Here is a 72,089-nt window from a genome sequence, read left to right on the forward strand (position 1 = left end):
TGTATAGTGCAAATTTTTTAGTTAAGTTCTTTTAACGATAACAGACAAACCTTTCATTGGTTAACTGTTATACTTTTATTATTTACTTATTAGACTCTAATAAACATTTTGAGACCAGTTAGAACTTTTTGCAATGTGAATTGCACATTTGGCACCATATTGTTCACAAGGTACTTTTTAGGACCTATGTAACTAATGTATAGTGCAAATTTTTTAGTTAAGTTCTTTTAACAATAACAGACAAACCTTTCATTGGTTAACTGTTATACTTTTATTATTTACTTATTAGACTCTAATAAACATTTTGAGACCCGTTAGAACTTTTTGCAATGTGAATTGCACATTTGGCACCATATAGTTCACAAGGCACTTTTTAGGACCTATATAACTAATGTATAGTGCAAATTTTTAGTTAAGTTCTTTTAACGATAACAGACAAACCTTTCATTGGTTAACTGTTTTACTTTTATTATTTACTTATTAGACTCTAATAAACATTTTGAGACCCGTTAGAACTTTTTGCAATGTGAATTGCACATTTGGCACCATATAGTTCACAAGGCACTTTTTAGGACCTATATAACTAATGTATAGTGCAAATTTTTAGTTAAGTTCTTTTAACGATAACAGACACACCTTTCATTGGTTAACTGTTATACTTTTATTATTTACTTATTAGACTCTAATAAACATTTTGAGACCAGTTAGAACTTTTTGCAATGTGAATTGCACATTTGGCACCATATTGTTCACAAGGTACTTTTTAGGACCTATATAACTAATGTATAGTGCAAATTTTTTAGTTAAGTTCTTTTAACGATAACAGACAAAGCTTTTATTGGTTAACTGTTATACTTTTATTATTTACTTATTAGATTCTAATAAACATTTTGAGACCCGTTAGAACTTTTTGCAATGTGAATTGCACATTTGGCACCATATAGTTCACAAGGTACTTTTCAGGACCTATATAACTAATGTATAGTGCAAATTTTTTAGTTAAGTTCTTTTAACGATAACAGACAAACCTTTCATTGGTTAACTGTTATACTTTTATTATTTACTTATTAGACTCTAATAAACATTTTGAGACCCGTTAGAACTTTTTGCAATGTGAATTGCACATTTGGCACCATATTGTTCACAAAGTACTTTTTAGGACCTATGTAACTAATGTATAGTGCAAATTTTTTAGTTAAGTTCTTTTAACAATAACAGACAAACCTTTCATTGGTTAACTGTTATACTTTTATTATTTACTTATTAGACTCTAATAAACATTTTAAGACTCGTTAGAACTTTTTGCAATGTGAATTGCACATTTGGCACCATATAGTTCACAAAGCACTTTTTAGGACCTATATAACTAGTGTATAGTGCAAATTTTTTAGTTAAGTTCTTTTAACGATAACAGACAAACCTTTCATTGGTTAACTGTTATACTTTTATTATTTACTTATTAGACTCTAATAAACATTTTAAGACTCGTTAGAACTTTTTGCAATGTGAATTGCACATTTGGCACCATATTGTTCACAAGGCACTTTTTAGGACCTATATAACTAATGTATAGTGCAAATTTTTTAGTTAAGTTCTTTTAACGATAACAGACAAACCTTTCATTGGTTAACTGTTATACTTTTATTATTTACTTATTAGACTCTAATAAACATTTTAAGACTCGTTAGAACTTTTTGCAATGTGAATTGCACATTTGGCACCATATAGTTCACAAAGCACTTTTTAGGACCTATATAACTAGTGTATAGTGCAAATTTTTTAGTTAAGTTCTTTTAACGATAACAGACAAACCTTTCATTGGTTAACTGTTATACTTTTATTATTTACTTATTAGACTCTAATAAACATTTTAAGACTCGTTAGAACTTTTTGCAATGTGAATTGCACATTTGGCACCATATTGTTCACAAGGCACTTTTTAGGACCTATATAACTAATGTATAGTGCAAATTTTTTAGTTAAGTTCTTTTAACGATAACAGACAAACCTTTCATTGGTTAACTGTTATACTTTTATTATTTACTTATTAGACTCTAATAAACATTTTGAGACCAGTTAGAACTTTTTGCAATGTGAATTGCACATTTGGCACCATATTGTTCACAAGGTACTTTTTAGGACCTATGTAACTAATGTATAGTGCAAATTTTTTAGTTAAGTTCTTTTAACAATAACAGACAAACCTTTCATTGGTTAACTGTTATACTTTTATTATTTACTTATTAGACTCTAATAAACATTTTGAGACCCGTTAGAACTTTTTGCAATGTGAATTGCACATTTGGCACCATATAGTTCACAAGGCACTTTTTAGGACCTATATAACTAATGTATAGTGCAAATTTTTAGTTAAGTTCTTTTAACGATAACAGACAAACCTTTCATTGGTTAACTGTTTTACTTTTATTATTTACTTATTAGACTCTAATAAACATTTTGAGACCCGTTAGAACTTTTTGCAATGTGAATTGCACATTTGGCACCATATAGTTCACAAGGTACTTTTTAGGACCTATATAACTAATGTATAGTGCAAATTTTTAGTTAAGTTCTTTTAACGATAACAGACACACCTTTCATTGGTTAACTGTTATACTTTTATTATTTACTTATTAGACTCTAATAAACATTTTGAGACCAGTTAGAACTTTTTGCAATGTGAATTGCACATTTGGCACCATATTGTTCACAAGGTACTTTTTAGGACCTATATAACTAATGTATAGTGCAAATTTTTTAGTTAAGTTCTTTTAACGATAACAGACAAAGCTTTTATTGGTTAACTGTTATACTTTTATTATTTACTTATTAGATTCTAATAAACATTTTGAGACCCGTTAGAACTTTTTGCAATGTGAATTGCACATTTGGCACCATATAGTTCACAAGGTACTTTTCAGGACCTATATAACTAATGTATAGTGCAAATTTTTTAGTTAAGTTCTTTTAACGATAACAGACAAACCTTTCATTGGTTAACTGTTATACTTTTATTATTTACTTATTAGACTCTAATAAACATTTAGAGACCAGTTAGAACTTTTTGCAATGTGAATTGCACATTTGGCACCATATTGTTCACAAAGTACTTTTTAGGACCTATGTAACTAATGTATAGTGCAAATTTTTTAGTTAAGTTCTTTTAACAATAACAGACAAACCTTTCATTGGTTAACTGTTATACTTTTATTATTTACTTATTAGACTCTAATAAACATTTTAAGACTCGTTAGAACTTTTTGCAATGTGAATTGCACATTTGGCACCATATAGTTCACAAAGCACTTTTTAGGACCTATATAACTAGTGTATAGTGCAAATTTTTTAGTTAAGTTCTTTTAACGATAACAGACAAACCTTTCATTGGTTAACTGTTATACTTTGATTATTTACTTATTAGACTCTAATAAACATTTTGAGACCAGTTAGAACTTTTTGCAATGTGAATTGCACATTTGGCACCATATAGTTCACAAAGCACTTTTTAGGACCTATATAACTAATGTATAGTGCAATTTTTTAGTTAAGTTCTTTTAACGATAACAGACAAAGCTTTTATTGGTTAACTGTTATACTTTTATTATTTACTTATTAGACTCTAATAAACATTTTGAGACCCGTTAGAACTTTTTGCAATGTGAATTGCACATTTGGCACCATATTGTTCACAAGGTACTTTTTAGGACCTATGTAACTAATGTATAGTGCAAATTTTTTAGTTAAGTTCTTTTAACGATAACAGACAAACCTTTTATTGGTTAACTGTTATACTTTTATTATTTACTTATTAGACTCTAATAAACATTTAGAGACCCGTTAGAACTTTTTGCAATGTGAATTGCACATTTGGCACCATATAGTTCACAAAGCACTTTTTAGGACCTATATAACTAATGTATAGTGCAAATTTTTTAGTTAAGTTTTTTTAACGATAACAGACAAACCTTTTATTTGTTAACTATTATACTTTTATTATTTACTTATTAGACTCTAATAAACATTTAGAGACCCGTTAGAACTTTTTGCAATGTGAATTGCACATTTGGCACCATATAGTTCACAAAGCACTTTTTAGGACCTATATAACTAATGTATAGTGCAAATTTTTTAGTTAAGTTCTTTTAACGATAACAGACAAACCTTTCATTGGTTAACTGTTATACTTTTATTATTTACTTATTAGACTCTAATAAACATTTTGAGACCAGTTAGAACTTTTTGCAATGTGAATTGCACATTTGGCACCATATTGTTCACAAGGTACTTTTTAGGACCTATGTAACTAATGTATAGTGCAAATTTTTTAGTTAAGTTCTTTTAACAATAACAGACAAACCTTTCATTGGTTAACTGTTATACTTTTATTATTTACTTATTAGACTCTAATAAACATTTTGAGACCCGTTAGAACTTTTTGCAATGTGAATTGCACATTTGGCACCATATAGTTCACAAGGCACTTTTTAGGACCTATATAACTAATGTATAGTGCAAATTTTTAGTTAAGTTCTTTTAACGATAACAGACAAACCTTTCATTGGTTAACTGTTTTACTTTTATTATTTACTTATTAGACTCTAATAAACATTTTGAGACCCGTTAGAACTTTTTGCAATGTGAATTGCACATTTGGCACCATATAGTTCACAAGGTACTTTTTAGGACCTATATAACTAATGTATAGTGCAAATTTTTAGTTAAGTTCTTTTAACGATAACAGACACACCTTTCATTGGTTAACTGTTATACTTTTATTATTTACTTATTAGACTCTAATAAACATTTTGAGACCAGTTAGAACTTTTTGCAATGTGAATTGCACATTTGGCACCATATTGTTCACAAGGTACTTTTTAGGACCTATATAACTAATGTATAGTGCAAATTTTTTAGTTAAGTTCTTTTAACGATAACAGACAAAGCTTTTATTGGTTAACTGTTATACTTTTATTATTTACTTATTAGATTCTAATAAACATTTTGAGACCCGTTAGAACTTTTTGCAATGTGAATTGCACATTTGGCACCATATAGTTCACAAGGTACTTTTCAGGACCTATATAACTAATGTATAGTGCAAATTTTTTAGTTAAGTTCTTTTAACGATAACAGACAAACCTTTCATTGGTTAACTGTTATACTTTTATTATTTACTTATTAGACTCTAATAAACATTTTGAGACCAGTTAGAACTTTTTGCAATGTGAATTGCACATTTGGCACCATATTGTTCACAAAGTACTTTTTAGGACCTATGTAACTAATGTATAGTGCAAATTTTTTAGTTAAGTTCTTTTAACAATAACAGACAAACCTTTCATTGGTTAACTGTTATACTTTTATTATTTACTTATTAGACTCTAATAAACATTTTAAGACTCGTTAGAACTTTTTGCAATGTGAATTGCACATTTGGCACCATATAGTTCACAAAGCACTTTTTAGGACCTATATAACTAGTGTATAGTGCAAATTTTTTAGTTAAGTTCTTTTAACGATAACAGACAAACCTTTCATTGGTTAACTGTTATACTTTGATTATTTACTTATTAGACTCTAATAAACATTTTGAGACCAGTTAGAACTTTTTGCAATGTGAATTGCACATTTGGCACCATATAGTTCACAAAGCACTTTTTAGGACCTATATAACTAATGTATAGTGCAATTTTTTAGTTAAGTTCTTTTAACGATAACAGACAAAGCTTTTATTGGTTAACTGTTATACTTTTATTATTTACTTATTAGACTCTAATAAACATTTTGAGACCCGTTAGAACTTTTTGCAATGTGAATTGCACATTTGGCACCATATTGTTCACAAGGTACTTTTTAGGACCTATGTAACTAATGTATAGTGCAAATTTTTTAGTTAAGTTCTTTTAACGATAACAGACAAACCTTTTATTGGTTAACTGTTATACTTTTATTATTTACTTATTAGACTCTAATAAACATTTAGAGACCCGTTAGAACTTTTTGCAATGTGAATTGCACATTTGGCACCATATAGTTCACAAAGCACTTTTTAGGACCTATATAACTAATGTATAGTGCAAATTTTTTAGTTAAGTTTTTTTAACGATAACAGACAAACCTTTTATTTGTTAACTATTATACTTTTATTATTTACTTATTAGACTCTAATAAACATTTAGAGACCCGTTAGAACTTTTTGCAATGTGAATTGCACATTTGGCACCATATAGTTCACAAAGCACTTTTTAGGACCTATATAACTAATGTATAGTGCAAATTTTTTAGTTAAGTTCTTTTAACGATAACAGACAAACCTTTCATTGGTTAACTGTTATACTTTTATTATTTACTTATTAGACTCTAATAAACATTTTGAGACCCGTTAGAACTTTTTGCAATGTGAATTGCACATTTGGCACCATATTGTTCTCAAGGTACTTTTTAGGACCTATGTAACTAATGTATAGTGCAAATTTTTTAGTTAAGTTCTTTTAACAATAACAGACAAACCTTTCATTGGTTAACTGTTATACTTTAATTATTTACTTATTAGACTCTAATAAACATTTTAAGACCCGTTAGAACTTTTTGCAATGTGAATTGCACATTTGGCACGATATAGTTCACAAAGCACTTTTTAGGAACTATATAACTAATGTATAGTGCAAATTTTTTAGTTAAGTTCTTTTAACGATAACAGACAAACCTTTCATTGGTTAACTGTTATACTTTTATTATTTACTTATTAGACTCTAATAAACATTTTGAGACCAGTTAGAACTTTTTGCAATGTGAATTGCACATTTGGCACCATATTGTTCACAAGGCACTTTTTAGGACCTATATAACTAATGTATAGTGCAAATTTTTTAGTTAAGTTCTTTTAACGATAACAGACAAACCTTTCATTGGTTAACTGTTATACTTTTATTATTTACTTATTAGACTCTAATAAACATTTTGAGACCAGTTAGAACTTTTTGCAATGTGAATTGCACATTTGGCACCATATTGTTCACAAGGTACTTTTTAGGACCTATGTAACTAATGTATAGTGCAAATTTTTTAGTTAAGTTCTTTTAACAATAACAGACAAACCTTTCATTGGTTAACTGTTATACTTTTATTATTTACTTATTAGACTCTAATAAACATTTTGAGACCCGTTAGAACTTTTTGCAATGTGAATTGCACATTTGGCACCATATAGTTCACAAGGCACTTTTTAGGACCTATATAACTAATGTATAGTGCAAATTTTAGTTAAGTTCTTTTAACGATAACAGACAAACCTTTCATTGGTTAACTGTTTTACTTTTATTATTTACTTATTAGACTCTAATAAACATTTTGAGACCAGTTAGAACTTTTTGCAATGTGAATTGCACATTTGGCACCATATTGTTCACAAGGTACTTTTTAGGACCTATATAACTAATGTATAGTGCAAATTTTTTAGTTAAGTTCTTTTAACGATAACAGACAAACCTTTCATTGGTTAACTGTTATACTTTTATTATTTACTTATTAGACTCTAATAAACATTTAGAGACCCGTTAGAACTTTTTGCAATGTGAATTGCACATTTAGCACCATATAGTTCACAAAGCACTTTTTAGGACCTATATAACTAATGTATAGTGCAAATTTTTTAGTTAAGTTCTTTTAACGATAACAGACAAACCTTTCATTGGTTAACTGTTATACTTTTATTATTTACTTATTAGACTCTAATAAACATTTTGAGACCCGTTAGAACTTTTTGCAATGTGAATTGCACATTTGGCACCATATTGTTCTCAAGGTACTTTTTAGGACCTATGTAACTAATGTATAGTGCAAATTTTTTAGTTAAGTTCTTTTAACAATAACAGACAAACCTTTCATTGGTTAACTGTTATACTTTAATTATTTACTTATTAGACTCTAATAAACATTTTAAGACCCGTTAGAACTTTTTGCAATGTGAATTGCACATTTGGCACGATATAGTTCACAAAGCACTTTTTAGGACCTATATAACTAATGTATAGTGCAAATTTTTTAGTTAAGTTCTTTTAACGATAACAGACAAACCTTTCATTGGTTAACTGTTATACTTTTATTATTTACTTATTAGACTCTAATAAACATTTTGAGACCAGTTAGAACTTTTTGCAATGTGAATTGCACATTTGGCACCATATTGTTCACAAGGCACTTTTTAGGACCTATATAACTAATGTATAGTGCAAATTTTTTAGTTAAGTTCTTTTAACGATAACAGACAAACCTTTCATTGGTTAACTGTTATACTTTTATTATTTACTTATTAGACTCTAATAAACATTTTGAGACCAGTTAGAACTTTTTGCAATGTGAATTGCACATTTGGCACCATATTGTTCACAAGGTACTTTTTAGGACCTATGTAACTAATGTATAGTGCAAATTTTTTAGTTAAGTTCTTTTAACAATAACAGACAAACCTTTCATTGGTTAACTGTTATACTTTTATTATTTACTTATTAGACTCTAATAAACATTTTGAGACCCGTTAGAACTTTTTGCAATGTGAATTGCACATTTGGCACCATATAGTTCACAAGGCACTTCTTAGGACCTATATAACTAATGTATAGTGCAAATTTTTAGTTAAGTTCTTTTAACGATAACAGACAAACCTTTCATTGGTTAACTGTTTTACTTTTATTATTTACTTATTAGACTCTAATAAACATTTTGAGACCAGTTAGAACTTTTTGCAATGTGAATTGCACATTTAGCACCATATAGTTCACAAAGCACTTTTTAGGACCTATATAACTAATGTATAGTGCAAATTTTTTAGTTAAGTTCTTTTAACGATAACAGACAAACCTTTCATTGGTTAACTGTTATACTTTTATTATTTACTTATTAGACTCTAATAAACATTTTGAGACCAGTTAGAACATTTTGCAATGTGAATTGCACATTTGGCACCATATTGTTCACAAGGTACTTTTTAGGACCTATGTAACTAATGTATAGTGCAAATTTTTTAGTTAAGTTCTTTTAACAATAACAGACAAACCTTTCATTGGTTAACTGTTATACTTTTATTATTTACTTATTAGACTCTAATAAACATTTTGAGACCAGTTAGAACTTTTTGCAATGTGAATTGCACATTTGGCACCATATAGTTCACAAAGCACTTTTTAGGACCTATATAACTAATGTATAGTGCAAATTTTTTAGTTAAGTTCTTTTAACGATAACAGACAAAGCTTTTATTGGTTAACTGTTATACTTTTATTATTTACTTATTAGACTCTAATAAACATTTTGAGACCCGTTAGAACTCTTTGCAATGTGAATTGCACATTTGGCACCATATTGTTCACAAGGTACTTTTTAGGACCTATATAACTAATGTATAGTGCAAATTTTTTAGTTAAGTTCTTTTAACGATAACAGACAAAGCTTTTATTGGTTAACTGTTATACTTTTATTATTTACTTATTAGACTCTAATAAACATTTTGAGACCAGTTAGAACTTTTTGCAATGTGAATTGCACATTTGGCACCATATAGTTCACAAAGCACTTTTTAGGACCTATATAACTAATGTATAGTGCAAATTTTTTAGTTAAGTTTTTTTAACGATAACAGACAAACCTTTTATTTGTTAACTATTATACTTTTATTATTTACTTATTAGACTCTAATAAACATTTTGAGACCCGTTAGAACTTTTTGCAATGTGAATTGCACATTTGGCACCATATTGTTCACAAGGTACTTTTTAGGACCTATATAACTAATGTATAGTGCAAATTTTTTAGTTAAGTTCTTTTAACGATAACAGACAAAGCTTTTATTGGTTAACTGTTATACTTTTATTATTTACTTATTAGACTCTAATAAACATTTTGAGACCCGTTAGAACTTTTTGCAATGTGAATTGCACATTTGGCACCATATAGTTCACAAGGTACTTTTTAGGACCTATATAACTAATGTATAGTGCAAATTTTTAGTTAAGTTCTTTTAACGATAACAGACACACCTTTCATTGGTTAACTGTTATACTTTTATTATTTACTTATTAGACTCTAATAAACAGTTTGAGACCAGTTAGGACTTTTTGCAATGTGAATTGCACATTTGGCACCATATTGTTCACAAGGTACTTTTTAGGACCTATATAACTAATGTATAGTGCAAATTTTTTAGTTAAGTTCTTTTAACGATAACAGACAAAGCTTTTATTGGTTAACTGTTATACTTTTATTATTTACTTATTAGATTCTAATAAACATTTTGAGACCCGTTAGAACTTTTTGCAATGTGAATTGCACATTTGGCACCATATAGTTCACAAGGTACTTTTCAAGACCTATATAACTAATGTATAGTGCAAATTTTTTAGTTAAGTTCTTTTAACGATAACAGACAAACCTTTCATTGGTTAACTGTTATACTTTTATTATTTACTTATTAGACTCTAATAAACATTTTGAGACCAGTTAGAACTTTTTGCAATGTGAATTGCACATTTGGCACCATATTGTTCACAAAGTACTTTTTAGGACCTATGTAACTAATGTATAGTGCAAATTTTTTAGTTAAGTTCTTTTAACAATAACAGACAAACCTTTCATTGGTTAACTGTTATACTTTTATTATTTACTTATTAGACTCTAATAAACATTTTAAGACTCGTTAGAACTTTTTGCAATGTGAATTGCACATTTGGCACCATATAGTTCACAAAGCACTTTTTAGGACCTATATAACTAGTGTATAGTGCAAATTTTTTAGTTAAGTTCTTTTAACGATAACAGACAAACCTTTCATTGGTTAACTGTTATACTTTTATTATTTACTTATTAGACTCTAATAAACATTTTGAGACCAGTTAGAACTTTTTGCAATGTGAATTGCACATTTGGCACCATATAGTTCACAAAGCACTTTTTAGGACCTATATAACTAATGTATAGTGCAAATTTTTTAGTTAAGTTCTTTTAACGATAACAGACAAAGCTTTTATTGGTTAACTGTTATACTTTTATTATTTACTTATTAGACTCTAATAAACATTTTGAGACCCGTTAGAACTTTTTGCAATGTGAATTGCACATTTGGCACCATATTGTTCACAAGGTACTTTTTAGGACCTATGTAGCTAATGTATAGTGCAAATTTTTTAGTTAAGTTCTTTTAACGATAACAGACAAACCTTTTATTGGTTAACTGTTATACTTTTATTATTTACTTATTAGACTCTAATAAACATTTAGAGACCCGTTAGAACTTTTTGCAATGTGAATTGCACATTTGGCACCATATAGTTCACAAAGCACTTTTTAGGACCTATATAACTAATGTATAGTGCAAATTTTTTAGTTAAGTTTTTTTAACGATAACAGACAAACCTTTTATTGGTTAACTATTATACTTTTATTATTTACTTATTAGACTCTAATAAACATTTTGAGACCCGTTAGAACTTTTTGCAATGTGAATTGCACATTTGGCACCATATTGTTCTCAAGGTACTTTTTAGGACCTATGTAACTAATGTATAGTGCAAATTTTTTAGTTAAGTTCTTTTAACAATAACAGACAAACCTTTCATTGGTTAACTGTTATACTTTAATTATTTACTTATTAGACTCTAATAAACATTTTAAGACCCGTTAGAACTTTTTGCAATGTGAATTGCACATTTGGCACCATATAGTTCACAAAGCACTTTTTAGGACCTATATAACTAATGTATAGTGCAAATTTTTTAGTTAAGTTTTTTTAACGATAACAGACAAACCTTTTATTGGTTAACTATTATACTTTTATTATTTACTTATTAGACTCTAATAAACATTTTGAGACCCGTTAGAACTTTTTGCAATGTGAATTGCACATTTGGCACCATATTGTTCTCAAGGTACTTTTTAGGACCTATGTAACTAATGTATAGTGCAAATTTTTTAGTTAAGTTCTTTTAACAATAACAGACAAACCTTTCATTGGTTAACTGTTATACTTTAATTATTTACTTATTAGACTCTAATAAACATTTTAAGACCCGTTAGAACTTTTTGCAATGTGAATTGCACATTTGGCACGATATAGTTCACAAAGCACTTTTTAGGACCTATATAACTAATGTATAGTGCAAATTTTTTAGTTAAGTTCTTTTAACGATAACAGACAAACCTTTCATTGGTTAACTGTTATACTTTTATTATTTACTTATTAGACTCTAATAAACATTTTGAGACCAGTTAGAACTTTTTGCAATGTGAATTGCACATTTGGCACCATATTGTTCACAAGGCACTTTTTAGGACCTATATAACTAATGTATAGTGCAAATTTTTTAGTTAAGTTCTTTTAACGATAACAGACAAACCTTTCATTGGTTAACTGTTATACTTTTATTATTTACTTATTAGACTCTAATAAACATTTTGAGACCAGTTAGAACTTTTTGCAATGTGAATTGCACATTTGGCACCATATTGTTCACAAGGTACTTTTTAGGACCTATGTAACTAATGTATAGTGCAAATTTTTTAGTTAAGTTCTTTTAACAATAACAGACAAACCTTTCATTGGTTAACTGTTATACTTTTATTATTTACTTATTAGACTCTAATAAACATTTTGAGACCCGTTAGAACTTTTTGCAATGTGAATTGCACATTTGGCACCATATAGTTCACAAGGCACTTTTTAGGACCTATATAACTAATGTATAGTGCAAATTTTTAGTTAAGTTCTTTTAACGATAACAGACAAACCTTTCATTGGTTAACTGTTTTACTTTTATTATTTACTTATTAGACTCTAATAAACATTTTGAGACCCGTTAGAACTTTTTGCAATGTGAATTGCACATTTGGCACCATATAGTTCACAAGGTACTTTTTAGGACCTATATAACTAATGTATAGTGCAAATTTTTAGTTAAGTTCTTTTAACGATAACAGACACACCTTTCATTGGTTAACTGTTATACTTTTATTATTTACTTATTAGACTCTAATAAACATTTTGAGACCAGTTAGAACTTTTTGCAATGTGAATTGCACATTTGGCACCATATTGTTCACAAGGTACTTTTTAGGACCTATATAACTAATGTATAGTGCAAATTTTTTAGTTAAGTTCTTTTAACGATAACAGACAAAGCTTTTATTGGTTAACTGTTATACTTTTATTATTTACTTATTAGATTCTAATAAACATTTTGAGACCCGTTAGAACTTTTTGCAATGTGAATTGCACATTTGGCACCATATAGTTCACAAGGTACTTTTCAGGACCTATATAACTAATGTATAGTGCAAATTTTTTAGTTAAGTTCTTTTAACGATAACAGACAAAGCTTTCATTGGTTAACTGTTATACTTTTATTATTTACTTATTAGACTCTAATAAACATTTTGAGACCAGTTAGAACTTTTTGCAATGTGAATTGCACATTTGGCACCATATTGTTCACAAAGTACTTTTTAGGACCTATGTAACTAATGTATAGTGCAAATTTTTTAGTTAAGTTCTTTTAACAATAACAGACAAACCTTTCATTGGTTAACTGTTATACTTTTATTATTTACTTATTAGACTCTAATAAACATTTTAAGACTCGTTAGAACTTTTTGCAATGTGAATTGCACATTTGGCACCATATAGTTCACAAAGCACTTTTTAGGACCTATATAACTAGTGTATAGTGCAAATTTTTTAGTTAAGTTCTTTTAACGATAACAGACAAACCTTTCATTGGTTAACTGTTATACTTTTATTATTTACTTATTAGACTCTAATAAACATTTTGAGACCAGTTAGAACTTTTTGCAATGTGAATTGCACATTTGGCACCATATAGTTCACAAAATACTTTTTAGGACCTATATAACTAATGTATAGTGCAAATTTTTTAGTTAAGTTCTTTTAACGATAACAGACAAAGCTTTTATTGGTTAACTGTTATACTTTTATTATTTACTTATTAGACTCTAATAAACATTTTGAGACCCGTTAGAACTTTTTGCAATGTGAATTGCACATTTGGCACCATATTGTTCACAAGGTACTTTTTAGGACCTATGTAACTAATGTATAGTGCAAATTTTTTAGTTAAGTTCTTTTAACGATAACAGACAAACCTTTTATTGGTTAACTGTTATACTTTTATTATTTACTTATTAGACTCTAATAAACATTTAGAGACCCGTTAGAACTTTTTGCAATGTGAATTGCACATTTGGCACCATATAGTTCACAAAGCACTTTTTAGGACCTATATAACTAATGTATAGTGCAAATTTTTTAGTTAAGTTTTTTTAACGATAACAGACAAACCTTTTATTTGTTAACTATTATACTTTTATTATTTACTTATTAGACTCTAATAAACATTTAGAGACCCGTTAGAACTTTTTGCAATGTGAATTGCACATTTGGCACCATATAGTTCACAAAGCACTTTTTAGGACCTATATAACTAATGTATAGTGCAAATTTTTTAGTTAAGTTCTTTTAACGATAACAGACAAACCTTTCATTGGTTAACTGTTATACTTTTATTATTTACTTATTAGACTCTAATAAACATTTTGAGACCCGTTAGAACTTTTTGCAATGTGAATTGCACATTTGGCACCATATTGTTCTCAAGGTACTTTTTAGGACCTATGTAACTAATGTATAATGCAAATTTTTTAGTTAAGTTCTTTTAACAATAACAGACAAACCTTTCATTGGTTAACTGTTATACTTTAATTATTTACTTATTAGACTCTAATAAACATTTTAAGACCCGTTAGAACTTTTTGCAATGTGAATTGCACATTTGGCACGATATAGTTCACAAAGCACTTTTTAGGAACTATATAACTAATGTATAGTGCAAATTTTTTAGTTAAGTTCTTTTAACGATAACAGACAAACCTTTCATTGGTTAACTGTTATACTTTTATTATTTACTTATTAGACTCTAATAAACATTTTGAGACCCGTTAGAACTTTTTGCAATGTGAATTGCACATTTGGCACCATATAGTTCACAAGGCACTTTTTAGGACCTATATAACTAATGTATAGTGCAAATTTTTAGTTAAGTTCTTTTAACGATAACAGACAAACCTTTCATTGGTTAACTGTTTTACTTTTATTATTTACTTATTAGACTCTAATAAACATTTTGAGACCCGTTAGAACTTTTTGCAATGTGAATTGCACATTTGGCACCATATAGTTCACAAGGTACTTTTTAGGACCTATATAACTAATGTATAGTGCAAATTTTTAGTTAAGTTCTTTTAACGATAACAGACACACCTTTCATTGGTTAACTGTTATACTTTTATTATTTACTTATTAGACTCTAATAAACATTTTGAGACCAGTTAGAACTTTTTGCAATGTGAATTGCACATTTGGCACCATATTGTTCACAAGGTACTTTTTAGGACCTATATAACTAATGTATAGTGCAAATTTTTTAGTTAAGTTCTTTTAACGATAACAGACAAAGCTTTTATTGGTTAACTGTTATACTTTTATTATTTACTTATTAGATTCTAATAAACATTTTGAGACCCGTTAGAACTTTTTGCAATGTGAATTGCACATTTGGCACCATATAGTTCACAAGGTACTTTTCAGGACCTATATAACTAATGTATAGTGCAAATTTTTTAGTTAAGTTCTTTTAACGATAACAGACAAAGCTTTCATTGGTTAACTGTTATACTTTTATTATTTACTTATTAGACTCTAATAAACATTTTGAGACCAGTTAGAACTTTTTGCAATGTGAATTGCACATTTGGCACCATATTGTTCACAAAGTACTTTTTAGGACCTATGTAACTAATGTATAGTGCAAATTTTTTAGTTAAGTTCTTTTAACAATAACAGACAAACCTTTCATTGGTTAACTGTTATACTTTTATTATTTACTTATTAGACTCTAATAAACATTTTAAGACTCGTTAGAACTTTTTGCAATGTGAATTGCACATTTGGCACCATATAGTTCACAAAGCACTTTTTAGGACCTATATAACTAGTGTATAGTGCAAATTTTTTAGTTAAGTTCTTTTAACGATAACAGACAAACCTTTCATTGGTTAACTGTTATACTTTTATTATTTACTTATTAGACTCTAATAAACATTTTGAGACCAGTTAGAACTTTTTGCAATGTGAATTGCACATTTGGCACCATATAGTTCACAAAATACTTTTTAGGACCTATATAACTAATGTATAGTGCAAATTTTTTAGTTAAGTTCTTTTAACGATAACAGACAAAGCTTTTATTGGTTAACTGTTATACTTTTATTATTTACTTATTAGACTCTAATAAACATTTTGAGACCCGTTAGAACTTTTTGCAATGTGAATTGCACATTTGGCACCATATTGTTCACAAGGTACTTTTTAGGACCTATGTAACTAATGTATAGTGCAAATTTTTTAGTTAAGTTCTTTTAACGATAACAGACAAACCTTTTATTGGTTAACTGTTATACTTTTATTATTTACTTATTAGACTCTAATAAACATTTAGAGACCCGTTAGAACTTTTTGCAATGTGAATTGCACATTTGGCACCATATAGTTCACAAAGCACTTTTTAGGACCTATATAACTAATGTATAGTGCAAATTTTTTAGTTAAGTTTTTTTAACGATAACAGACAAACCTTTTATTTGTTAACTATTATACTTTTATTATTTACTTATTAGACTCTAATAAACATTTAGAGACCCGTTAGAACTTTTTGCAATGTGAATTGCACATTTGGCACCATATAGTTCACAAAGCACTTTTTAGGACCTATATAACTAATGTATAGTGCAAATTTTTTAGTTAAGTTCTTTTAACGATAACAGACAAACCTTTCATTGGTTAACTGTTATACTTTTATTATTTACTTATTAGACTCTAATAAACATTTTGAGACCCGTTAGAACTTTTTGCAATGTGAATTGCACATTTGGCACCATATTGTTCTCAAGGTACTTTTTAGGACCTATGTAACTAATGTATAATGCAAATTTTTTAGTTAAGTTCTTTTAACAATAACAGACAAACCTTTCATTGGTTAACTGTTATACTTTAATTATTTACTTATTAGACTCTAATAAACATTTTAAGACCCGTTAGAACTTTTTGCAATGTGAATTGCACATTTGGCACGATATAGTTCACAAAGCACTTTTTAGGAACTATATAACTAATGTATAGTGCAAATTTTTTAGTTAAGTTCTTTTAACGATAACAGACAAACCGTTCATTGGTTAACTGTTATACTTTTATTATTTACTTATTAGGCTCTAATAAACATTTTGAGACCAGTTAGAACTTTTTGCAATGTGAATTGCACATTTGGCACCATATTGTTCACAAGGCACTTTTTAGGACCTATATAACTAATGTATAGTGCAAATTTTTTAGTTCAGTTCTTTTAACGATAACAGACAAAGCTTTTATTGGTTAACTGTTATACTTTTATTATTTACTTATTAGACTCTAATAAACATTTTGAGACCCGTTAGAACTTTTTGCAATGTGAATTGCACATTTGGCACCATATTGTTCACAAGGTACTTTTTAGGACCTATATAACTAATGTATAGTGCAAATTTTTTAGTTAAGTTCTTTTAACGATAACAGACAAAGCTTTTATTGGTTAACTGTTATACTTCTATTATTTACTTATTAGACTCTAATAAACATTTTGAGACCCGTTAGAACTTTTTGCAATGTGAATTGCACATTTGGCACCATATAGTTCACAAAGCACTTTTTAGGACCTATATAACTAATGTATAGTGCAAATTTTTTAGTTAAGTTTTTTTAACGATAACAGACAAACCTTTTGTTTGTTAACTATTATACTTTTATTATTTACTTATTAGACTCTAATAAACATTTAGAGACCCGTTAGAACTTTTTGCAATGTGAATTGCACATTTGGCACCATATTGTTCACAAGGTACTTTTTAGGACCTATATAACTAATGTATAGTGCAAATTTTTTAGTTAAGTTCTTTTAACGATAACAGACAAAGCTTTTATTGGTTAACTGTTATACTTTTATTATTTACTTATTAGACTCTAATAAACATTTTGAGACCCGTTAGAACTTTTTGCAATGTGAATTGCACATTTGGCACCATATAGTTCACAAGGTACTTTTTAGGACCTATATAACTAATGTATAGTGCAAATTTTTAGTTAAGTTCTTTTAACGATAACAGACACACCTTTCATTGGTTAACTGTTATAATTTTATTATTTACTTATTAGACTCTAATAAACATTTTGAGACCAGTTAGAACTTTTTGCAATGTGAATTGCACATTTGGCACCATATTGTTCACAAGGTACTTTTTAGGACCTATATAACTAATGTATAGTGCAAATTTTTTAGTTAAGTTCTTTTAACGATAACAGACAAAGCTTTTATTGGTTAACTGTTATACTTTTAATATTTACTTATTAGATTCTAATAAACATTTTGAGACCCGTTAGAACTTTTTGCAATGTGAATTGCACATTTGGCACCATATAGTTCACAAGGTACTTTTCAGGACCTATATAACTAATGTATAGTGCAAATTTTTTAGTTAAGTTCTTTTAACGATAACAGACAAACCTTTCATTGGTTAACTGTTATACTTTTATTATTTACTTATTAGACTCTAATAAACATTTTGAGACCAGTTAGAACTTTTTGCAATGTGAATTGCACATTTGGCACCATATTGTTCACAAAGTACTTTTTAGGACCTATGTAACTAATGTATAGTGTAAATTTTTTAGTTAAGTTCTTTTAACAATAACAGACAAACCTTTCATTGGTTAACTGTTATACTTTTATTATTTACTTATTAGACTCTAATAAACATTTTAAGACTCGTTAGAACTTTTTGCAATGTGAATTGCACATTTGGCACCATATAGTTCACAAAGCACTTTTTAGGACCTATATAACTAGTGTATAGTGCAAATTTTTTAGTTAAGTTCTTTTAACGATAACAGACAAACCTTTCATTGGTTAACTGTTATACTTTTATTATTTACTTATTAGACTCTAATAAACATTTTGAGACCAGTTAGAAGTTTTTGCAATGTGAATTGCACATTTGGCACCATATTGTTCACAAGGTACTTTTTAGGACCTATATAACTAATGTATAGTGCAAATTTTTTAGTTAAGTTCTTTTAACGATAACAGACAAAGCTTTTATTGGTTAACTGTTATACTTTTATTATTTACTTATTAGACTCTAATAAACATTTTGAGACCCGTTAGAACTTTTTGCAATGTGAATTGCACATTTGGCACCATATAGTTCATAAGGTACTTTTCAGGACCTATATAACTAATGTATAGTGCAAATTTTTTAGTTAAGTTCTTTTAACGATAACAGACAAACCTTTCATTGGTTAACTGTTATACTTTTATTATTTACTTATTAGACTCTAATAAACATTTTGAGACCAGTTAGAACTTTTTGCAATGTGAATTGCACATTTGGCACCATATTGTTCACAAAATACTTTTTAGGACCTATATAACTAATGTATAGTGCAAATTTTTTAGTTAAGTTCTTTTAACGATAACAGACAAAGCTTTTATTGGTTAACTGTTATACTTTTATTATTTACTTATTAGACTCTAATAAACATTTTGAGACCAGTTAGAACTTTTTGCAATGTGAATTGCACATTTGGCACCATATTGTTCACAAAGTACTTTTCAGGACCTATACAACTAATGTATAGTGCAAATTTTTTAGTTAAGTTCTTTTAACGATAACAGACAAAGCTTTTATTGGTTAACTGTTATACTTTTATTATTTACTTATTAGACTCTAATAAACATTTTGAGACCCGTTAGAACTTTTTGCAATGTGAATTGCACATTTGGCACCATATAGTTCACAAGGTACTTTTCAGGACCTATATAACTAATGTATAGTGCAAATTTTTTAGTTAAGTTCTTTTAACGATAACAGACAAACCTTTCATTGGTTAACTGTTATACTTTTATTATTTACTTATTAGACTCTAATAAACATTTTGATACCAGTTAGAACTTTTTGCAATGTGAATTGCACATTTGGCACCATATTGTTCACAAAATACTTTTTAGGACCTATATAACTAATGTATAGTGCAAATTTTTTAGTTAAGTTCTTTTAACGATAACAGACAAACCTTTCATTGGTTAACTGTTATACTTTTATTATTTACTTATTAGACTCTAATAAACATTTAGAGACCAGTTAGAACTTTTTGCAATGTGAATTGCACATTTGGCACCATATTGTTCACAAGGTACTTTTTAGGACCTATATAACTAATGTATAGTGCAAATTTTTTAGTTAAGTTCTTTTAACGATAACAGACAAAGCTTTTATTGGTTAACTGTTATACTTTTATTATTTACTTATTAGACTCTAATAAACATTTAGAGACCCGTTATAACTTTTTGCAATGTGAATTGCACATTTGGCACCATATAGTTCACAAAGCACTTTTTAGGACCTATATAACTAATGTATAGTGCAAATTTTTTAGTTAAGTTCTTTTAACGATAACAGACAAACCTTTCATTGGTTAACTGTTATACTTTTATTATTTACTTATTAGACTCTAATAAACATTTAGAGACCCGTTAAAACTTTTTGCAATTTGAAATGCACATTTGGCACCATATAGTTCACAAAGCACTTTTTAGGACCTATATAACTAATGTATAGTGCAAATTTTTTAGTTAAGTTCTTTTAACGATAACAGACAAACCTTTCATTGGTTAACTGTTATACTTTTATTATTTACTTATTAGACTCTAATAAACATTTAGAGACCCGTTAGAACTTTTTGCAATGTGAATTGCACATTTGGCACCATATAGTTCACAAGGTACTTGTCAGGACCTATATAACTAATGTATAGTGCAAATTTTTTAGTTAAGTTCTTTTAACGATAACAGACAAAGCTTTTATTGGTTAACTGTTATACTTTTATTATTTACTTATTAGACTCTAATAAACATTTAGAGACCCGTTAGAACTTTTTGCAATGTGAATTGCACATTTGGCACCATATAGTTCACAAAGCACTTTTTAGGACCTATATAACTAATGTATAGTGCAAATTTTTTAGTTAAGTTCTTTTAACGATAACAGACAAACCTTTCATTGGTTAACTGTTATACTTTTATTATTTACTTATTAGACTCTAATAAACATTTAGAGACCCGTTAGAACTTTTTGCAATGTGAATTGCACATTTGGCACCATATAGTTCACAAAGCACTTTTTAGGACCTATATAAATAATGTATAGTGCAAATTTTTTAGTTAAGTTCTTTTAACGATAACAGACAAAGCTTTCATTGGTTAACTGTTATACTTTTATTATTTACTTATTAGACTCTAATAAACATTTAGAGACCCGTTAGAACTTTTTGCAATGTGAATTGCACATTTGGCACCATATAGTTCACAAAGTACTTTTTAGGACCTATATAACTAATGTATAGTGCACATTTTTTAGTTAAGTTCTTTTAACGATAACAGACAAACCTTTCATTGGTTAACTGTTATACTTTTATTATTTACTTATTAGACTCTAATAAACAGTTAGAGACCCGTTAGAACTTTTTGCAATGTGAATTGCACATTTGGCACCATATAGTTCACAAAGCACTTTTTAGGACCTATATAACTAATGTATAGTGCAAATTTTTTAGTTAAGTTCTTTTAACGATAACAGACAAACCTTTCATTGGTTAACTGTTATACTTTTATTATTTACTTATTAGACTCTAATAAACATTTTGAGACCAGTTAGAACTTTTTGCAATGTGAATTGCACATTTGGCACCATATTGTTCACAAGGTACTTTTTAGGACCTATGTAACTAATGTATAATGCAAATTTTTTAGTTAAGTTCTTTTAACAATAACAGACAAACCTTTCATTGGTTAACTGTTATACTTTTATTATTTACTTATTAGACTCTAATAAACATTTTGAGACCAGTTAGAACTTTTTGCAATGTGAATTGCACATTTGGCACCATATAGTTCACAAAGCACTTTTTAGGACCTATATAACTAATGTATAGTGCAAATTTTTTAGTTAAGTTCTTTTAACGATAACAGACAAACCGTTCATTGGTTAACTGTTATACTTTTATTGTTTACTTATTAGACTCTAATAAACATTTAGAGACCCGTTAGAACTTTTTGCAATGTGAATTGCACATTTGGCACCATATAGTTCACAAAGCACTTTTTAGGACCTATATAACTAATGTATAGTGCAAATTTTTTAGTTAAGTTCTTTTAACGATAACAGACAAACCTTTCATTGGTTAACTGTTATACTTTTATTATTTACTTATTAGACTCTAATAAACATTTTGAGACCCGTTAGAACTTTTTGCAATGTGAATTGCACATTTGGCACCATATAGTTCACAAAGCACTTTTTAGGACCTATATAACTAATGTATAGTGCAAATTTTTTAGTTAAGTTCTTTTAACGATAACAGACAAACCTTTCATTGGTTAACTGTTATACTTTTATTATTTACTTATTAGACTCTAATAAACATTTTGAGACCAGTTAGAACTTTTTGCAATGTGAATTGCACATTTGGCACCATATTGTTCACAAAATACTTTTTAGGACCTATATAACTAATGTATAGTGCAAATTTTTTAGTTAAGTTCTTTTAACGATAACAGACAAACCTTTCATTGGTTAACTGTTATACTTTTATTATTTACTTATTAGACTCTAATAAACATTTTGAGACCCGTTAGAACTTTTTGCAATGTGAATTGCACATTTGGCACCATATAGTTCAAAAGGTACTTTTCAGGACCTTTATAACTAATGTATAGTGCAAATTTTTTAGTTAAGTTCTTTTAACGATAACAGACAAACCTTTCATTGGTTAACTGTTATACTTTTATTATTTACTTATTAGACTCTAATAAACATTTTGAGACCAGTTAGAACTTTTTGCAATGTGAATTGCACATTTGGCACCATATTGTTCACAAAATACTTTTTAGGACCTATATAACTAATGTATAGTGCAAATTTTTTAGTTAAGTTCTTTTAACGATAACAGACAAACCTTTCATTGGTTAACTGTTATACTTTTATTATTTACTTATTAGACTCTAATAAACATTTAGAGACCAGTTAGAACTTTTTGCAATGTGAATTGCACATTTGGCACCATATTGTTCACAAGGTACTTTTTAGGACCTATATAACTATTGTATAGTGCAAATTTTTTAGTTAAGTTCTTTTAACGATAACAGACAAAGCTTTTATTGGTTAACTGTTATACTTTTATTATTTACTTATTAGACTCTAATAAACATTTAGAGACCCGTTAGAACTTTTTGCAATGTGAATTGCACATTTGGCACCATATAGTTCACAAAGCACTTTTTAGGACCTATATAACTAATGTATAGTGCAAATTTTTTAGTTAAGTTCTTTTAACGATAACAGACAAACCTTTCATTGGTTAACTGTTATACTTTTATTATTTACTTATTAGACTCTAATAAACATTTTGAGACCAGTTAGAACTTTTTGCAATGTGAATTGCACATTTGGCACCATATTGTTCACAAAATACTTTTTAGGACCTATATAACTAATGTATAGTGCAAATTTTTTAGTTAAGTTCTTTTAACGATAACAGACAAACCTTTCATTGGTTAACTGTTATACTTTTATTATTTACTTATTAGACTCTAATAAACATTTTGAGACCCGTTAGAACTTTTTGCAATGTGAATTGCACATTTGGCACCATATTGTTCTCAAGGTACTTTTTAGGACCTATGTAACTAATGTATAATGCAAATTTTTTAGTTAAGTTCTTTTAACAATAACAGACAAACCTTTCATTGGTTAACTGTTATACTTTAATTATTTACTTATTAGACTCTAATAAACATTTTAAGACCCGTTAGAACTTTTTGCAATGTGAATTGCACATTTGGCACGATATAGTTCACAAAGCACTTTTTAGGAACTATATAACTAATGTATAGTGCAAATTTTTTAGTTAAGTTCTTTTAACGATAACAGACAAACCGTTCATTGGTTAACTGTTATACTTTTATTATTTACTTATTAGGCTCTAATAAACATTTTGAGACCAGTTAGAACTTTTTGCAATGTGAATTGCACATTTGGCACCATATTGTTCACAAGGCACTTTTTAGGACCTATATAACTAATGTATAGTGCAAATTTTTTAGTTCAGTTCTTTTAACGATAACAGACAAAGCTTTTATTGGTTAACTGTTATACTTTTATTATTTACTTATTAGACTCTAATAAACATTTTGAGACCCGTTAGAACTTTTTGCAATGTGAATTGCACATTTGGCACCATATTGTTCACAAGGTACTTTTTAGGACCTATATAACTAATGTATAGTGCAAATTTTTTAGTTAAGTTCTTTTAACGATAACAGACAAAGCTTTTATTGGTTAACTGTTATACTTCTATTATTTACTTATTAGACTCTAATAAACATTTTGAGACCCGTTAGAACTTTTTGCAATGTGAATTGCACATTTGGCACCATATAGTTCACAAAGCACTTTTTAGGACCTATATAACTAATGTATAGTGCAAATTTTTTAGTTAAGTTTTTTTAACGATAACAGACAAACCTTTTATTTGTTAACTATTATACTTTTATTATTTACTTATTAGACTCTAATAAACATTTAGAGACCCGTTAGAACTTTTTGCAATGTGAATTGCACATTTGGCACCATATTGTTCACAAGGTACTTTTTAGGACCTATATAACTAATGTATAGTGCAAATTTTTTAGTTAAGTTCTTTTAACGATAACAGACAAAGCTTTTATTGGTTAACTGTTATACTTTTATTATTTACTTATTAGACTCTAATAAACATTTTGAGACCCGTTAGAACTTTTTGCAATGTGAATTGCACATTTGGCACCATATAGTTCACAAGGTACTTTTTAGGACCTATATAACTAATGTATAGTGCAAATTTTTAGTTAAGTTCTTTTAACGATAACAGACACACCTTTCATTGGTTAACTGTTATAATTTTATTATTTACTTATTAGACTCTAATAAACATTTTGAGACCAGTTAGAACTTTTTGCAATGTGAATTGCACATTTGGCACCATATTGTTCACAAGGTACTTTTTAGGACCTATATAACTAATGTATAGTGCAAATTTTTTATTTAAGTTCTTTTAACGATAACAGACAAAGCTTTTATTGGTTAACTGTTATACTTTTATTATTTACTTATTAGACTCTAATAAACATTTTGAGACCAGTTAGAACTTTTTGCAATGTGAATTGCACATTTGGCACCATATTGTTCACAAAGTACTTTTTAGGACCTATGTAACTAATGTATAGTGTAAATTTTTTAGTTAAGTTCTTTTAACAATAACAGACAAACCTTTCATTGGTTAACTGTTATACTTTTATTATTTACTTATTAGACTCTAATAAACATTTTAAGACTCGTTAGAACTTTTTGCAATGTGAATTGCACATTTGGCACCATATAGTTCACAAAGCACTTTTTAGGACCTATATAACTAGTGTATAGTGCAAATTTTTTAGTTAAGTTCTTTTAACGATAACAGACAAACCTTTCATTGGTTAACTGTTATACTTTTATTATTTACTTATTAGACTCTAATAAACATTTTGAGACCAGTTAGAAGTTTTTGCAATGTGAATTGCACATTTGGCACCATATTGTTCACAAGGTACTTTTTAGGACCTATATAACTAATGTATAGTGCAAATTTTTTAGTTAAGTTCTTTTAACGATAACAGACAAAGCTTTTATTGGTTAACTGTTATACTTTTATTATTTACTTATTAGACTCTAATAAACATTTTGAGACCCGTTAGAACTTTTTGCAATGTGAATTGCACATTTGGCACCATATAGTTCATAAGGTACTTTTCAGGACCTATATAACTAATGTATAGTGCAAATTTTTTAGTTAAGTTCTTTTAACGATAACAGACAAACCTTTCATTGGTTAACTGTTATACTTTTATTATTTACTTATTAGACTCTAATAAACATTTTGAGACCAGTTAGAACTTTTTGCAATGTGAATTGCACATTTGGCACCATATTGTTCACAAGGCACTTTTTAGGACCTATATAACTAATGTATAGTGCAAATTTTTTAGTTCAGTTCTTTTAACGATAACAGACAAAGCTTTTATTGGTTAACTGTTATACTTTTATTATTTACTTATTAGACTCTAATAAACATTTTGAGACCCGTTAGAACTTTTTGCAATGTGAATTGCACATTTGGCACCATATTGTTCACAAGGTACTTTTTAGGACCTATATAACTAATGTATAGTGCAAATTTTTTAGTTAAGTTCTTTTAACGATAACAGACAAAGCTTTTATTGGTTAACTGTTATACTTCTATTATTTACTTATTAGACTCTAATAAACATTTTGAGACCCGTTAGAACTTTTTGCAATGTGAATTGCACATTTGGCACCATATAGTTCACAAAGCACTTTTTAGGACCTATATAACTAATGTATAGTGCAAATTTTTTAGTTAAGTTTTTTTAACGATAACAGACAAACCTTTTATTTGTTAACTATTATACTTTTATTATTTACTTATTAGACTCTAATAAACATTTAGAGACCCGTTAGAACTTTTTGCAATGTGAATTGCACATTTGGCACCATATTGTTCACAAGGTACTTTTTAGGACCTATATAACTAATGTATAGTGCAAATTTTTTAGTTAAGTTCTTTTAACGATAACAGACAAAGCTTTTATTGGTTAACTGTTATACTTTTATTATTTACTTATTAGACTCTAATAAACATTTTGAGACCCGTTAGAACTTTTTGCAATGTGAATTGCACATTTGGCACCATATAGTTCACAAGGTACTTTTTAGGACCTATATAACTAATGTATAGTGCAAATTTTTAGTTAAGTTCTTTTAACGATAACAGACACACCTTTCATTGGTTAACTGTTATAATTTTATTATTTACTTATTAGACTCTAATAAACATTTTGAGACCAGTTAGAACTTTTTGCAATGTGAATTGCACATTTGGCACCATATTGTTCACAAGGTACTTTTTAGGACCTATATAACTAATGTATAGTGCAAATTTTTTAGTTAAGTTCTTTTAACGATAACAGACAAAGCTTTTATTGGTTAACTGTTATACTTTTATTATTTACTTATTAGACTCTAATAAACATTTTGAGACCAGTTAGAACTTTTTGCAATGTGAATTGCACATTTGGCACCATATTGTTCACAAAGTACTTTTTAGGACCTATGTAACTAATGTATAGTGTAAATTTTTTAGTTAAGTTCTTTTAACAATAACAGACAAACCTTTCATTGGTTAACTGTTATACTTTTATTATTTACTTATTAGACTCTAATAAACATTTTAAGACTCGTTAGAACTTTTTGCAATGTGAATTGCACATTTGGCACCATATAGTTCACAAAGCACTTTTTAGGACCTATATAACTAGTGTATAGTGCAAATTTTTTAGTTAAGTTCTTTTAACGATAACAGACAAACCTTTCATTGGTTAACTGTTATACTTTTATTATTTACTTATTAGACTCTAATAAACATTTTGAGACCAGTTAGAAGTTTTTGCAATGTGAATTGCACATTTGGCACCATATTGTTCACAAGGTACTTTTTAGGACCTATATAACTAATGTATAGTGCAAATTTTTTAGTTAAGTTCTTTTAACGATAACAGACAAAGCTTTTATTGGTTAACTGTTATACTTTTATTATTTACTTATTAGACTCTAATAAACATTTTGAGACCCGTTAGAACTTTTTGCAATGTGAATTGCACATTTGGCACCATATAGTTCATAAGGTACTTTTCAGGACCTATATAACTAATGTATAGTGCAAATTTTTTAGTTAAGTTCTTTTAACGATAACAGACAAACCTTTCATTGGTTAACTGTTATACTTTTATTATTTACTTATTAGACTCTAATAAACATTTTGAGACCAGTTAGAACTTTTTGCAATGTGAATTGCACATTTGGCACCATATTGTTCACAAAATACTTTTTAGGACCTATATAACTAATGTATAGTGCAAATTTTTTAGTTAAGTTCTTTTAACGATAACAGACAAAGCTTTTATTGGTTAACTGTTATACTTTTATTATTTACTTATTAGACTCTAATAAACATTTTGAGACCAGTTAGAACTTTTTGCAATGTGAATTGCACATTTGGCACCATATTGTTCACAAAGTACTTTTCAGGACCTATACAACTAATGTATAGTGCAAATTTTTTAGTTAAGTTCTTTTAACGATAACAGACAAAGCTTTTATTGGTTAACTGTTATACTTTTATTATTTACTTATTAGACTCTAATAAACATTTTGAGACCCGTTAGAACTTTTTGCAATGTGAATTGCACATTTGGCACCATATAGTTCACAAGGTACTTTTCAGGACCTATATAACTAATGTATAGTGCAAATATTTTAGTTAAGTTTTTTTAACGATAACAGACAAACCTTTTATTGGTTAACTGTTATACTTTAATTATTTACTTATTAGACTCTAATAAACATTTTAAGACCCGTTAGAACTTTTTGCAATGTGAATTGCACATTTGGCACGATATAGTTCACAAAGCACTTTTTAGGAACTATATAACTAATGTATATTGCAAATTTTTTAGTTAAGTTCTTTTAACGATAACAGACAAACCGTTCATTGGTTAACTGTTATACTTTTATTATTTACTTATTAGGCTCTAATAAACATTTTGAGACCAGTTAGAACTTTTTGCAATGTGAATTGCACATTTGGCACCATATTGTTCACAAGGCACTTTTTAGGACCTATATAACTAATGTATAGTGCAAATTTTTTAGTTCAGTTCTTTTAACGATAACAGACAAAGCTTTTATTGGTTAACTGTTATACTTTTATTATTTACTTATTAGACTCTAATAAACATTTTGAGACCCGTTAGAAGTTTTTGCAATGTGAATTGCACATTTGGCACCATATTGTTCACAAGGTACTTTTTAGGACCTATATAACTAATGTATAGTGCAAATTTTTTAGTTAAGTTCTTTTAACGATAACAGACAAAGCTTTTATTGGTTAACTGTTATACTTCTATTATTTACTTATTAGACTCTAATAAACATTTTGAGACCCGTTAGAACTTTTTGCAATGTGAATTGCACATTTGGCACCATATAGTTCACAAAGCACTTTTTAGGACCTATATAACTAATGTATAGTGCAAATTTTTTAGTTAAGTTTTTTTAACGATAACAGACAAACCTTTTATTTGTTAACTATTATACTTTTATTATTTACTTATTAGACTCTAATAAACATTTAGAGACCCGTTAGAACTTTTTGCAATGTGAATTGCACATTTGGCACCATATTGTTCACAAGGTACTTTTTAGGACCTATATAACTAATGTATAGTGCAAATTTTTTAGTTAAGTTCTTTTAACGATAACAGACAAAGCTTTTATTGGTTAACTGTTATACTTTTATTATTTACTTATTAGACTCTAATAAACATTTTGAGACCCGTTAGAACTTTTTGCAATGTGAATTGCACATTTGGCACCATATAGTTCACAAGGTACTTTTTAGGACCTATATAACTAATGTATAGTGCAAATTTTTAGTTAAGTTCTTTTAACGATAACAGACACACCTTTCATTGGTTAACTGTTATAATTTTATTATTTACTTATTAGACTCTAATAAACATTTTGAGACCAGTTAGAACTTTTTGCAATGTGAATTGCACATTTGGCACCATATTGTTCACAAGGTACTTTTTAGGACCTATATAACTAATGTATAGTGCAAATTTTTTAGTTAAGTTCTTTTAACGATAACAGACAAAGCTTTTATTGGTTAACTGTTATACTTTTATTATTTACTTATTAGACTCTAATAAACATTTTGAGACCAGTTAGAACTTTTTGCAATGTGAATTGCACATTTGGCACCATATTGTTCACAAAGTACTTTTTAGGACCTATGTAACTAATGTATAGTGTAAATTTTTTAGTTAAGTTCTTTTAACAATAACAGACAAACCTTTCATTGGTTAACTGTTATACTTTTATTATTTACTTATTAGACTCTAATAAACATTTTAAGACTCGTTAGAACTTTTTGCAATGTGAATTGCACATTTGGCACCATATAGTTCACAAAGCACTTTTTAGGACCTATATAACTAGTGTATAGTGCAAATTTTTTAGTTAAGTTCTTTTAACGATAACAGACAAACCTTTCATTGGTTAACTGTTATACTTTTATTATTTACTTATTAGACTCTAATAAACATTTTGAGACCAGTTAGAAGTTTTTGCAATGTGAATTGCACATTTGGCACCATATTGTTCACAAGGTACTTTTTAGGACCTATATAACTAATGTATAGTGCAAATTTTTTAGTTAAGTTCTTTTAACGATAACAGACAAAGCTTTTATTGGTTAACTGTTATACTTTTATTATTTACTTATTAGACTCTAATAAACATTTTGAGACCCGTTAGAACTTTTTGCAATGTGAATTGCACATTTGGCACCATATAGTTCATAAGGTACTTTTCAGGACCTATATAACTAATGTATAGTGCAAATTTTTTAGTTAAGTTCTTTTAACGATAACAGACAAACCTTTCATTGGTTAACTGTTATACTTTTATTATTTACTTATTAGACTCTAATAAACATTTTGAGACCAGTTAGAACTTTTTGCAATGTGAATTGCACATTTGGCACCATATTGTTCACAAAATACTTTTTAGGACCTATATAACTAATGTATAGTGCAAATTTTTTAGTTAAGTTCTTTTAACGATAACAGACAAAGCTTTTATTGGTTAACTGTTATACTTTTATTATTTACTTATTAGACTCTAATAAACATTTTGAGACCAGTTAGAACTTTTTGCAATGTGAATTGCACATTTGGCACCATATTGTTCAGAAAGTACTTTTCAGGACCTATACAACTAATGTATAGTGCAAATTTTTTAGTTAAGTTCTTTTAACGATAACAGACAAAGCTTTTATTGGTTAACTGTTATACTTTTATTATTTACTTATTAGACTCTAATAAACATTTTGAGACCCGTTAGAACTTTTTGCAATGTGAATTGCACATTTGGCACCATATAGTTCACAAGGTACTTTTCAGGACCTATATAACTAATGTATAGTGCAAATATTTTAGTTAAGTTCTTTTAACGATAACAGACAAACCTTTCATTGGTTAACTGTTATACTTTTATTATTTACTTATTAGACTCTAATAAACATTTTGAGACCAGTTAGAACTTTTTGCAATGTGAATTGCACATTTGGCACCATATTGTTCACAAAATACTTTTTAGGACCTATATAACTAATGTATAGTGCAAATTTTTTAGTTAAGTTCTTTTAACGATAACAGACAAACCTTTCATTGGTTAACTGTTATACTTTTATTATTTACTTATTAGACTCTAATAAACATTTAGAGACCAGTTAGAACTTTTTGCAATGTGAATTGCACATTTGGCACCATATTGTTCACAAGGTACTTTTTAGGACCTATATAACTAATGTATAGTGCAAATTTTTTAGTTAAGTTCTTTTAACGATAACAGACAAAGCTTTTATTGGTTAACTGTTATACTTTTATTATTTACTTATTAGACTCTAATAAACATTTAGAGACCCGTTATAACTTTTTGCAATGTGAATTGCACATTTGGCACCATATAGTTCACAAAGCACTTTTTAGGACCTATATAACTAATGTATAGTGCAAATTTTTTAGTTAAGTTCTTTTAACGATAACAGACAAACCTTTCATTGGTTAACTGTTATACTTTTATTATTTACTTATTAGACTCTAATAAACATTTAGAGACCCGTTAAAACTTTTTGCAATTTGAAATGCACATTTGGCACCATATAGTTCACAAAGCACTTTTTAGGACCTATATAACTAATGTATAGTGCAAATTTTTTAGTTAAGTTCTTTTAACGATAACAGACAAACCTTTCATTGGTTAACTGTTATACTTTTATTATTTACTTATTAGACTCTAATAAACATTTTGAGACCAGTTAGAACTTTTTGCAATGTGAATTGCACATTTGGCACCATATTGTTCACAAGGTACTTTTTAGGACCTATATAACTAATGTATAGTGCAAATTTTTTAGTTAAGTTCTTTTAACGATAACAGACAAAGCTTTTATTGGTTAACTGTTATACTTTTATTATTTACTTATTAGACTCTAATAAACATTTTGAGACCAGTTAGAACTTTTTGCAATGTGAATTGCACATTTGGCACCATATAGTTCAAAAGGTACTTTTCAGGACCTATATAACTAATGTCTAGTGCAAATTTTTTAGTTAAGTTCTTTTAACGATAACAGACAAACCTTTCATTGGTTAACTGTTATACTTTTATTATTTACTTATTAGACTCTAATAAACATTTTGAGACCCGTTAGAACTTTTTGCAATGTGAATTGCACATTTGGCACCATATAGTTCACAAGGTACTTTTCAGGACCTATATAACTAATGTATAGTGCAAATTTTTTAGTTAAGTTCTTTTAACGATAACAGACAAAGCTTTTATTGGTTAACTGTTATACTTTTATTATTTATTTATTAGACTCTAATAAACATTTAGAGACCCGTTAGAACTTTTTGCAATGTGAATTGCACATTTGGCACCATATAGTTCACAAAGCACTTTTTAGGACCTATATAACTAATGTATAGTGCAAATTTTTTAGTTAAGTTCTTTTAACGATAACAGACAAACCTTTCATTGGTTAACTGTTATACTTTTATTATTTACTTATTAGACTCTAATAAACATTTAGAGACCCGTTAAAACTTTTTGCAATTTGAAATGCACATTTGGCACCATATAGTTCACAAAGCACTTTTTAGGACCTATATAACTAATGTATAGTGCAAATTTTTTAGTTAAGTTCTTTTAACGATAACAGACAAACCTTTCATTGGTTAACTGTTATACTTTTATTATTTACTTATTAGACTCTAATAAACATTTTGAGACCCGTTAGAACTTTTTGCAATGTGAATTGCACATTTGGCACCATATAGTTCACAAGGTACTTTTCAGGACCTATATAACTAATGTATAGTGCAAATTTTTTAGTTAAGTTCTTTTAACGATAACAGACAAAGCTTTTATTGGTTAACTGTTATACTTTTATTATTTACTTATTAGACTCTAATAAACATTTAGAGACCCGTTAGAACTTTTTGCAATGTGAATTGCACATTTGGCACCATATAGTTCACAAAGCACTTTTTAGGACCTATATAACTAATGTATAGTGCAAATTTTTTAGTTAAGTTCTTTTAACGATAACAGACAAACCTTTCATTGGTTAACTGTTATACTTTTATTATTTACTTATTAGACTCTAATAAACATTTAGAGACCCGTTAGAACTTTTTGCAATGTGAATTGCACATTTGGCACCATATCTTTCACAAAGCACTTTTTAGGACCTATATAACTAATGTATAGTGCAAATTTTTTAGTTAAGTTCTTTTAACGATAACAGACAAACCTATCATTGGTTAACTGTTATACTTTTATTTTTTACTTATTAGACTCTAATAAACATTTTCAGACCCGTTAGAACTTTTTGCAATGTGAATTGCACATTTGGCACCATATAGTTCACAAAGCACTTTTTAGGACCTATATAACTAATGTATAATGCAAATTTTTTAGTTAAGTTCTTTTAACGATAACAGACAAACCTTTCATTGGTTAACTGTTATACTTTTATTATTTACTTATTAGACTCTAATAAACATTTAGAGACCAGTTAGAACTTTTTGCAACGTGAATTGCACATTTGGCACCATATTGTTCACTAGGTACTTTTTAGGACCTATATAACTAATGTATAGTGCAAATTTTTTAGTTAAGTTCTTTTAATGATAGCAGACAAAGCTTTTATTGGTTAACTGTTATACTTTTATTATTTACTTATTAGACTCTAATAAACATTTAGAGACCCGTTAGAACTTTTTGCAATGTGAATTGCACATTTGGCACCATATAGTTCACAAAGCACTTTTTAGGACCTATATAACTAATGTATAGTGCAAATTTTTTAGTTAAGTTCTTTTAACGATAACAGACAAACCTTTCATTGGTTAACTGTTATACTTTTATTATTTACTTATTAGACTCTAATAAACATTTTGAGACCAGTTAGAACTTTTTGCAATGTGAATTGCACATTTGGCACCATATTGTTCACAAAATACTTTTTAGGACCTATATAACTAATGTATAGTGCAAATTTTTTAGTTAAGTTATTTTAACGATAACAGACAAACCTTTCATTGGTTAACTGTTATACTTTTATTACTTACTTATTAGACTCTAATAAACATTTTGAGACCAGTTAGAACTTTTTGCAATGTGAATTGCACATTTGGCACCATATTGTTCACAAGGTACTTTTTAGGACCTATATAACTAATGTATAGTGCAAATTTTTTAGTTAAGTTCTTTTAACGATAACAGACAAAGCTTTTATTGGTTAACTGTTATACTTTTATTATTTACTTATTAGACTCTAATAAACATTTAGAGACCCGTTAGAACTTTTTGCAATGTGAATTGCACATTTGGCACCATATAGTTCACAAAGCACTTTATAGGACCTATATAACTAATGTATAGTGCAAATTTTTTAGTTAAGTTCTTTTAACGATAACAGACAAACCTTTCATTGGTTAACTGTTATACTTTTATTATTTACTTATTAGACTCTAATAAACATTTAGAGACCCGTTAGAACTTTTTGCAATGTGAATTGCACATTTGGCACCATATAGTTCACAAAGCACTTTTTAGGACCTATATAACTAATGTATAGTGCAAATTTTTTAGTTAAGTTCTTTTAACGATAACAGACAAACCGTTCATTGGTTAACTGGTATACTTTTATTATTTACTTATTAGACTCTAATAAACATTTAGAGACCCGTTAGAACTTTTTGCAATGTGAATTTCACATTTGGCACCATTTAGTTCACAAAGCACTTTTTAGGACCTATATAACTAATGTATAGTGCAAATTTTTTAGTTAAGTTCTTTTAACGATAACAGACAAACCTTTCATTGGTTAACTGTTATACTTTTATTATTTACTTATTAGACTCTAATAAACATTTAGAGACCCGTTAGAACTTTTTGCAATGTGAATTGCACATTTGGCACCATATAGTTCACAAGGTACTTTTCAGGACCTATATAACTAATGTATAGTGCAAATTTTTTAGTTAAGTTCTTTTAACGATAACAGACAAACCTTTCATTGGTTAACTGTTATACTTTTATTATTTACTTATTAGACTCTAATAAACATTTTGAGACCCGTTAGAACTTTTTGCAATGTGAATTGCACATTTGGCACCATATAGTTCACAAGGTACTTTTCAGGACCTATATAACTAATGTATAGTGCAAATTTTTTAGTTAAGTTCTTTTAACGATAACAGACAAAGCTTTTATTGGTTAACTGTTATACTTTTATTATTTACTTATTAGACTCTAATAAACATTTAGAGACCCGTTAGAACTTTTTGCAATGTGAATTGCACATTTGGCACCATATAGTTCACAAAGCACTTTTTAGGACCTATATAACTAATGTATAGTGCAAATTTTTTAGTTAAGTTCTTTTAACGATAACAGACAAACCTTTCATTGGTTAACTGTTATACTTTTATTATTTACTTATTAGACTCTAATAAACATTTAGAGACCCGTTAGAACTTTTTGCAATGTGAATTGCACATTTGGCACCATATAGTTCACAAGGTACTTTTCAGGACCTATATAACTAATGTATAGTGCAAATTTTTTAGTTAAGTTCTTTTAACGATAACAGACAAAGCTTATATTGGTTAACTGTTATACTTTTATTATTTACTTATTAGACTCTAATAAACATTTTGAGACCCGTTAGAACTTTTTGCAATGTGAATTGCACATTTGGCACCATATTGTTCACAAGGTACTTTTTAGGACCTATGTAACTAATGTATAGTGCAAATTTTTTAGTTAAGTTCTTTTAACAATAACAGACAAACCTTTCATTGGTTAACTGTTATACTTTTATTATTTACTTATTAGACTCTAATAAACATTTTGAGACCAGTTAGAACTTTTTGCAATGTGAATTGCACATTTGGCACCATATAGTTCAAAAGGTACTTTTCAGGACCTATATAACTAATGTATAGTGCAAATTTTTTAGTTAAGTTCTTTTAACGATAACAGACAAACCTTTCATTGGTTAACTGTTATACTTTTATTATTTACTTATTAGACTCTAATAAACATTTTGAGACCCGTTAGAACTTTTTGCAATGTGAATTGCACATTTGGCACCATATAGTTCACAAGGTACTTTTCAGGACCTATATAACTAATGTATAGTGCAAATTTTTTAGTTAAGTTCTTTTAACGATAACAGACAAAGCTTTTATTGGTTAACTGTTATACTTTTATTATTTACTTATTAGACTCTAATAAACATTTAGAGACCCGTTAGAACTTTTTGCAATGTGAATTGCACATTTGGCACCATATAGTTCACAAAGCACTTTTTAGGACCTATATAACTAATGTATAGTGCAAATTTTTTAGTTAAGTTCTTTTAACGATAACAGACAAACCTTTCATTGGTTAACTGTTATACTTTTATTATTTACTTATTAGACTCTAATAAACATTTTGAGACCCGTTAGAACTTTTTGCAATGTGAATTGCACATTTGGCACCATATAGTTCACAAGGTACTTTTCAGGACCTATATAACTAATGTATAGTGCAAATTTTTTAGATAAGTTCTTTTAACGATAACAGACAAAGCTTTTATTGGTTAACTGTTATACTTTTATTATTTACTTATTAGACTCTAATAAACATTTAGAGACCCGTTAGAACTTTTTGCAATGTGAATTGCACATTTGGCACCATATAGTTCACAAAGCACTTTTTAGGACCTATATAACTAATGTATAGTGCAAATTTTTTAGTTAAGTTCTTTTAACGATAACAGACAAACCTTTCATTGGTTAACTGTTATACTTTTATTATTTACTTATTAGACTCTAATAAACATTTAGAGACCCGTTAGAACTTTTTGCAATGTGAATTGCACATTTGGCACCATATAGTTCACAAGGTACTTTTCAGGACCTATATAACTAATGTATAGTGCAAATTTTTTAGTTAAGTTCTTTTAACGATAACAGACAAAGCTTATATTGGTTAACTGTTATACTTTTATTATTTACTTATTAGACTCTAATAAACATTTTGAGACCCGTTAGAACTTTTTGCAATGTGAATTGCACATTTGGCACCATATTGTTCACAAGGTACTTTTTAGGACCTATGTAACTAATGTATAGTGCAAATTTTTTAGTTAAGTTCTTTTAACAATAACAGACAAACCTTTCATTGGTTAACTGTTATACTTTTATTATTTACTTATTAGACTCTAATAAACATTTTGAGACCAGTTAGAACTTTTTGCAATGTGAATTGCACATTTGGCACCATATAGTTCAAAAGGTACTTTTCAGGACCTATATAACTAATGTATAGTGCAAATTTTTTAGTTAAGTTCTTTTAACGATAACAGACAAACCTTTCATTGGTTAACTGTTATACTTTTATTATTTACTTATTAGACTCTAATAAACATTTTGAGACCAGTTAGAACTTTTTGCAATGTGAATTGCACATTTGGCACCATATTGTTCACAAAATACTTTTTAGGACCTATATAACTAATGTATAGTGCAAATTTTTTAGTTAAGTTCTTTTAACGATAACAGACAAACCTTTCATTGGTTAACTGTTATACTTTTATTATTTACTTATTAGACTCTAATAAACATTTTGAGACCAAATAGAACTTTTTGCAATGTGAATTGCACATTTGGCACCATTTTGTTCACAAGGTACTTTTTAGGACCTATATAACTAATGTATAGTGCAAATTTTTTAGTTAAGTTCTTTTAACGATAACAGACAAAGCTTTTATTGGTTAACTGTTATACTTTTATTATTTACTTATTAGACTCTAATAAACATTTAGAGACCCGTTAGAACTTTTTGCAATGTGAATTGCACATTTGGCACCATATAGTTCACAAAGCACTTTTTAGGACCTATATAACTAATGTATAGTGCAAATTTTTTAGTTAAGTTCTTTTAACGATAACAGACAAACCTTTCATTGGTTAACTGTTATACTTTTATTATTTACTTATTAGACTCTAATAAACATTTAGAGACCCGTTAGAACTTTTTGCAATGTGAATTGCACATTTGGCACCATATAGTTCACAAAGCACTTTTTAGGACCTATATAACTAATGTATAGTGCAAATTTTTTAGTTAAGTTCTTTTAACGATAACAGACAAACCTTTCATTGGTTAACTGTTATACTTTTATTATTTACTTATTAGACTCTAATAAACATTTTGAGACCAGTTAGAACTTTGTGCAATTTGAATTGCACATTTGGCACCATATTGTTCACAAGGTACTTTTTAGGACCTATATAACTAATGTATAGTGCACATTTTTTAGTTAAGTTCTTTTAACGATAACAGACAAACCTTTTATTGGTTAACTGTTATACTTTTATTATTTACTTATTAGACTCTAATAAACATTTTGAGACCCGTTAGAAGTTTTTGCAATGTGAATTGCACATTTGGCACGATATAGTTCACAAAGCACTTTTTAGGACCTATATAACTAATGTATAGTGCAAATTTTTTAGTTAAGTTCTTTTAACGATAACAGACAAACCTTTCATTGGTTAACTGTTATACTTTTATTATTTACTTATTAGACTCTAATAAACATTTTGAGACCCGTTAGAAGTTTTTGCAATGTGAATTGCACATTTGGCACGATATAGTTCACAAGGTACTTTTTAGGACCTATATAACTAATGTATAGTGCACATTTTTTAGTTAAGTTCTTTTAACGATAACAGACAAACCTTTTATTGGTTAACTGTTATACTTTTATTATTTACTTATTAGACTCTAATAAACATTTAGAGACCCGTTAGAAGTTTTTGCAATGTGAATTGCACATTTGGCACGATATAGTTCACAAAGCACTTTTTAGGACCTATATAACTAATGTATAGTGCAAATTTTTTAGTTAAGTTCTTTTAACGATAACAGACAAAGCTTATATTGGTTAACTGTTATACTTTTATTATTTACTTATTAGACTCTAATAAACATTTTGAGACCCGTTAGAACTTTTTGCAATGTGAATTGCACATTTGGCACCATATAGTTCACAAAGCACTTTTTAGGACCTATATAACTAATGTATAGTGCAAATTTTTTAGTTAAGTTCTTTTAACGATAACAGACAAACCTTTCATTGGTTAACTGTTATACTTTTATTATTTACTTATTAGACTCTAATAAACATTTTGAGACCCGTTAGAACTTTTTGCAATGTGAATTGCACATTTGGCACCATATAGTTCACAAGGTACTTTTTAGGACCTATATAACTAATGTATAGTGCAAATTTTTTAGTTAAGTTCTTTTAACGATAACAGACAAACCTTTTATTGGTTAACTGTTATACTTTTATTATTTACTTATTAGACTCTAATAAACATTTAGAGACCCGTTAGAACTTTTTGCAATGTGAATTGCACATTTGGCACCATATCTTTCACAAAGCACTTTTTAGGACCTATATAACTAATGTATAGTGCAAATTTTTTAGTTAAGTTCTTTTAACGATAACAGACAAACCTTTCATTGGTTAACTGTTATACTTTTATTTTTTACTTATTAGACTCTAATAAACATTTTGAGACCCGTTAGAACTTTTTGCAATGTGAATTGCACATTTGGCACCATATAGTTCACAAAGCACTTTTTAGGACCTATATAACTAATGAATAATGCAAATTTTTTAGTTAAGTTCTTTTAACGATAACAGACAAACCTTTCATTGGTTAACTGTTATACTTTTATTATTTACTTATTAGACTCTAATAAACATTTAGAGACCAGTTAGAACTTTTTGCAATGTGAATTGCACATTTGGCACCATATTGTTCACAAAATACTTTTTGGGACCTATATAACTAATGTATAGTGCAAATTTTTTAGTTAAGTTCTTTTAACGATAACAGACAAAGCTTTTATTGGTTAACTGTTATACTTTTATTATTTACTTATTAGACTCTAATAAACATTTTGAGACCAGTTAGAACTTTTTGCAATGTGAATTGCACATTTGGCACCATATTGTTCACAAAATACTTTTTAGGACCTATATAACTAATGTATAGTGCAAATTTTTTAGTTAAGTTCTTTTAACGATAACAGACAAACCTTTCATTGGTTAACTGTTATACTTTTATTATTTACTTATTAGACTCTAATAAACATTTTGAGACCAAATAGAACTTTTTGCAATGTGAATTGCACATTTGGCACCATTTTGTTCACAAGGTACTTTTTAGGACCTATATAACTAATGTATAGTGCAAATTTTTTAGTTAAGTTCTTTTAACGATAACAGACAAAGCTTTTATTGGTTAACTGTTATACTTTTATTATTTACTTATTAGACTCTAATAAACATTTAGAGACCCGTTAGAACTTTTTGCAATGTGAATTGCACATTTGGCACCATATAGTTCACAAAGCACTTTTTAGGACCTATATAACTAATGTATAGTGCAAATTTTTTAGTTAAGTTCTTTTAACGATAACAGACAAACCTTTCATTGGTTAACTGTTATACTTTTATTATTTACTTATTAGACTCTAATAAACATTTAGAGACCCGTTAGAACTTTTTGCAATGTGAATTGCACATTTGGCACCATATAGTTCACAAAGCACTTTTTAGGACCTATATAACTAATGTATAGTGCAAATTTTTTAGTTAAGTTCTTTTAACGATAACAGACAAACCTTTCATTGGTTAACTGTTATACTTTTATTATTTACTTATTAGACTCTAATAAACATTTTGAGACCAGTTAGAACTTTGTGCAATTTGAATTGCACATTTGGCACCATATTGTTCACAAGGTACTTTTTAGGACCTATATAACTAATGTATAGTGCACATTTTTTAGTTAAGTTCTTTTAACGATAACAGACAAACCTTTCATTGGTTAACTGTTATACTTTTATTATTTACTTATTAGACTCTAATAAACATTTTGAGACCCGTTAGAAGTTTTTGCAATGTGAATTGCACATTTGGCACGATATAGTTCACAAAGCACTTTTTAGGACCTATATAACTAATGTATAGTGCAAATTTTTTAGTTAAGTTCTTTTAACGATAACAGACAAAGCTTATATTGGTTAACTGTTATACTTTTATTATTTACTTATTAGACTCTAATAAACATTTTGAGACCCGTTAGAACTTTTTGCAATGTGAATTGCACATTTGGCACCATATAGTTCACAAAGCACTTTTTAGGACCTATATAACTAATGTATAGTGCAAATTTTTTAGTTAAGTTCTTTTAACGATAACAGACAAACCTTTCATTGGTTAACTGTTATACTTTTATTATTTACTTATTAGACTCTAATAAACATTTTGAGACCCGTTAGAACTTTTTGCAATGTGAATTGCACATTTGGCACCATATAGTTCACAAGGTACTTTTTAGGACCTATATAACTAATGTATAGTGCAAATTTTTTAGTTAAGTTCTTTTAACGATAACAGACAAACCTTTTATTGGTTAACTGTTATACTTTTATTATTTACTTATTAGACTCTAATAAACATTTAGAGACCCGTTAGAACTTTTTGCAATGTGAATTGCACATTTGGCACCATATCTTTCACAAAGCACTTTTTAGGACCTATATAACTAATGTATAGTGCAAATTTTTTAGTTAAGTTCTTTTAACGATAACAGACAAACCTTTCATTGGTTAACTGTTATACTTTTATTTTTTACTTATTAGACTCTAATAAACATTTTGAGACCCGTTAGAACTTTTTGCAATGTGAATTGCACATTTGGCACCATATAGTTCACAAAGCACTTTTTAGGACCTATATAACTAATGAATAATGCAAATTTTTTAGTTAAGTTCTTTTAACGATAACAGACAAACCTTTCATTGGTTAACTGTTATACTTTTATTATTTACTTATTAGACTCTAATAAACATTTAGAGACCAGTTAGAACTTTTTGCAATGTGAATTGCACATTTGGCACCATATTGTTCACTAGGTACTTTTTAGGACCTATATAACTAATGTATAGTGCAAATTTTTTAGTTAAGTTCTTTTAATGATAGCAGACAAAGCTTTTATTGGTTAACTGTTATACTTTTATTATTTACTTATTAGACTCTAATAAACATTTAGAGACCCGTTAGAACTTTTTGCAATGTGAATTGCACATTTGGCACCATATAGTTCACAAAGCACTTTTTAGGACCTATATAACTAATGTATAGTGCAAATTTTTTAGTTAAGTTCTTTTAACGATAACAGACAAACCTTTCATTGGTTAACTGTTATACTTTTATTATTTACTTATTAGACTCTAATAAACATTTTGAGACCCGTTAGAATTTTTTGCAATGTGAATTGCACATTTGGCACCATATTGTTCACAAAATACTTTTTGGGACCTATATAACTAATGTATAGTGCAAATTTTTTAGTTAAGTTCTTTTAACGATAACAGACAAAGCTTTTATTGGTTAACTGTTATACTTTTATTATTTACTTATTAGACTCTAATAAACATTTAGAGACCCGTTAGAACTTTTTGCAATGTGAATTGCACATTTGGCACCATATAGTTCACAAAGCACTTTTTAGGACCTATATAACTAATGTATAGTGCAAATTTTTTAGTTAAGTTCTTTTAACGATAACAGACAAACCTTTCATTGGTTAACTGTTATACTTTTATTATTTACTTATTAGACTCTAATAAACATTTAGAGACCCGTTAGAACTTTTTGCAATGTGAATTGCACATTTGGCACCATATAGTTCACAAAGCACTTTTTAGGACCTATATAACTAATGTATAGTGCAAATTTTTTAGTTAAGTTCTTTTAACGATAACAGACAAACCGTTCATTGGTTAACTGGTATACTTTTATTATTTACTTATTAGACTCTAATAAACATTTAGAGACCCGTTAGAACTTTTTGCAATGTGAATTTCACATTTGGCACCATTTAGTTTACAAAGCACTTTTTAGGACCTATATAACTAATGTATAGTGCAAATTTTTTAGTTAAGTTCTTTTAACGATAACAGACAAACCTTTCATTGGTTAACTGTTATACTTTTATTATTTACTTATTAGACTCTAATAAACATTTTGAGACCCGTTAGAACTTTTTGCAATGTGAATTGCACATTTGGCACCATATAGTTCACAAGGTACTTTTCAGGACCTATATAACTAATGTATAGTGCAAATTTTTTAGTTAAGTTCTTTTAACGATAACAGACAAAGCTTTTATTGGTTAACTGTTATACTTTTATTATTTACTTATTAGACTCTAATAAACATTTAGAGACCCGTTAGAACTTTTTGCAATGTGAATTGCACATTTGGCACCATATAGTTCACAAAGCACTTTTTAGGACCTATATAACTAATGTATAGTGCAAATGTTTTAGTTAAGTTCTTTTAACAATAACAGACAAACCTATCATTGGTTAACTGTTATACTTTTATTATTTACTTATTAGACTCTAATAAACATTTTGAGACCCGTTAGAACTTTTTGCAATGTGAATTGCACATTTGGCACCATATAGTTCACAAAGCACTTTTTAGGACCTATATAACTAATGTATAGTGCAAATTTTTTAGTTAAGTTCTTTTAACGATAACAGACAAACCTTTCATTGGTTAACTGTTATACTTTTATTATTTACTTATTAGACTCTAATAAACATTTTGAGACCCGTTAGAACTTTTTGCAATGTGAATTGCACATTTGGCACCATATAGTTCACAAGGTACTTTTCAGGACCTATATAACTAATGTATAGTGCAAATTTTTTAGTTAAGTTCTTTTAACGATAACAGACAAAGCTTTTATTGGTTAACTGTTATACTTTTATTATTTACTTATTAGACTCTAATAAACATTTAGAGACCCGTTAGAACTTTTTGCAATGTGAATTGCACATTTGGCACCATATAGTTCACAAAGCACTTTTTAGGACCTATATAACTAATGTATAGTGCAAATGTTTTAGTTAAGTTCTTTTAACAATAACAGACAAACCTATCATTGGTTAACTGTTATACTTTTATTATTTACTTATTAGACTCTAATAAACATTTTGAGACCCGTTAGAACTTTTTGCAATGTGAATTGCACATTTGGCACCATATAGTTCACAAAGCACTTTTTAGGACCTATATAACTAATGTATAGTGCAAATTTTTTAGTTAAGTTCTTTTAACGATAACAGACAAAGCTTTTATTGGTTAACTGTTATACTTTTATTATTTACTTATTAGACTCTAATAAACATTTTGAGACCAGTTAGAAGTTTTTGCAATGTGAATTGCACATTTGGCACCATATTGTTCACTAGGTACTTTTTAGGACCTATATAACTAATGTATAGTGCAAATTTTTTAGTTAAGTTCTTTTAACGATAACAGACAAACCTTTCATTGGTTAACTGTTATACTTTTATTATTTACTTATTAGACTCTAATAAACATTTTGAGACCCGTTAGAACTTTTTGCAATGTGAATTGCACATTTGGCACCATATAGTTCACAAGGTACTTTTTAGGACCTATATAACTAATGTATAGTGCAAATTTTTTAGTTAAGTTCTTTTAACGATAACAGACAAACCTTTTATTGGTTAACTGTTATACTTTTATTATTTACTTATTAGACTCTAATAAACATTTAGAGACCCGTTAGAACTTTTTGCAATGTGAATTGCACATTTGGCACCATATCTTTCACAAAGCACTTTTTAGGACCTATATAACTAATGTATAGTGCAAATTTTTTAGTTAAGTTCTTTTAACGATAACAGACAAACCTTTCATTGGTTAACTGTTATACTTTTATTATTTACTTATTAGACTCTAATAAACATTTAGAGACCCGTTAGAACTTTTTGCAATGTGAATTGCACATTTGGCACCATATAGTTCACAAAGCACTTTTTAGGACCTATATAACTAATGTATAATGCAAATTTTTTAGTTAAGTTCTTTTAACGATAACAGACAAACCTTTCATTGGTTAACTGTTATACTTTTATTATTTACTTATTAGACTCTAATAAACATTTAGAGACCAGTTAGAACTTTTTGCAATGTGAATTGCACATTTGGCACCATATTGTTCACTAGGTACTTTTTAGGACCTATATAACTAATGTATAGTGCAAATTTTTTAGTTAAGTTCTTTTAATGATAGCAGACAAACCTTTTATTGGTTAACTGTTATACTTTTATTATTTACTTATTAGACTCTAATAAACATTTAGAGACCCGTTAGAACTTTTTGCAATGTGAATTGCACATTTGGCACCATATAGTTCACAAAGCACTTTTTAGGACCTATATAACTAATGTATAGTGCAAATTTTTTAATTAAGTTCTTTTAACGATAACAGACAAACCTTTCATTGGTTAACTGTTATACTTTTATTACTTACTTATTAGACTCTAATAAACATTTTGAGACCAGTTAGAACTTTTTGCAATGTGAATTGCACATTTGGCACCATATTGTTCACAAAATACTTTTTAGGACCTATATAACTAATGTATAGTGCAAAATTTTTAGTTAAGTTCTTTTAACGATAACAGACAAACCTTTCATTGGTTAACTGTTATACTTTTATTATTTACTTATTAGACTCTAATAAACATTTTGAGACCAGTTAGAACTTTTTGCAATGTGAATTGCACATTTGGCACCATATTGTTCACAAGGTACTTTTTAGGACCTATATAACTAATGTATAGTGCAAATTTTTTAGTTAAGTTCTTTTAACGATAACAGACAAAGCTTTTATTGGTTAACTGTTATACTTTTATTATTTACTTATTAGACTCTAATAAACATTTAGAGACCCGTTAGAACTTTTTGCAATGTGAATTGCACATTTGGCACCATATAGTTCACAAAGCACTTTTTAGGACCTATATAACTAATGTATAGTGCAAATTTTTTAGTTAAGTTCTTTTAACGATAACAGACAAACCTTTCATTGGTTAACTGTTATACTTTTATTATTTACTTATTAGACTCTAATAAACATTTAGAGACCCGTTAGAACTTTTTGCAATGTGAATTGCACATTTGGCACCATATAGTTCACAAAGCACTTTTTAGGACCTATATAACTAATGTATAGTGCAAATTTTTTAGTTAAGTTCTTTTAACGATAACAGACAAACCGTTCATTGGTTAACTGGTATACTTTTATTATTTACTTATTAGACTCTAATAAACATTTAGAGACCCGTTAGAACTTTTTGCAATGTGAATTTCACATTTGGCACCATTTAGTTCACAAAGCACTTTTTAGGACCTATATAACTAATGTATAGTGCAAATTTTTTAGTTAAGTTCTTTTAACGATAACAGACAAACCTTTCATTGGTTAACTGTTATACTTTTATTATTTACTTATTAGACTCTAATAAACATTTAGAGACCCGTTAGAACTTTTTGCAATGTGAATTGCACATTTGGCACCATATAGTTCACAAGGTACTTTTCAGGACCTATATAACTAATGTATAGTGCAAATTTTTTAGTTAAGTTCTTTTAACGATAACAGACAAACCTTTCATTGGTTAACTGTTATACTTTTATTATTTACTTACTAGACTCTAATAAACATTTTGAGACCCGTTAGAACTTTTTGCAATGTGAATTGCACATTTGGCACCATATAGTTCACAAGGTACTTTTCAGGACCTATATAACTAATGTATAGTGCAAATTTTTTAGTTAAGTTCTTTTAACGATAACAGACAAAGCTTTTATTGGTTAACTGTTATACTTTTATTATTTACTTATTAGACTCTAATAAACATTTAGAGACCCGTTAGAACTTTTTGCAATGTGAATTGCACATTTGGCACCATATAGTTCACAAAGCACTTTTTAGGACCTATATAACTAATGTATAGTGCAAATTTTTTAGTTAAGTTCTTTTAACGATAACAGACAAACCTTTCATTGGTTAACTGTTATACTTTTATTATTTACTTATTAGACTCTAATAAACATTTAGAGACCCGTTAGAACTTTTTGCAATGTGAATTGCACATTTGGCACCATATAGTTCACAAAGCACTTTTTAGGACCTATATAACTAATGTATAGTGCAAATTTTTTAGTTAAGTTCTTTTAACGATAACAGACAAACCTTTCATTGGTTAACTGTTATACTTTTATTATTTAATTATTAGACTCTAATAAACATTTTGAGACCAGTTAGAACTTTTTGCAATGTGAATTGCACATTTGGCACCATATTGTTCACAAGGTACTTTTTAGGACCTATGTAACTAATGTATAGTGCAAATTTTTTAGTTAAGTTCTTTTAACAATAACAGACAAACCTTTCATTGGTTAACTGTTATACTTTTAGTATTTACTTATTAGACTCTAATAAACATTTTGAGACCAGTTAGAACTTTTTGCAATGTGAATTGCACATTTGGCACCATATAGTTCACAAAGCACTTTTTAGGACCTATATAACTAATGTATAGTGCAAATATTTTAGTTAAGTTCTTTTAACGATAACAGACAAACCGTTCATTGGTTAACTGTTATACTTTTATTATTTACTTATTAGACTCTAATAAACATTTAGAGACCCGTTAGAACTTTTTGCAATGTGAATTGCACATTTGGCACCATATAGTTCACAAAGCACTTTTTAGGACCTATATAACTAATGTATAGTGCAAATTTTTTAGTTAAGTTCTTTTAACAATAACAGACAAACCTATCCTTGGTTAACTGTTATACTTTTATTATTTACTTATTAGACTCTAATAAACATTTAGAGACCCGTTAGAACTTTTTGCAATGTGAATTGCACATTTGGCACCATATAGTTCACAAAGCACTTTTTAGGACCTATATAACTAATGTATAGTGCAAATTTTTTAGTTAAGTTCTTTTAACAATAACAGACAAACCTATCCTTGGTTAACTGTTATACTTTTATTATTTACTTATTAGACTCTAATAAACATTTTGAGACCAGTTAGAAATTTTTGCAATGTGAATTGCACATTTGGCACCATATTGTTCACTAGGTACTTTTTAGGACCTATATAACTAATGTATAGTGCAAATTATTTAGTTAAGTTCTTTTAACGATAACAGACAAACCTTTCATTGGTTAACTGTTATACTTTTATTATTTAATTATTTGACTCTAATAAACATTTTGAGACCCGTTAGAACTTTTTGCAATGTGAATTGCACATTTGGCACCATATAGTTCACAAAGCACTTTTTAGGACCTATATAACTAATGTATAGTGCAAATTTTTTAGTTAAGTTCTTTTAACGATAACAGACAAAGCTTTCATTGGTTAACTGTTATACTTTTATTATTTACTTATTAGACTCTAATAAACATTTAGAGACCCGTTAGAACTTTTTGCAATGTGAATTGCACATTTGGCACCATATAGTTCACAAAGCACTTTTTAGGACCTATATAACTAATGTATAGTGCAAATTTTTTAGTTAAGTTCTTTTAACGATAACAGACAAACCGTTCATTGGTTAACTGGTATACTTTTATTATTTACTTATTAGACTCTAATAAACATTTAGAGACCCGTTAGAACTTTTTGCAATGTGAATTGCACATTTGGCACCATATAGTTCACAAAGCACTTTTTAGGACCTATATAACTAATGTATAGTGCAAATTTTTTAGTTAAGTTCTTTTAACTATAACAGACAAACCTATCATTGGTTAACTGTTATACTTTTATTATTTACTTATTAGACTCTAATAAACATTTTGAGACCCGTTAGAACTTTTTGCAATGTGAATTGCACATTTGGCACCATATAGTTCACAAAGCACTTTTTAGGACCTATATAACTAATGTATAGTGCACATTTTTTAGTTAAGTTCTTTTAACGATAACAGACAAACCTTTCATTGGTTAACTGTTATACTTTTATTATTTACTTATTAGACTCTAATAAACATTTAGAGACCCGTTAGAAGTTTTTGCAATGTGAATTGCACATTTGGCACGATATAGTTCACAAAGCACTTTTTAGGACCTATATAACTAATGTATAGTGCAAATTTTTTAGTTAAGTTCTTTTAACGATAACAGACAAACCTTTTATTGGTTAACTGTTATACTTTTATTATTTACTTATTAGACTCTAATAAACATTTTGAGACCCGTTAGAACTTTTTGCAATGTGAATTGCACATTTGGCACCATATCTTTCACAAAGCACTTTTTAGGACCTATATAACTAATGTATAGTGCAAATTTTTTAGTTAAGTTCTTTTAACGATAACAGACAAACCTATCATTGGTTAATTGTTATACTTTTATTTTTTACTTATTAGACTCTAATAAACATTTTGAGACCCGTTAGAACTTTTTGCAATGTGAATTGCACATTTGGCACCATATAGTTCACAAAGCACTTTTTAGGACCTATATAACTAATGTATAATGCAAATTTTTTAGTTAAGTTCTTTTAACGATAACAGACAAACCTTTCATTGGTTAACTGTTATACTTTTATTATTTACTTATTAGACTCTAATAAACATTTTGAGACCAGTTAGAACTTTTTGCAATGTGAATTGCACATTTGGCACCATATTGTTCACAAAATACTTTTTAGGACCTATATAACTAATGTATAGTGCAAATTTTTTAGTTAAGTTCTTTTAACGATAACAGACAAACCTTTCATTGGTTAACTGTTATACTTTTATTATTTACTTATTAGACTCTAATAAACATTTAGAGACCAGTTAGAACTTTTTGCAACGTGAATTGCACATTTGGCACCATATTGTTCACTAGGTACTTTTTAGGACCTATATAACTAATGTATAGTGCAAATTTTTTAGTTAAGTTCTTTTAATGATAGCAGACAAACCTTTTATTGGTTAACTGTTATACTTTTATTATTTACTTATTAGACTCTAATAAACATTTAGAGACCCGTTAGAACTTTTTGCAATGTGAATTGCACATTTGGCACCATATAGTTCACAAAGCACTTTTTAGGACCTATATAACTAATGTATAGTGCAAATTTTTTAGTTAAGTTCTTTTAACGATAACAGACAAACCTTTCATTGGTTAACTGTTATACTTTTATTATTTACTTATTAGACTCTAATAAACATTTTGAGACCAGTTAGAACTTTTTGCAATGTGAATTGCACATTTGGCACCATATTGTTCACAAAATACTTTTTAGGACCTATATAACTAATGTATAGTGCAAATTTTTTAGTTAAGTTCTTTTAACGATAACAGACAAACCTTTCATTGGTTAACTGTTATACTTTTATTATTTACTTATTAGACTCTAATAAACATTTTGAGACCAGTTAGAACTTTTTGCAATGTGAATTGCACATTTGGCACCATATTGTTCACAAGGTACTTTTTAGGACCTATATAACTAATGTATAGTGCAAATTTTTTAGTTAAGTTTTTTTAACGATAACAGACAAAGCTTTTATTGGTTAACTGTTATACTTTTATTATTTACTTATTAGACTCTAATAAACATTTAGAGACCCGTTAGAACTTTTTGCAATGTGAATTGCACATTTGGCACCATATAGTTCACAAAGCACTTTTTAGGACCTATATAACTAATGTATAGTGCAAATTTATTAGTTAAGTTCTTTTAACGATAACAGACAAACCTTTCATTGGTTAACTGTTATACTTTTATTATTTACTTATTAGACTCTAATAAACATTTAGAGACCCGTTAGAACTTTTTGCAATGTGTATTGCACATTTGGCACCATATAGTTCACAAAGCACTTTTTAGGACCTATATAACTAATGTATAGTGCAAATTTTTTAGTTAAGTTCTTTTAACGATAACAGACAAACCGTTCATTGGTTAACTGTTATACTTTTATTATTTAATTATTAGACTCTAATAAACATTTTGAGACCAGTTAGAACTTTTTGCAATGTGAATTGCACATTTGGCACCATATTGTTCACAAGGTACTTTTTAGGACCTATGTAACTAATGTATAGTGCAAATTTTTTAGTTAAGTTCTTTTAACAATAACAGACAAACCTTTCATTGGTTAACTGTTATACTTTTAGTATTTACTTATTAGACTCTAATAAACATTTTGAGACCAGTTAGAACTTTTTGCAATGTGAATTGCACATTTGGCACCATATAGTTCACAAAGCACTTTTTAGGACCTATATAACTAATGTATAGTGCAAATTTTTTAGTTAAGTTCTTTTAACGATAACAGACAAACCGTTCATTGGTTAACTGTTATACTTTTATTATTTACTTATTAGACTCTAATAAACATTTAGAGACCCGTTAGAAGTTTTTGCAATGTGAATTGCACATTTGGCACCATATAGTTCACAAAGCACTTTTTAGGACCTATATAACTAATGTATAGTGCAAATTTTTTAGTTAAGTTCTTTTAACAATAACAGACAAACCTATCATTGGTTAACTGTTATACTTTTATTATTTACTTATTAGACTCTAATAAACATTTTGAGACCCGTTAGAACTTTTTGCAATGTGAATTGCACATTTGGCACCATATAGTTCACAAAGCACTTTTTAGGACCTATATAACTAATGTATAGTGCAAATTTTTTAGTTAAGTTCTTTTAACGATAACAGACAAACCTTTCATTGGTTAACTGTTATACTTTTATTATTTACTTATTAGACTCTAATAAACATTTTGAGACCAGTTAGAAATTTTTGCAATGTGAATTGCACATTTGGCACCATATTGTTCACTAGGTACTTTTTAGGACCTATATAACTAATGTATAGTGCAAATTTTTTAGTTAAGTTCTTTTAACGATAACAGACAAACCTTTCATTGGTTAACTGTTATACTTTTATTATTTAATTATTAGACTCTAATAAACATTTTGAGACCCGTTAGAACTTTTTGCAATGTGAATTGCACATTTGGCACCATATAGTTCACAAAGCACTTTTTAGGACCTATATAACTAATGTATAGTGCAAATTTTTTAGTTAAGTTCTTTTAACGATAACAGACAAACCGTTCATTGGTTAACTGTTATACTTTTATTATTTACTTATTAGACTCTAATAAACATTTAGAGACCCGTTAGAAGTTTTTGCAATGTGAATTGCACATTTGGCACCATATAGTTCACAAAGCACTTTTTAGGACCTATATAACTAATGTATAGTGCAAATTTTTTAGTTAAGTTCTTTTAACAATAACAGACAAACCTATCATTGGTTAACTGTTATACTTTTATTATTTACTTATTAGACTCTAATAAACATTTTGAGACCCGTTAGAACTTTTTGCAATGTGAATTGCACATTTGGCACCATATAGTTCACAAAGCACTTTTTAGGACCTATATAACTAATGTATAGTGCAAATTTTTTAGTTAAGTTCTTTTAACGATAACAGACAAACCTTTCATTGGTTAACTGTTATACTTTTATTATTTACTTATTAGACTCTAATAAACATTTTGAGACCAGTTAGAAATTTTTGCAATGTGAATTGCACATTTGGCACCATATTGTTCACTAGGTACTTTTTAGGACCTATATAACTAATGTATAGTGCAAATTTTTTAGTTAAGTTCTTTTAACGATAACAGACAAACCTTTCATTGGTTAACTGTTATACTTTTATTATTTAATTATTAGACTCTAATAAACATTTTGAGACCCGTTAGAACTTTTTGCAATGTGAATTGCACATTTGGCACCATATAGTTCACAAAGCACTTTTTAGGACCTATATAACTAATGTATAGTGCAAATTTTTTAGTTAAGTTCTTTTAACGATAACAGACAAACCTTTCATTGGTTAACTGTTATACTTTTATTATTTACTTATTAGACTCTAATAAACATTTAGAGACCCGTTAGAACTTTTTGCAATGTGAATTGCACATTTGGCACCATATAGTTCACAAAGCACTTTTTAGGACCTATATAACTAATGTATAGTGCAAATTTTTTAGTTAAGTTCTTTTAACGATAACAGACAAACCGTTCATTGGTTAACTGTTATACTTTTATTATTTACTTATTAGACTCTAATAAACATTTAGAGACCCGTTAGAACTTTTTGCAATGTGAATTGCACATTTGGCACCATATAGTTCACAAAGCACTTTTTAGGACCTATATAACTAATGTATAGTGCAAATTTTTTAGTTAAGTTCTTTTAACTATAACAGACAAACCTATCATTGGTTAACTGTTATACTTTTATTATTTACTTATTAGACTCTAATAAACATTTTGAGACCCGTTAGAACTTTTTGCAATGTGAATTGCACATTTGGCACCATATAGTTCACAAAGCACTTTTTAGGACCTATATAACTAATGTATAGTGCACATTTTTTAGTTAAGTTCTTTTAACGATAACAGACAAACCTTTCATTGGTTAACTGTTATACTTTTATTATTTACTTATTAGACTCTAATAAACATTTAGAGACCCGTTAGAAGTTTTTGCAATGTGAATTGCACATTTGGCACGATATAGTTCACAAAGCACTTTTTAGGACCTATATAACTAATGTATAGTGCAAATTTTTTAGTTAAGTTCTTTTAACGATAACAGACAAACCTTTTATTGGTTAACTGTTATACTTTTATTATTTACTTATTAGACTCTAATAAACATTTAGAGACCCGTTAGAACTTTTTTCAATGTGAATTGCACATTTGGCACCATATCTTTCACAAAGCACTTTTTAGGACCTATATAACTAATGTATAGTGCAAATTTTTTAGTTAAGTTCTTTTAACGATAACAGACAAACCTATCATTGGTTAACTGTTATACTTTTATTTTTTACTTATTAGACTCTAATAAACATTTTGAGACCCGTTAGAACTTTTTGCAATGTGAATTGCACATTTGGCACCATATAGTTCACAAAGCACTTTTTAGGATCTATATAACTAATGTATAATGCAAATTTTTTAGTTAAGTTCTTTTAACGATAACAGACAAACCTTTCATTGGTTAACTGTTATACTTTTATTATTTACTTATTAGACTCTAATAAACATTTAGAGACCAGTTAGAACTTTTTGCAACGTGAATTGCACATTTGGCACCATATTGTTCACTAGGTACTTTTTAGGACCTATATAACTAATGTATAGTGCAAATTTTTTAGTTAAGTTCTTTTAATGATAGCAGACAAACCTTTTATTGGTTAACTGTTATACTTTTATTATTTACTTATTAGACTCTAATAAACATTTAGAGACCCGTTAGAACTTTTTGCAATGTGAATTGCACATTTGGCACCATATAGTTCACAAAGCACTTTTTAGGACCTATATAACTAATGTATAGTGCAAATTTTTTAGTTAAGTTCTTTTAACGATAACAGACAAACCTTTCATTGGTTAACTGTTATACTTTTATTATTTACTTATTAGACTCTAATAAACATTTTGAGACCAGTTAAAACTTTTTGCAATGTGAATTGCACATTTGGCACCATATTGTTCACAAAATACTTTTTAGGACCTATATAACTAATGTATAGTGCAAATTTTTTAGTTAAGTTCTTTTAACGATAACAGACAAACCTTTCATTGGTTAACTGTTATACTTTTATTACTTACTTATTAGACTCTAATAAACATTTTGAGACCAGTTAGAACTTTTTGCAATGTGAATTGCACATTTGGCACCATATTGTTCACAAGGTACTTTTTAGGACCTATATAACTAATGTATAGTGCAAATTTTTTAGTTAAGTTCTTTTAACGATAACAGACAAAGCTTTTATTGGTTAACTGTTATACTTTTATTATTTACTTATTAGACTCTAATAAACATTTAGAGACCCGTTAGAACTTTTTGCAATGTGAATTGCACATTTGGCACCATATAGTTCACAAAGCACTTTTTAGGACCTATATAACTAATGTATAGTGCAAATTTTTTAGTTAAGTTCTTTTAACGATAACAGACAAACCTTTCATTGGTTAACTGTTATACTTTTATTATTTACTTATTAGACTCTAATAAACATTTAGAGACCCGTTAGAACTTTTTGCAATGTGAATTGCACATTTGGCACCATATAGTTCACAAAGCACTTTTTAGGACCTATATAACTAATGTATAGTGCAAATTTTTTAGTTAAGTTCTTTTAACGATAACAGACAAACCTTTCATTGGTTAACTGTTATACTTTTATTATTTACTTATTAGACTCTAATAAACATTTAGAGACCCGTTAGAACATTTTGCAATGTGAATTGCACATTTGGCACCATATAGTTCACAAGGTACTTTTCAGGACCTATATAACTAATGTATAGTGCAAATTTTTTAGTTAAGTTCTTTTAACGATAACAGACAAACCTTTCATTGGTTAACTGTTATACTTTTATTATTTACTTATTAGACTCTAATAAACATTTTGAGACCCGTTAGAACTTTTTGCAATGTGAATTGCACATTTGGCACCATATAGTTCACAAGGTACTTTTCAGGACCTATATAACTAATGTATAGTGCAAATTTTTTAGTTAAGTTCTTTTAACGATAACAGACAAAGCTTTTATTGGTTAACTGTTATACTTTTATTATTTACTTATTAGACTCTAATAAACATTTAGAGACCCGTTAGAACTTTTTGCAATGTGAATTGCACATTTGGCACCATATAGTTCACAAAGCACTTTTTAGGACCTATATAACTAATGTATAGTGCAAATTTTTTAGTTAAGTTCTTTTAACGATAACAGACAAACCTTTCATTGGTTAACTGTTATACTTTTATTATTTACTTATTAGACTCTAATAAACATTTAGAGACCCGTTAGAACTTTTTGCAATGTGAATTGCACATTTGGCACCATATAGTTCACAAAGCACTTTTTAGGACCTATATAACTAATGTATAGTGCAAATTTTTTAGTTAAGTTCTTTTAACGATAACAGACAAACCTTTCATTGGTTAACTGTTATACTTTTATTATTTAATTATTAGACTCTAATAAACATTTTGAGACCAGTTAGAACTTTTTGCAATGTGAATTGCACATTTGGCACCATATTGTTCACAAGGTACTTTTTAGGACCTATGTAACTAATGTATAGTGCAAATTTTTTAGTTAAGTTCTTTTAACAATAACAGACAAACCTTTCATTGGTTAACTGTTATACTTTTAGTATTTACTTATTAGACTCTAATAAACATTTTGAGACCAGTTAGAACTTTTTGCAATGTGAATTGCACATTTGGCACCATATAGTTCACAAAGCACTTTTTAGGACCTATATAACTAATGTATAGTGCAAATTTTTTAGTTAAGTTCTTTTAACGATAACAGACAAACCGTTCATTGGTTAACTGTTATACTTTTATTATTTACTTATTAGACTCTAATAAACATTTAGAGACCCGTTAGAACTTTTTGCAATGTGAATTGCACATTTGGCACCATATAGTTCACAAAGCACTTTTTAGGACCTATATAACTAATGTATAGTGCAAATTTTTTAGTTAAGTTCTTTTAACAATAACAGACAAACCTATCATTGGTTAACTGTTATACTTTTATTATTTACTTATTAGACTCTAATAAACATTTTGAGACCCGTTAGAACTTTTTGCAATGTGAATTGCACATTTGGCACGATATAGTTCACAAAGCACTTTTTAGGACCTATATAACTAATGTATAGTGCAAATTTTTTAGTTAAGTTCTTTTAACGATAACAGACAAACCTTTCATTGGTTAACTGTTATACTTTTATTATTTACTTATTAGACTCTAATAAACATTTTGAGACCAGTTAGAAATTTTTGCAATGTGAATTGCACATTTGGCACCATATTGTTCACTAGGTACTTTTTAGGACCTATATAACTAATGTATAGTGCAAATTTTTTAGTTAAGTTCTTTTAACGATAACAGACAAACCTTTCATTGGTTAACTGTTATACTTTTATTATTTACTTATTAGACTCTAATAAACATTTTGAGACCCGTTAGAACTTTTTGCAATGTGAATTGCACATTTGGCACCATATAGTTCACAAAGCACTTTTTAGGACCTATATAACTAATGTATAGTGCAAATTTTTTAGTTAAGTTCTTTTAACGATAACAGACAAACCTTTCATTGGTTAACTGTTATACTTTTATTATTTACTTATTAGACTCTAATAAACATTTAGAGACCCGTTAGAACTTTTTGCAATGTGAATTGCACATTTGGCACCATATAGTTCACAAAGCACTTTTTAGGACCTATATAACTAATGTATAGTGCAAATTTTTTAGTTAAGTTCTTTTAACGATAACAGACAAACCGTTCATTGGTTAACTGGTATACTTTTATTATTTACTTATTAGACTCTAATAAACATTTAGAGACCCGTTAGAACTTTTTGCAATGTGAATTGCACATTTGGCACCATTTAGTTCACAAAGCACTTTTTAGGACCTATATAACTAATGTATAGTGCAAATTTTTTAGTTAAGTTCTTTTAACGATAACAGACAAACCTTTCATTGGTTAACTGTTATACTTTTATTATTTACTTATTAGACTCTAATAAACATTTAGAGACCCGTTAGAACTTTTTGCAATGTGAATTGCACATTTGGCACCATTTTGTTCACAAGGTACTTTTTAGGACCTATATAACTAATGTATAGTGCAAATTTTTTAGTTAAGTTCTTTTAACGATAACAGACAAAGCTTTTATTGGTTAACTGTTATACTTTTATTATTTACTTATTAGACTCTAATAAACATTTAGAGACCCGTTAGAACTTTTTGCAATGTGAATTGCACATTTGGCACCATATAGTTCACAAAGCACTTTTTAGGACCTATATAACTAATGTATAGTGCAAATTTTTTAGTTAAGTTCTTTTAACGATAACAGACAAACCTTTCATTGGTTAACTGTTATACTTTTATTATTTACTTATTAGACTCTAATAAACATTTAGAGACCCGTTAGAACTTTTTGCAATGTGAATTGCACATTTGGCACCATATAGTTCACAAAGCACTTTTTAGGACCTATATAACTAATGTATAGTGCAAATTTTTTAGTTAAGTTCTTTTAACGATAACAGACAAACCTTTCATTGGTTAACTGTTATACTTTTATTATTTACTTATTAGACTCTAATAAACATTTTGAGACCAGTTAGAACTTTGTGCAATTTGAATTGCACATTTGGCACCATATTGTTCACAAGGTACTTTTTAGGACCTATATAACTAATGTATAGTGCACATTTTTTAGTTAAGTTCTTTTAACGATAACAGACAAACCTTTCATTGGTTAACTGTTATACTTTTATTATTTACTTATTAGACTCTAATAAACATTTTGAGACCCGTTAGAAGTTTTTGCAATGTGAATTGCACATTTGGCACGATATAGTTCACAAGGTACTTTTTAGGACCTATATAACTAATGTATAGTGCACATTTTTTAGTTAAGTTCTTTTAACGATAACAGACAAACCTTTTATTGGTTAACTGTTATACTTTTATTATTTACTTATTAGACTCTAATAAACATTTAGAGACCCGTTAGAAGTTTTTGCAATGTGAATTGCACATTTGGCACGATATAGTTCACAAAGCACTTTTTAGGACCTATATAACTAATGTATAGTGCAAATTTTTTAGTTAAGTTCTTTTAACGATAACAGACAAAGCTTATATTGGTTAACTGTTATACTTTTATTATTTACTTATTAGACTCTAATAAACATTTTGAGACCCGTTAGAACTTTTTGCAATGTGAATTGCACATTTGGCACCATATAGTTCACAAAGCACTTTTTAGGACCTATATAACTAATGTATAGTGCAAATTTTTTAGTTAAGTTCTTTTAACGATAACAGACAAACCTTTCATTGGTTAACTGTTATACTTTTATTATTTACTTATTAGACTCTAATAAACATTTTGAGACCCGTTAGAACTTTTTGCAATGTGAATTGCACATTTGGCACCATATAGTTCACAAGGTACTTTTTAGGACCTATATAACTAATGTATAGTGCAAATTTTTTAGTTAAGTTCTTTTAACGATAACAGACAAACCTTTTATTGGTTAACTGTTATACTTTTATTATTTACTTATTAGACTCTAATAAACATTTAGAGACCCGTTAGAACTTTTTGCAATGTGAATTGCACATTTGGCACCATATCTTTCACAAAGCACTTTTTAGGACCTATATAACTAATGTATAGTGCAAATTTTTTAGTTAAGTTCTTTTAACGATAACAGACAAACCTATCATTGGTTAACTGTTATACTTTTATTTTTTACTTATTAGACTCTAATAAACATTTTGAGACCCGTTAGAACTTTTTGCAATGTGAATTGCACATTTGGCACCATATAGTTCACAAAGCACTTTTTAGGACCTATATAACTAATGAATAATGCAAATTTTTTAGTTAAGTTCTTTTAACGATAACAGACAAACCTTTCATTGGTTAACTGTTATACTTTTATTATTTACTTATTAGACTCTAATAAACATTTAGAGACCAGTTAGAACTTTTTGCAATGTGAATTGCACATTTGGCACCATATTGTTCACTAGGTACTTTTTAGGACCTATATAACTAATGTATAGTGCAAATTTTTTAGTTAAGTTCTTTTAATGATAGCAGACAAACCTTTTATTGGTTAACTGTTATACTTTTATTATTTACTTATTAGACTCTAATAAACATTTAGAGACCCGTTAGAACTTTTTGCAATGTGAATTGCACATTTGGCACCATATAGTTCACAAAGCACTTTTTAGGACCTATATAACTAATGTATAGTGCAAATTTTTTAGTTAAGTTCTTTTAACGATAACAGACAAACCTTTCATTGGTTAACTGTTATACTTTTATTATTTACTTATTAGACTCTAATAAACATTTTGAGACCAGTTAGAATTTTTTGCAATGTGAATTGCACATTTGGCACCATATTGTTCACAAAATACTTTTTGGGACCTATATAATTAATGTATAGTGCAAATTTTTTAGTTAAGTTCTTTTAACGATAACAGACAAAGCTTTTATTGGTTAACTGTTATACTTTTATTATTTACTTATTAGACTCTAATAAACATTTAGAGACCCGTTAGAACTTTTTGCAATGTGAATTGCACATTTGGCACCATATAGTTCACAAAGCACTTTTTAGGACCTATATAACTAATGTATAGTGCAAATGTTTTAGTTAAGTTCTTTTAACGATAACAGACAAACCTTTCATTGGTTAACTGTTATACTTTTATTATTTACTTATTAGACTCTAATAAACATTTAGAGACCCGTTAGAACTTTTTGCAATGTGAATTGCACATTTGGCACCATATAGTTCACAAAGCACTTTTTAGGACCTATATAACTAATGTATAGTGCAAATTTTTTAGTTAAGTTCTTTTAACGATAACAGACAAACCGTTCATTGGTTAACTGGTATACTTTTATTATTTACTTATTAGACTCTAATAAACATTTAGAGACCCGTTAGAACTTTTTGCAATGTGAATTTCACATTTGGCACCATTTAGTTCACAAAGCACTTTTTAGGACCTATATAACTAATGTATAGTGCAAATTTTTTAGTTAAGTTCTTTTAACGATAACAGACAAACCTTTCATTGGTTAACTGTTATACTTTTATTATTTACTTATTAGACTCTAATAAACATTTTGAGACCCGTTAGAACTTTTTGCAATGTGAATTGCACATTTGGCACCATATAGTTCACAAGGTACTTTTCAGGACCTATATAACTAATGTATAGTGCAAATTTTTTAGTTAAGTTCTTTTAACGATAACAGACAAAGCTTTTATTGGTTAACTGTTATACTTTTATTATTTACTTATTAGACTCTAATAAACATTTAGAGACCCGTTAGAACTTTTTGCAATGTGAATTGCACATTTGGCACCATATAGTTCACAAAGCACTTTTTAGGACCTATATAACTAATGTATAGTGCAAATTTTTTAGTTAAGTTCTTTTAACGATAACAGACAAACCTTTCATTGGTTAACTGTTATACTTTTATTATTTACTTATTAGACTCTAATAAACATTTTGAGACCCGTTAGAACTTTTTGCAATGTGAATTGCACATTTGGCACCATATAGTTCACAAAGCACTTTTTAGGACCTATATAACTAATGTATAGTGCAAATTTTTTAGTTAAGTTCTTTTAACGATAACAGACAAACCTTTCATTGGTTAACTGTTATACTTTTATTATTTAATTATTAGACTCTAATAAACATTTTGAGACCAGTTAGAACTTTTTGCAATGTGAATTGCACATTTGGCACCATATTGTTCACAAGGTACTTTTTAGGACCTATGTAACTAATGTATAGTGCAAATTTTTTAGTTAAGTTCTTTTAACAATAACAGACAAACCTTTCATTGGTTAACTGTTATACTTTTAGTATTTACTTATTAGACTCTAATAAACATTTAGAGACCCGTTAGAACTTTTTGCAATGTGAATTGCACATTTGGCACCATATAGTTCACAAAGCACTTTTTAGGACCTATATAACTAATGTATAGTGCAAATTTTTTAGTTAAGTTCTTTTAACGATAACAGACAAACCGTTCATTGGTTAACTGTTATACTTTTATTATTTACTTATTAGACTCTAATAAACATTTAGAGACCCGTTAGAACTTTTTGCAATGTGAATTGCACATTTGGCACCATATAGTTCACAAAGCACTTTTTAGGACCTATATAACTAATGTATAGTGCAAATTTTTTAGTTAAGTTCTTTTAACAATAACAGACAAACCTATCATTGGTTAACTGTTATACTTTTATTATTTACTTATTAGACTCTAATAAACATTTTGAGACCCGTTAGAACTTTTTGCAATGTGAATTGCACATTTGGCACCATATAGTTCACAAAGCACTTTTTAGGACCTATATAACTAATGTATAGTGCAAATTTTTTAGTTAAGTTCTTTTAACGATAACAGACAAACCTTTCATTGGTTAACTGTTATACTTTTATTATTTACTTATTAGACTCTAATAAACATTTTGAGACCAGTTAGAAATTTTTGCAATGTGAATTGCACATTTGGCACCATATTGTTCACTAGGTACTTTTTAGGACCTATATAACTAATGTATAGTGCAAATATTTTAGTTAAGTTCTTTTAACGATAACAGACAAACCTTTCATTGGTTAACTGTTATACTTTTATTATTTACTTATTAGACTCTAATAAACATTTTGAGACCCGTTAGAACTTTTTGCAATGTGAATTGCACATTTGGCACCATATAGTTCACAAAGCACTTTTTAGGACCTATATAACTAATGTATAGTGCAAATTTTTTAGTTAAGTTCTTTTAACGATAACAGACAAACCTTTCATTGGTTAACTGTTATACTTTTATTATTTACTTATTAGACTCTAATAAACATTTTGAGACCCGTTAGAACTTTTTGCAATATGAATTGCACATTTGGCACCATATAGTTCACAAGGTACTTTTTAGGACCTATATAACTAATGTATAGTGCAAATTTTTTAGTTAAGTTCTTTTAACGATAACAGACAAACCTTTCATTGGTTAACTGTTATACTTTTATTATTTACTTATTAGACTCTAATAAACATTTTGAGACCCGTTAGAACTTTTTGCAATGTGAATTGCACATTTGGCACCATATTGTTCACTAGGTACTTTTTAGGACCTATATAACTAATGTATAGTGCAAATTTTTTAGTTAAGTTCTTTTAACGATAACAGACAAACCTTTTATTGGTTAACTGTTATACTTTTATTATTTACTTATTAGACTCTAATAAACATTTAGAGACCCGTTAGAACTTTTTGCAATGTGAATTGCACATTTGGCACCATATAGTTCACAAAGCACTTTTTAGGACCTATATAACTAATGTATAGTGCAAATTTTTTAGTTAAGTTATTTTAACGATAACAGACAAACCTTTCATTGGTTAACTGTTATACTTTTATTATTTACTTATTAGACTCTAATAAACATTTTGAGACCCGTTAGAACTTTTTGCAATGTGAATTGCACATTTGGCACCATATAGTTCAAAAGGTACTTTTCAGGACCTATATAACTAATGTATAGTGCAAATTTTTTAGTTAAGTTATTTTAACGATAACAGACAAACCTTTCATTGGTTAACTGTTATACTTTTATTATTTACTTATTAGACTCTAATAAACATTTAGAGACCCGTTAGAACTTTTTGCAATGTGAATTGCACATTTGGCACCATATAGTTCACAAAGCACTTTTTAGGACCTATATAACTAATGTATAGTGCAAATTTTTTAGTTAAGTTCTTTTAACGATAACAGACAAACCTTTCATTGGTTAACTGTTATACTTTTATTATTTACTTATTAGACTCTAATAAACATTTTGAGAGCCGTTAGAACTTTTTGCAATGTGAATTGCACATTTGGCACCATATAGTTCAAAAGGTACTTTTCAGGACCTATATAACTAATGTATAGTGCAAATTTTTTAGTTAAGTTCTTTTAACGATAACAGACAAACCTTTCATTGGTTAACTGTTATACTTTTATTATTTACTTATTAGACTCTAATAAACATTTAGAGACCCGTTAGAACTTTTTGCAATGTGAATTGCACATTTGGCACCATATAGTTCACAAGGTACTTTTCAGGACCTATATAACTAATGTATAGTGCAAATTTTTTAGTTAAGTTCTTTTAACGATAACAGACAAAGCTTATATTGGTTAACTGTTATACTTTTATTATTTACTTATTAGACTCTAATAAACATTTTGAGACCCGTTAGAACTTTTTGCAATGTGAATTGCACATTTGGCACCATATTGTTCACAAGGTACTTTTTAGGACCTATATAACTAATGTATAGTGCAAATTTTTTAGTTAAGTTCTTTTAACAATAACAGACAAACCTTTCATTGGTTAACTGTTATACTTTTATTATTTACTTATTAGACTCTAATAAACATTTAGAGACCCGTTAGAACTTTTTGCAATGTGAATTGCACATTTGGCACCATATAGTTCACAAAGCACTTTTTAGGACCTATATAACTAATGTATAGTGCAAATTTTTTAGTTAAGTTCTTTTAACGATAACAGACAAACCTTTCATTGGTTAACTGTTATACTTTTATTATTTACTTATTAGACTCTAATAAACATTTTGAGACCAGTTAGAACTTTTTGCAATGTGAATTGCACATTTGGCACCATATAGTTCAAAAGGTACTTTTCAGGACCTATATAACTAATGTATAGTGCAAATTTTTTAGTTAAGTTCTTTTAACGATAACAGACAAACCTTTCATTGGTTAACTGTTATACTTTTATTATTTACTTATTAGACTCTAATAAACATTTTGAGACCAGTTAGAACTTTTTGCAATGTGAATTGCACATTTGGCACCGTATTGTTCACAAAATACTTTTTAGGACCTATATAACTAATGTATAGTGCAAATTTTTTAGTTAAGTTCTTTTAACGATAACAGACAAACCTTTCATTGGTTAACTGTTATACTTTTATTATTTACTTATTAGACTCTAATAAACATTTTGAGACCAAATAGAACTTTTTGCAATGTGAATTGCACATTTGGCACCATTTTGTTCACAAGGTACTTTTTAGGACCTATATAACTAATGTATAGTGCAAATTTTTTAGTTAAGTTCTTTTAACGATAACAGACAAAGCTTTTATTGGTTAACTGTTATACTTTTATTATTTACTTATTAGACTCTAATAAACATTTAGAGACCCGTTAGAACTTTTTGCAATGTGAATTGCACATTTGGCACCATATAGTTCACAAAGCACTTTTTAGGACCTATATAACTAATGTATAGTGCAAATTTTTTAGTTAAGTTCTTTTAACGATAACAGACAAACCTTTTATTGGTTAACTGTTATACTTTTATTATTTACTTATTAGACTCTAATAAACATTTAGAGACCCGTTAGAACTTTTTTCAATGTGAATTGCACATTTGGCACCATATCTTTCACAAAGCACTTTTTAGGACCTATATAACTAATGTATAGTGCAAATTTTTTAGTTAAGTTCTTTTAACGATAACAGACAAACCTATCATTGGTTAACTGTTATACTTTTATTTTTTACTTATTAGACTCTAATAAACATTTTGAGACCCGTTAGAACTTTTTGCAATGTGAATTGCACATTTGGCACCATATAGTTCACAAAGCACTTTTTAGGACCTATATAACTAATGTATAGTGCAAATTTTTTAGTTAAGTTCTTTTAACGATAACAGACAAACCGTTCATTGGTTAACTGGTATACTTTTATTATTTACTTATTAGACTCTAATAAACATTTAGAGACCCGTTAGAACTTTTTGCAATGTGAATTTCACATTTGGCACCATTTAGTTCACAAAGCACTTTTTAGGACCTATATAACTAATGTATAGTGCAAATTTTTTAGTTAAGTTCTTTTAACGATAACAGACAAACCTTTCATTGGTTAACTGTTATACTTTTATTATTTACTTATTAGACTCTAATAAACATTTAGAGACCCGTTAGAACATTTTGCAATGTGAATTGCACATTTGGCACCATATAGTTCACAAGGTACTTTTCAGGACCTATATAACTAATGTATAGTGCAAATTTTTTAGTTAAGTTCTTTTAACGATAACAGACAAACCTTTCATTGGTTAACTGTTATACTTTTATTATTTACTTATTAGACTCTAATAAACATTTTGAGACCCGTTAGAACTTTTTGCAATGTGAATTGCACATTTGGCACCATATAGTTCACAAGGTACTTTTCAGGACCTATATAACTAATGTATAGTGCAAATTTTTTAGTTAAGTTCTTTTAACGATAACAGACAAAGCTTTTATTGGTTAACTGTTATACTTTTATTATTTACTTATTAGACTCTAATAAACATTTAGAGACCCGTTAGAACTTTTTGCAATGTGAATTGCACATTTGGCACCATATAGTTCACAAAGCACTTTTTAGGACCTATATAACTAATGTATAGTGCAAATTTTTTAGTTAAGTTCTTTTAACGATAACAGACAAACCTTTCATTGGTTAACTGTTATACTTTTATTATTTACTTATTAGACTCTAATAAACATTTAGAGACCCGTTAGAACTTTTTGCAATGTGAATTGCACATTTGGCACCATATAGTTCACAAAGCACTTTTTAGGACCTATATAACTAATGTATAGTGCAAATTTTTTAGTTAAGTTCTTTTAACGATAACAGACAAACCTTTCATTGGTTAACTGTTATACTTTTATTATTTAATTATTAGACTCTAATAAACATTTTGAGACCAGTTAGAACTTTTTGCAATGTGAATTGCACATTTGGCACCATATTGTTCACAAGGTACTTTTTAGGACCTATGTAACTAATGTATAGTGCAAATTTTTTAGTTAAGTTCTTTTAACAATAACAGACAAACCTTTCATTGGTTAACTGTTATACTTTTAGTATTTACTTATTAGACTCTAATAAACATTTTGAGACCAGTTAGAACTTTTTGCAATGTGAATTGCACATTTGGCACCATATAGTTCACAAAGCACTTTTTAGGACCTATATAACTAATGTATAGTGCAAATTTTTTAGTTAAGTTCTTTTAACGATAACAGACAAACCGTTCATTGGTTAACTGTTATACTTTTATTATTTACTTATTAGACTCTAATAAACATTTAGAGACCCGTTAGAACTTTTTGCAATGTGAATTGCACATTTGGCACCATATAGTTCACAAAGCACTTTTTAGGACCTATATAACTAATGTATAGTGCAAATTTTTTAGTTAAGTTCTTTTAACAATAACAGACAAACCTATCATTGGTTAACTGTTATACTTTTATTATTTACTTATTAGACTCTAATAAACATTTTGAGACCCGTTAGAACTTTTTGCAATGTGAATTGCACATTTGGCACGATATAGTTCACAAAGCACTTTTTAGGACCTATATAACTAATGTATAGTGCAAATTTTTTAGTTAAGTTCTTTTAACGATAACAGACAAACCTTTCATTGGTTAACTGTTATACTTTTATTATTTACTTATTAGACTCTAATAAACATTTTGAGACCAGTTAGAAATTTTTGCAATGTGAATTGCACATTTGGCACCATATTGTTCACTAGGTACTTTTTAGGACCTATATAACTAATGTATAGTGCAAATTTTTTAGTTAAGTTCTTTTAACGATAACAGACAAACCTTTCATTGGTTAACTGTTATACTTTTATTATTTACTTATTAGACTCTAATAAACATTTTGAGACCCGTTAGAACTTTTTGCAATGTGAATTGCACATTTGGCACCATATAGTTCACAAAGCACTTTTTAGGACCTATATAACTAATGTATAGTGCAAATTTTTTAGTTAAGTTCTTTTAACGATAACAGACAAACCTTTCATTGGTTAACTGTTATACTTTTATTATTTACTTATTAGACTCTAATAAACATTTAGAGACCCGTTAGAACTTTTTGCAATGTGAATTGCACATTTGGCACCATATAGTTCACAAAGCACTTTTTAGGACCTATATAACTAATGTATAGTGCAAATTTTTTAGTTAAGTTCTTTTAACGATAACAGACAAACCGTTCATTGGTTAACTGGTATACTTTTATTATTTACTTATTAGACTCTAATAAACATTTAGAGACCCGTTAGAACTTTTTGCAATGTGAATTGCACATTTGGCACCATTTAGTTCACAAAGCACTTTTTAGGACCTATATAACTAATGTATAGTGCAAATTTTTTAGTTAAGTTCTTTTAACGATAACAGACAAACCTTTCATTGGTTAACTGTTATACTTTTATTATTTACTTATTAGACTCTAATAAACATTTAGAGACCCGTTAGAACTTTTTGCAATGTGAATTGCACATTTGGCACCATTTTGTTCACAAGGTACTTTTTAGGACCTATATAACTAATGTATAGTGCAAATTTTTTAGTTAAGTTCTTTTAACGATAACAGACAAAGCTTTTATTGGTTAACTGTTATACTTTTATTATTTACTTATTAGACTCTAATAAACATTTAGAGACCCGTTAGAACTTTTTGCAATGTGAATTGCACATTTGGCACCATATAGTTCACAAAGCACTTTTTAGGACCTATATAACTAATGTATAGTGCAAATTTTTTAGTTAAGTTCTTTTAACGATAACAGACAAACCTTTCATTGGTTAACTGTTATACTTTTATTATTTACTTATTAGACTCTAATAAACATTTAGAGACCCGTTAGAACTTTTTGCAATGTGAATTGCACATTTGGCACCATATAGTTCACAAAGCACTTTTTAGGACCTATATAACTAATGTATAGTGCAAATTTTTTAGTTAAGTTCTTTTAACGATAACAGACAAACCTTTCATTGGTTAACTGTTATACTTTTATTATTTACTTATTAGACTCTAATAAACATTTTGAGACCAGTTAGAACTTTGTGCAATTTGAATTGCACATTTGGCACCATATTGTTCACAAGGTACTTTTTAGGACCTATATAACTAATGTATAGTGCACATTTTTTAGTTAAGTTCTTTTAACGATAACAGACAAACCTTTCATTGGTTAACTGTTATACTTTTATTATTTACTTATTAGACTCTAATAAACATTTTGAGACCCGTTAGAAGTTTTTGCAATGTGAATTGCACATTTGGCACGATATAGTTCACAAGGTACTTTTTAGGACCTATATAACTAATGTATAGTGCACATTTTTTAGTTAAGTTCTTTTAACGATAACAGACAAACCTTTTATTGGTTAACTGTTATACTTTTATTATTTACTTATTAGACTCTAATAAACATTTAGAGACCCGTTAGAAGTTTTTGCAATGTGAATTGCACATTTGGCACGATATAGTTCACAAAGCACTTTTTAGGACCTATATAACTAATGTATAGTGCAAATTTTTTAGTTAAGTTCTTTTAACGATAACAGACAAAGCTTATATTGGTTAACTGTTATACTTTTATTATTTACTTATTAGACTCTAATAAACATTTTGAGACCCGTTAGAACTTTTTGCAATGTGAATTGCACATTTGGCACCATATTGTTCACAAGGTACTTTTCAGGACCTATATAACTAATGTATAGTGCAAATTTTTTAGTTAAGTTCTTTTAACGATAACAGACAAAGCTTTTATTGGTTAACTGTTATACTTTTATTATTTACTTATTAGACTCTAATAAACATTTAGAGACCCGTTAGAACTTTTTGCAATGTGAATTGCACATTTGGCACCATATAGTTCACAAAGCACTTTTTAGGACCTATATAACTAATGTATAGTGCAAATTTTTTAGTTAAGTTCTTTTAACGATAACAGACAAACCTTTCATTGGTTAACTGTTATACTTTTATTATTTACTTATTAGACTCTAATAAACATTTAGAGACCCGTTAGAACTTTTTGCAATGTGAATTGCACATTTGGCACCATATAGTTCACAAAGCACTTTTTAGGACCTATATAACTAATGTATAGTGCAAATTTTTTAGTTAAGTTCTTTTAACGATAACAGACAAACCTTTCATTGGTTAACTGTTATACTTTTATTATTTAAATATTAGACTCTAATAAACATTTTGAGACCAGTTAGAACTTTTTGCAATGTGAATTGCACATTTGGCACCATATTGTTCACAAGGTACTTTTTAGGACCTATGTAACTAATGTATAGTGCAAATTTTTTAGTTAAGTTCTTTTAACAATAACAGACAAACCTTTCATTGGTTAACTGTTATACTTTTAGTATTTACTTATTAGACTCTAATAAACATTTTGAGACCAGTTAGAACTTTTTGCAATGTGAATTGCACATTTGGCACCATATAGTTCACAAAGCACTTTTTAGGACCTATATAACTAATGTATAGTGCAAATTTTTTAGTTAAGTTCTTTTAACGATAACAGACAAACCGTTCATTGGTTAACTGTTATACTTTTATTATTTACTTATTAGACTCTAATAAACATTTAGAGACCCGTTAGAACTTTTTGCAATGTGAATTGCACATTTGGCACCATATAGTTCACAAAGCACTTTTTAGGACCTATATAACTAATGTATAGTGCAAATTTTTTAGTTAAGTTCTTTTAACAATAACAGACAAACCTATCATTGGTTAACTGTTATACTTTTATTATTTACTTATTAGACTCTAATAAACATTTTGAGACCCGTTAGAACTTTTTGCAATGTGAATTGCACATTTGGCACCATATAGTTCACAAAGCACTTTTTAGGACCTATATAACTAATGTATAGTGCAAATTTTTTAGTTAAGTTCTTTTAATGATAGCAGACAAACCTTTTATTGGTTAACTGTTATACTTTTATTATTTACTTATTAGACTCTAATAAACATTTAGAGACCCGTTAGAACTTTTTGCAATGTGAATTGCACATTTGGCACCATATAGTTCACAAAGCACTTTTTAGGACCTATATAACTAATGTATAGTGCAAATTTTTTAGTTAAGTTCTTTTAACGATAACAGACAAACCTTTCATTGGTTAACTGTTATACTTTTATTATTTACTTATTAGACTCTAATAAACATTTTGAGACCAGTTAGAACTTTTTGCAATGTGAATTGCACATTTGGCACCATATTGTTCACAAAATACTTTTTAGGACCTATATAACTAATGTATAGTGCAAATTTTTTAGTTAAGTTCTTTTAACGATAACAGACAAACCTTTCATTGGTTAACTGTTATACTTTTATTATTTACTTATTAGACTCTAATAAACATTTTGAGACCAGTTAGAACTTTTTGCAATGTGAATTGCACATTTGGCACCATATTGTTCACAAGGTACTTTTTAGGACCTATATAACTAATGTATAGTGCAAATTTTTTAGTTAAGTTCTTTTAACGATAACAGACAAAGCTTTTATTGGTTAACTGTTATACTTTTATTATTTACTTATTAGACTCTAATAAACATTTAGAGACCCGTTAGAACTTTTTGCAATGTGAATTGCACATTTGGCACCATATAGTTCACAAAGCACTTTTTAGGACCTATATAACTAATGTATAGTGCAAATTTTTTAGTTAAGTTCTTTTAACGATAACAGACAAACCTTTCATTGGTTAACTGTTATACTTTTATTATTTACTTATTAGACTCTAATAAACATTTTGAGACCAGTTAGAACTTTTTGCAATGTGAATTGCACATTTGGCACCATATTGTTCACAAAATACTTTTTAGGACCTATATAACTAATGTATAGTGCAAATTTTTTAGTTAAGTTCTTTTAACGATAACAGACAAACCTTTCATTGGTTAACTGTTATACTTTTATTATTTACTTATTAGACTCTAATAAACATTTTGAGACCCGTTAGAACTTTTTGCAATGTGAATTGCACATTTGGCACCATATTGTTCACAAGGTACTTT

Source organism: Clavelina lepadiformis, chromosome 3 (assembly GCF_947623445.1).
Source record: "Clavelina lepadiformis chromosome 3, kaClaLepa1.1, whole genome shotgun sequence".
NCBI classification, from domain to species: Eukaryota; Metazoa; Chordata; class Ascidiacea; order Aplousobranchia; family Clavelinidae; genus Clavelina; species Clavelina lepadiformis.